Below are 70,512 nucleotides of genomic sequence, written 5' to 3'. Positions count from 1 at the left end.
GCAGTGAAGTGCTGCTCCCGAGCCCTTTTTTATTGCATTCTGTGTCCGTCTTAGCTGTTGCTGTTCTTCAGGTCAGAGGCTGTATCTTCTCTGGTTCAGCACTGCAGGGTGCCAAATGCAGACAGTTTTGTTGTTATTTTTCCTTGCTGTTTGTTTGCTTGCTTGACTTTGGGGCTGAAATGATGTGCAGAGCGGATTGAAAAGCCCCATTGATGCTCTAGAATAGCTCCCTGTGTAGACAGCCTTCATCCGCAATGCGAATGGCGTTTCCTCACTTAGTTTAATCCACTTCCCGTTCTAACCTGCTTCATTGCCTAGAGTCAAAATGTTTGTGAGCGGAGCTATCACAGGATAGTTCATCCGGACAGCTTCCCTGTGCAGCTCCTTCCCAAAATCCCAGCGCTTCCTGCTGCAGTAGTTGTGATCCACAGAGGTCGGAGCTCACCATCCGGAGCTGACAGGGGGATTTGGGAAGCAGCAGGCAGAACATCTCGCAGGAAATTAAACCCAACCTCTCTCCTCCTCCCGCTCTCCAGCATTTCTGTGGCAATGTAGGGCGTTCATCTGGCACGTAGGAGCTTGCAGAAGGGCACTGGGTAGCTGTTTGCAGGGGTGGATGCCGCTGTGATGCAGGTGAGGAGGCTGCACAGCCTCTCCCCGGCCGCGTGGTGCAAGGCAGCACTGCGGTGCCAGAAGTGGGGCCCAGCCCCCCGGCGTCTGCATCCGATCTGCCACGCTGCAAAACCACGCCGTGCACGGGGCCACGCGCGGGGCTGCGTGCCAGCCGCGAGCGCGTGGCGACGTGGGGGCTCCAACGCTGTCCTCCGCAGCGAGTCCCCGAAGGCCCCCGGCTCCCCGCGGAAGGCCGGGGCACGGCGATGGGGCGAGCGTGGACATGGCCTCTGCACGGGCGAGGGAGCAAGTCCCCTCCTGCAAGACGCACAGAGCCGCTGGGTGTCAGCAGCATCCCGCTTCCAGGCGCTCGCGTCCTGCTGGGGCGGATGGTGGAGGCAGGAGGAAGAGCTTCCCTGCGCGGAGGGCAGCGCTCGCCCCAGCCGCCTGCTCCGTCACCCCGCGGAGCGGCCGCGGCTCCGGGAAGGAGGCTCCGTCCTGTATTCGGGGAGGGTGGTAACAGCCAGACCCCACTCGAATTGCCGGTTGTTGGCTGGGTTTCTCCCACCCCGTGGAGGCACGAGGAGGGATGCTGCTGCTCGGGGAGCTGCTGCAATGAACTCCAGGATGAGCAGGATACCCCGTGCAGCCTCTGCTCCCTGTCCAACGCTAGCTGGTTTGGCGGTTGCTGCAGGCAGGCCCGGAGCGCTGAGGTTTTTCTCTGCCACCTCTCTTCCCGTTACGGCTCCTAAAGCCCGGCAGCCCCCGGCTCGGCTCTGACCCCGTCCCTGTGCTGTCTGCATCACCACCACCACCCCACTCCCCATCACCCGGGCAGAAGGAAGCCCACAGCCCCATGACCTGGAGCTGGCTGGGGATTTTCTAATTACATGTGTCCCCCCCCCACCCCACCCCCTTAGCAATTTATTACAACAAAGCTTTTTGCAAGGATATGTCAACTGCGAGGGTGACATTTCTGGCTTGAACCAAGAAGAACAGAAAGTCCCATACCCCAAAACAGCCAGAAAATCCATAATCCCAGCACTCACTTGAGTGGCAGGAGATGCAGCTGCAAGGCCGCCCTAGTTCGGAGTCAGACTCTGATACACATGCAATGCGTGAAGACCTGGCTAAGAGCTTCCTCCTGTTGTAGGTAAAGTCTTGTTTGCTCCTGCTGGAGATGTTCTGGCTGATGGTGGTGGTTCGCTCGTCCTTAGGGTGAAACGAGGCCGTCTCCACAGCCTGCTGGCCCTGCCCTTCGCCAGCGGTGTGAGGTGCTGGCTCACGTTTCCCCTGTCGCCACATGCAGCCCCATGGACCTCACGTCTCAGCTGCACCCAGCAGGCGACCTGGGGAGGAGAGCTCTTTTCTGTGCACACAAAACCCTTCGAAAACCGCTTAGTTCTCAGAACGGAGAGGAAGAACATCAGAGGTCTTGGAGACGTTCGTGGCCTGAGGCTCGGGCCTCTTCCCGGCCCCCTGGCCAGGGCACACTTTCTGCAGACCGCTGGGTTTACTGGCTCGCCGGGTCACGGGTGGCGGGATTTCCCCCGGATCGTCCGCTCTCAGGGATGTGTTTGCTTCTTCTGGCCCCGATACGCTGTCACTTGCCCAAACTCCTGCATGGAGGTGCTGTTTGCGCCCGGGCTGCTTCCTCGCGACGCCGCGCGGGGAAGGAGGGTGCCCCCACCTCTCCCTCCTGCCGGCAGCTCCCTGGTTTTCCCGGACCTGCCAGGCACCTCGGGCTGAAAATGTCCGTTTCTGTGGCCTGCTGCTTTCAAGTGATGTTTTTGTAATGCGGTTTCCAGGGCCATTATTTCTTGGCTGCCGATAGCAGCGCAGGCACTCAGCTCGGGGAGTTAATGGTGTAATCGGAGCCGTGGTGGGAGGCCGTTAGGGAGACAAGCTCCATCAATCCTTTTCCGTGTACACAAGCCCTTGATTAAAGGTTACGGGGTTAACTCGCTCCCGTTCGCCGTGCCGAGGCAGGGAGGGAGGAAGGTGGGAGGAAGGGACTGGCTAAAAGCCCTGTTTGGAGAGGACCGCTGGGCTGTAGCCACTCAGGCCTGACACGCCGCTGCTACCGCCGTGCTGCTAGCGCTCCACCACCCTCTGCACCTGAGGAGAGCTGCCCGTGCGGAGCCCCAGGCAGACCCTGCGCGATCTGGAGCTTCGGTCCTGTCCTTGTCTTCGCCCCCTCAGCTCGCGTGCAGGAACATCGTAACGAGGGCCGGGCCAGCGTTCACGCTCAGCACGTGCCTTTGAATCACAGGCTCAGCTCCAGCCCGCGGGACAGGACAAGCACCTTTCTCCTGCCCTGGGTGACCTGTCGGGCACCAGCAGTCACAGCGGATGTAAATCAGAGTTAGCATCATAGCTGACATCAGCTGGACAGACGAGGCTTTCCCTGCACAGATCAGGACTGATTTGCCTCCACTTAGTCGTGATTGATAGCTGTCTTGTGCACTTATCAGCAAGGAGATCCGTCATCCCCTGCCCGAGGGCCACAGGTTTGGCAGCTGGAGGATTTGATTTAAGACGGGCGCGTTCAGCTGCGGCGCAGCCCGATGGGTTGCAGCGCGGGGGCTGCAGGGTCACCGAGCCCCCGGCTCGCTGGTGACAGCCAAGGCCGTATTCGCACCTTCCTCCCTCCGTCCCGGCCTCGTCTGGAGATGAGCAGCGTTTCCCTGATGCTCTTTCTCCAGGCCAACAGCAAAGGTTGCTTTTAACGTGGCAAGCGGGGCACCTTGGCCTGCTGGGAGCATGCGTCCCCGCGTGCCTCTGCCTCTGCGCGTGGCTTTCCCTCCGCCGGGCTGGAGGAGAGAGTGGGAGAGGAAAAACCAGAAACCAAGAGCTGTGTGGTCTCCCAGGATAAAGAAGAGATTTTGTGCTGGCTCTTCACAGACTTTCGCTTTCCTCGAGATGACGGACTTTTTGTATATGTATTTTCAGGGTTGGGTTTTTTGGGCAGCAGCAAAGTTGTGTAAGCTTGGACAGGACTTAGATACTCGCTAGCTATGGGCAAAGGTTCATCGATCCTTCGGCCTGGAGGAAATGTGATGCCGAATGTGCTGAGGCCCCACGGTATCAGTTCAGGTACGGTGCTTGGAAACGGTACTTTGTTCGGAGAGATGCAGTCGTGGTTTGAGGCCGCCTGGTCCCACGCCGCGCCGGTGGAGTGCACCGTCAGGAGCAAAGTGCTGCTGAAAGAGAAGCTCCCTGCCTTGCTCAGCTCCTCATTTTTGTGTTCGTACTTTCCTTTTCCTCCTTTGTTTTCTTTATCTTGGCAGCTTTAACAACCAGAATTGTTAACTCTTGGGGGTCTTTTCTTTTCTTCCTTCCAGCCCAGAGTATTTCAAAATTTATTGTTTTTCTAGAAATAGCTATTTATTTTCCTCTGCTGTTACTTTCTGCTTTCATCTTTCTTCTGTTCGAGTCGGTAGTCCCCCTTCTTGTGAATCTGTTTTCCCTTGAGACCTCCCTGATTTTCTTCCCCTTTCTCCACACTGGCTCCTGTCAGCTCAGTAGTTTTTCAGCCTTTCTCTCCTCATTTTCAGCCCTTTACATTTATTTTTCATTACGTCCTCTCTCTTAAACCTCCCCCGCATCCCCGCTAAGCCTTGTGCAAAGCAGTTCTCCAGCCTGGAGGAGAGCAGGGAGCGTCTGATGGAGGGCAGAGCCCAGAGCAACAGCCTTTCTTCTGCTTTTCCAAGTTCCTGCCGCTCTCCCTGTAACAGAGGAGCCCCAAAACCCGCAACGCCCTGTGCGTGGGCCCCAGCGCCTCGTACCTTCTCCAGTGAGCAAACTCAGTAAGGTCTGTAGTCGGTGCTCGGGCTGGAAATACCTGTTGCAAAATACAAAGCACCCAGCGTGTCTGTGTGTCACTGTGTCCCAGCCTGTCCCTGTAGGTGTGCTGCAGATAATTTCTCCCGATACGTGTAGCGACGTGTTACGAGGGCTTGTGGAATCCCATATGCTTTGGAAGATGCTCGTGAACTCCCGTTTTCAGGCTTGCTCTCGCTATAGCTTATGGAGCCTGGTTTTGAAGGTGACTCTGATGCTGTCCTCCATGGGCTTTTTGGTTATGATTCTGATGTGTCCAAGGATGACAGCTGTGCCAGAGGACTGGAGGTCTTCTGGGGCATGTTCTGGGACACCCGAGTCAGTGCCACAAGCAGTGTCTCCTCAGTGCATGGGAACACGCTTGCAGCCCTGTTCCCACCCGCCCTGCATGGCCCAGGCTGGCATTTTAAATAGGTCTCCTTGTCTGGGCCCTGTCTCTCCTGTTCCTCTCCTCACAGCCTCAGGGCTTGCTTTCTCCGTCCTTCCCGTGGTGGCTCCCTCCTTGTCTCAGAGCCCACCGTGCTTCAGCAGTGGTGGTGGTTCAGGCACCGTGTCGGACATCTGGATGAGGTGCCACCCTGGCATGGGCATGGGATGGGGTACAGCATGGATCCACGCGCTCCAAGCCCCACAAGGGTGGCCCAGGAGTCTCCTAAAGACAGGCACGACGGAGGGACGGGGTCACCCATCCGCCCATGCTGGCCTTCTAGGAGGATTTGAGCGCTCCCCTCCCGGACCTCAAGGCTCTGGGTGTTGGAGCCGCCCCCTTGAGCTGTTTTAAGTGTTTTCTTTTCCTTTTCTTTTCCCTCCTCTGATTGTTATTTGTGAACCTCATTTCGGCGATTAACCTCGGGGCCGGCGCGTCTCCTAAGAAGGATGCTCTCACTTCATTAAGAGATAATGGAAGCTGTCAGAGATTTGAAGGATTGCACTCATGATGGGAGCAGGAGGGGGAAGAAATATATTCGTGGCAAAGTTACATTTTCATGTAAATTGTTTAAAGATTTAAATGGTTTCTATTAGAAAGGGTCACTGGGGCTCTGCGGAGGGCTAAATTAGTCCTTCTGTGCAGAAGCATAATATTGTCTATAAATGAAAAGGAATAAAGAAAGCTGTTAATTTTTTTTCACTTCCTCATTTCATCTTACACTCCCTCTCTCTGCCTCCCCCCCTTCCTTTCTTTGGTCTTTCTTCTGCTCTATTCTTATTTACAGATTATACTTTGCAAGTTTGATTTGGCCTGGCCCTGTCCAGCCCTGATTTCTGACCCGGCAGCCCTCGACCGCTGGTGATGCACTGATGTGCTGGTCCCCATAAACCTCCTTTGCAGATGCAGATCCGCGACTTTGGGTTTCAAGGCACACGGAGCCCCCGCGGGGAGGGAGGGACCTGGGGGATCAGTTGGTTTGTTAATGACTATCCCAAGTGGGCTGGTGGCTTCCCTGCTGACAGGTTAGGTGGAGTGACTGCTCCATTGCTCTGCTTCAGGCTGGTTGATAATTCATCTACAAACAGATCTTCGTATAAATAATCACAAGGTGGTGATTTGCTCCGATATTCGCAGATGAACATGTTTTTGCACACACCATCGCCTGCCTAAATGTGATGGCACCTGTGGGGAGCAGGTCTTTCCTCTCGTACAGATCTCAGCCCTGCTCAGGATCCAGCCTGCCACAGGTGGATGCTGCTGAATGGGGGAAAAGTAAATTGCTTTTCCCTGTGAGCACTTGCTTGGTGGGCACTTGTGAGCAAAGGCATGCTAATAAAACACCTTTAGCTATTCATGCCCAAATGTCTGTCTGCACACGTTCACAGATGAGGCCATCTTTGCAGGGGCGTTTGGAGGTGAAAATACAGCCACAAATATATATACAAGCCAGCAGAGATTTGCACAAGTTCCCACTTGCTGTGTTTATTCTTGAAACTTCATGGCTTTCTGCAAAGTTCTGTGGCCGCAGAGGTCTTCTCTGTTCATGGCCATGTGTCTGCAGTGATGAAATGGTTAAGCTGCCCTGCAAAGAGCAGCCCTGCACCGTGCACCAGTGATTCCCTGGCATTCCTGCCGCTGACGAAGGCTGGAGGGGTAAAATAGTTTTAGAGCAGTCGGTGCTTTTCGTTTACAAGGTGCTGGACAGACATTCCCCCTTGGAGGGCAGGAGCACAGCACGGGGTGCAGAAGCCAAGGCAGAGGCAGGTCTCTGCCTGTGGTGCTGCGCCAGCCCCGTTAGGCTGTTCTGATCTCCATGGCATGGTGTAACGTCCCCTGAACACCAAAGCATGTCGCACTCGGGCAGAAATCACCCCCCAGGCTCATCCCTCACATGCAGAACAGCAGAGATCAAATTCACCTCTCAGCTGTGGAGGCTCAACTCCAATCACTGGAGGTGAGGCTCTGATTGCTCTTCACACATGTATATAAGGCACCTGCAGAGACCTTGGGGGCAGAAGGTGTTTGGGGAAATGGTGGGAGGTGGAGGGTTTTGCATGATGATGAATGAAAAGGGGAGAAAAGCAGAGAAGAAGAAAGGTCTATATGAAAAGTGAATGAGAAGTAGATAGCAGAGGTTGGGAAACAGTGACTGAGAGGAAGAAACTATCTCTGGGCTGGGTCCTGGCAGGAGGAAAAAGATTTGGTGGCAAGCAGATAAAAAGGGAGATTTCTCTGAGTGTGGGGAAAGCTAGGATTTCAGTTCCTCCAGGGAGAGCAGAGAAGCAAGTGCACTGCAGGCCAGGAGGTTTGCAGGGAGAGCTGGCTCATGTGCCCAGGCTCATGCATGCATTCCCAGCACAGAACAGGAGAAGAGAGAGCTTTGTCTCTACTTTTGTACAGACCAGTCTGATTATAATTAGAAATGCAGGCACAGTTTAGTTGGGGTACCAAGCCACATAAAGCAACATGAGCTGTATTTATACCACCTAAATCTGGGGCAGAGGGGATCATCTCTTTATGCTGTTTCTCGGTGGAGAGAGATGGGCAAGTCATATTCCCTAAATCAAGCTGTAAAGTGTGAGCAGCTCTCTGTCATTTGTTTATCTGGGCAAGGCTAATGCTTCCCCCAGGAGGGAAGGCTGGGCTGGCTGGCTGGTACAGAAAGGTTTGTGATTTTGGGAAAGAAAGAGTTGTCTTTGCTTTTCATATGGCTATTAATGAAAGGGGAGTTCATCCAGTTTGCAAGGTTCCAGTAACAGGACTGCCTGTCAGGATGAGAAAATCTAGTATATAGAGCAAAACTCAGGCCAGAGAGAGGCACGCACTGAAATACATATGCAAACATGACAGAATTACCAAAAAAGTGGAATCTTGCAACTGGTTATTTCTGGGGCATGGAGAGCGTGTGCTGGTCAGAATGTCCTGGTCGTCAAGCCAGAATTCCTCTCAAGGATAGATATTAGCTATGTTCTCCCCTTCCTAAACAGATCTAGTTTCTTGTTTGGTTTCTCACCCCTTGCTCCTCTGAGTTGGTGGGTACCCCACAGCTTTGCTCCTGTAATGGCAAAGCATCTTCTAATTCCAGCTGAAACATGTCCTTAGGCTCTTTTTCCCCTTCTTTTCCAATGCCAGCCTCAAATAACTTTTCACCCTCTCCCCAAAATGTTCCTCTCATAGCTATTGGTTCACACAGCAGCTGCATCCCTTTGCTTTGTGGTCTGCCTTTTGCCAGGCTGAATGAGCCAAGCTCTTTGGGTCTCTGATCCTCATCACACCCCTTATCCAGCTGTTCTCGTTTCAGTTAAGCTTTGTTGAGGGTGGTGGGCTGGAGTTGTACCAGTACTCCAAGCAAGGCCTCCTCAGGGCTTTGTGCAATGACAGAAACAGTTGTCTTTCTCTGCAGGGATATTTCTCCTGGCACCTTCGCCTATCATATTTGCCTTTTTTTTCAGAGCCACATTGCATCAGAGATTTATCATCCGTCCATGACTGGCAAGTTCATCTCTGCCTTTTTCCCCCCTCATTTGTTTCCAATGGATGAGCTCCCAGCTTAGTGCAGATGCTCCTTTTACAGGAGATTTTTGTGCCATTGCTGTTTCTCAAGGTCACTTAGTTTCTCCAACAAGATGCTCCAGCTGTCCTCTGTGTAGATTCCTCTCAGCTTTGGGACATTAGCAATCTCTCTCAATCCAGTATGTCTCTCTGTGCCAAATCCATCAATGGAAATGCCTAAGATGTGTCCCTTGGCCAGTGTTTGGTGAACTCCACTTGCACTTGTTGTCGAGTTCATCTCCTGTACTGCAGAGCTTATGCTGATGCCCGCATAGATTAGATTTACTAGGTTTTTCTTGTCTAAAAGAGTTGGTCTTCTTCTCAAAGAAGGGTGCCAGTTAGCGTCAGGTCCACTGACTCTGGACTAATGTCCTTGTGGTTCAGTTCAAGGTCTGTCAGAGAATCTCATTTTCATCACAGGAGTAGCTACCCTAAGTGACTGTCTGCCAAGGGCACTAACAAGGCAGTTTTTGCTCCTGGGCTGTTCAATGGAGGAAGTTTGGGGTGTTATTTCAAGCCCAATCTGATTTTTGACATGTTGAGATCCTTTCTGCAGAGTGTGGCCTTGGGTTCGGGCTGTGGCTGTTGGGTGGTGTGGTCACACAGACAGTGCGGCATGACCTATTTTCCATAAAAGCATGTTACATTGGACCCCGTTCTCTGCTCTTCTCCTATATTAGCTAGAAATCCAGGCATGCTGTCGAGGTCGGAATAAAGGCTCCGTAGCTGTCTTGATTACTTTTGCCCCATTTGCTTATGCGTGGGTGCTGTGTTTGGTAAACTCAAGGCATATGGTTCCACTCCCAGTTTGCTACATGCATTAAAATTCCTTGCTGCCATGCTGGTAATTTTGTATGCTAATTCATTGCAGATAACCTCAGCTACTGACCTATTTTAATTTCTCCTTCCGTTTAATTTAAATGGCATCAACTTCTGATCACTGGATCCATGTTTATTTTCTAGGTCAACCTCTTCTGTAATGTCCTCACACTCACTAAACTGCAGCTAAAATAGCCTTGCCTTTTCCTAGATCAGTAACCATTTGGAGACAAAGTCTGTTTATTGTCATGCTCAGAAATAAGTGGTGCCTGCAATAAGCAACATTTGCTCTGCAATCTGTGCCTCAAAAGTTAAAGCCTCTGTGATGACTCAGTCCCATTCTGACTGGGGAGATTTAAACCTGATCTCCAGCACGACCTAAGAACTCATGGTAGAGTCCTTCCCCCCAAAAGTTCTATTTTTGTCAATCTAACCCATACTATTTCTGTAGTCTATCCTCACTAGTCTGATTCCAGTCCTTGCACTGTGGAAGTAGATATGGCGATTACATGATTCTCTTTTTCTCTTTATTGGTCTCTCTTTCTTAGAGTACTCCTCTGAGATTTGCCAGCCTTAACTCTGGTGATCTTCAGCAATATCCAAAGTTAACTAGGGGAATGTATTCTCTGAAAAGAATCCTCCTTCCATGAATAGCTCAGCACCCTCAGACCTCCTTCACAGCATCAGCATTTGGTAGGCCTGTTGAACTGGATCCTCTTGGCATCCTTGGCACTGCAAGAACACCTCTGGCAAGCACTCAAACTTCCTTCTTTGAATGCCTTCCAGTTTAGTGTTGGCATCTGCGATGAATTCCAGTGGGTTTCTGCCACAGTCACTAGCCCAAGGTCAAGGACCATCAGTAGCTTTTAAATTAAACCCATCAAGATATTTCTTGGGTCCTGTTGCCCTTGGCAGATACCATAGCCCTCTGTTCTCTAGTTCCAGGTTAGCAGTAGGCTCATCATTTCTTCCTACAAAGTCCCCACTCACAAGTCCCCAAACACAGCCTGTTTCCAAGGCTGTGGAGATCTCAGGTTTTTTCCCCATCTGATTTTCTTCCTGTTTTCAAATTGTCCTGTTTCCCCTGAAGTCCTCTGAGTAGCACCCTGTTCCTCTTTGGGCTTCCAGCTGTTGTGATCTCCACTGTCTCTTCCTCTTTTGTGCTGAGGCTGGTTTGATGTTCCCAGTCAGAAAGTGCCTGTAGGTCTGGAGCTGTGATGTTCCAGATGTAAACACTTTCTATCATGAGCATATCCAAGAATGATACACATGCCGAAACGACTGAATCCGGTTATCTTTATTATCTCTTTTTCTTTGTGGGGCAAATTCTGTGCCTAGACTTAAGCATTGAAAATCTCCCACTGGACACTCTCACATGAGATCTCTTGTTTGTTCTTTTCTCCTTTTCATGATTTTTGTTTTCCCATGTAGTGTTTGGGACTTGCTCTGTCACAGCCTATATATATTCAATACTTTCTCTGTATTCAATATATTTTTCTACAGAGCAGCATCTGGAGAGGATGCTCAGTGAAGGGGCTCTGGGTGTCAGTGTAAGAGATGTTGCTGCATTTCAGGATGTGGAGAAAGAAAGTTTTTTCTACCTCTAGCATGCTGAGACGATTGAGTAAAAGGGATGGGGTTGGATGGCCGCCCTTGTGCAATCTTCTCGTCTATTTAATTTGCAGTCTGTCATACTATATAAGGCACCCAGAAGAGAAAGGTGTTACCACCTGGAAGGTATATCCCGATTAGCCATATCATACCTTTCCTTCCTCCCATTTTACTAGCCCTCAGCTTTCAAAGAATCTGAGCTGGGCCCACGTCTCCACTGACCTCCTTATAACATAAAGACATCACAGATCCCATGGTTTATTCACAAACTATCTCAGAGTCAGTTCATGCCAAGTCGCAAGGGGAGCAGGCCACTGCCTGCCTCAGCCTCCAGCCTTTCTTCTCCCTCCCTCGGTGCCTTGGCATCAGACAGCTCCTTCAGCTCTTGGCTGGAGGTTTCAAGACACACATCTCCAAGGACCGTGGCTGGCACAGCCTCCCCGCACAGCTGCCGAAACACTGGCAGCCTTTTCTTGGAGGCGAGAGAGTGCCCCAAACCCTTGGCTTGCTTCTCTGGAGGCGTGGGGAGGGTGTGGAAGATGCGGAGGTATTCGGGGAGGGGGAGCCAGCAGTCCGCAGCTGCCCTGGGGATGCGCTTTGCCTTGGGGTGGCAGGAGACGGACTCCTTGTAGACCTCGTGGGTACCTGCACTGGCTGTGGCGCGAGGCGCAGCGACGTTCCGGCAGCCGTCGAGGAAGACGTATTTGATGGCCCTGGTCGTGTGGGAGAGGGCGTGCTCAGGGCAAGGGGAGAGGCTTCTGGCTGCACAGTGGGAGAGCGCTTGCCATGCTCGCTGGGAAGCTGGTGCCGGCATTGTGGTGGCCTTGCCTGGGGATTGGCCTCAAGATAGCAAGGAGCTGGTCAGGAATTCTCTGAAAAAGAAAAAAACCCAGCTTTTGCACAGAGAAACTTGGGTTTTAAGAATTATCTCCTAGCCTTCCTTCTCAAAACAGACCAGTTTTGACAAAATTGACCTCAAGAACAGTAACACATCTCTGACATAGATATTCAGGTCAAAAGCACAAGGAGATATCCACCTAAAATTAAGCTAAGACTTTGCTCTGTTTGTCATATAGAGGAGACTTGAATCTCAAGATCCACTTACAGATGACTACACTTGCCACCAGCCTGGGTGTGGGAGTGTGTTGTCAGAGAATGGCAAGTTGTCCCAGTCTTTCTTGGAGCTATTCCTCTTCATAGGAATGAAAAACCACTGAATGAGTTAGGGTTTGAAACTGAATCTTCGGGGAAAGGTTGACCCTCTGCACTCTATATCAGCCGCTTTTGTTCTTCCATCATGACCCACTGAATATTTAAGCTCCATCCCAGATTATGTACATAGGCTATGTAAAATGCAGACTCTGGGGAAAAAAAGCTATGAGGCCTACATTTCCTCCCATATGCTTTGATACCTGGCTGAAACCTACAGAGTTGACAGAGAGAGAAGGCGACCAACCCAGTTCATGGATAATTCATCTCATGCATAACTCATGCCCACGCATTTCATGGATAATTTAGAATAAGGGCTTATGGGATCAGGATCTGGTATGGAAGTGAAGGATCTCTTGCAAACATAGCTGATGGGAAACTCTGGCAGCGGGATGGAGAGGTTCTGAGTGTGGCAACGTGCCCACGGCTGGGAGAGCTGATGATGGCCCAGTTCCCTGAATGCTGCAGTCTCCCAACCTGGCCTCACTCAGAATGCATTTGGCACAATCTGCCATCTGTGAGAATGGCCAACACCAGAGTGGCCAAAGGAGACTGAGCATCCCAACTCCACATCCTGCTCCTATGTGGAAGCAGGAGATCTAGTATCTTGGTGCCTGACCAGAAATCTGGAAAAAGCACCTTCTTCCAAAGTCTGAATGCCCAGTTACAGTAAACAGAGAAAACAGAGGGATGAGGTTGCCAAAGGGACTAGGTCTTCTCCCAGCAGAATACAGCAGCAGCTGGACTGTTACCTTAGATGTGCTCAGCAATGATGCACAAGATGGCAATTGCTCAGTGAGGTCATTGCACTTGTAGGATCCACTTACAGATGCCCATGGGCCTTCTGCTACTACAGTGCTGCTCAGACTGACCAGAATCCTTAACTACAACGCAGTTCGATTGTGGCAAGGGGAGACCGGACCAGGGCCCCAGTGATCCTTTCTGTGCTGATGTTCTCATGATTGTTGCTATATTTCCATCCGTTTTCCCAGGGCATTGGTTAGTATCTCTAGTATGAGCTGAGTGGAATTTGGCATTTTTACTCATCATTACTACTTTATTCTTTCTTTTTTCTCTTCCAAATACAAACTGAAACGGGATGTCTGAAACGTTTCCATGGCATGAGAGCTCCAGTATTTCATGTTATGTGAGAAGAAATATTATTTGTGCCCTTATTTGAGCTTAGGCTGTACCTTGGTAACACGTTTAAACCAGCAGCAAGGAAGGCAGATAGCACCCAACCAGCATCCAGCTCCTCAGGTTCGTAGGAGGCCTGATCTTAAAGCACAACTTGCAGGCATCAAACATTTAAATAGACCAGTCGAAGGCTGAATTATTAAAATCGCCCTATGTGAAATGCTTCTCTGCAAGAAGATGAGCACTCTCCTTCCCTGGTTCATTGTCTCTGCGGGGTGTCAGAAATACTAAGGCTCATTCTGCCTTTCCCTTCCCCCTTGAGATACTCAGAACAACTGAAGCACTCCCAGCTGCCAAGAAATGTTGAATATTTATGAATCCCCTTAATCACAGAGGCAGGGACCATTCCAGCCAGCCTAGTTTGGCAGGCTTTTGGCCTTGCCTCCTACAAAGGATCAGAACTTGCTCCCAAAAGGTTTTTTCACCATCCTGGAGCAGATCAACAGCCTGTTCAATACAACCCCTGGCAATGGCTTCAGGGACAAAGATGCCTCATACCTGCTCTTGCACCTTCTTTTGAGTAAGAAACACAGATGAAATTGCCTTGGGACGTGCCTCCACAGCTTCAAACTTAAAAGCAGAGAAACAGCAAGTCACAGGGAAAGTCTTCTGAATTCCTTACTATTTTCTCACTGTTGCTATCCCATTCCTGCACTGAGTATGGGTTTGCTTCCACTTCCAAAAGAGATGCAAACCGAGTACATCCGGTGAAGTAGAACAAGCAGTGATTTTTTTATTTGCATTTCTTCCGTATTTTTGCTTTCTCCAGCTTATGATAACAGAGGGAATAGGGAGAATTAATCATGAGAAAATAGGTTGTTCTTTGGTCAAAATGAAATCCAACTGGGCAGAGCAGATTTTTTTTCTTTTATCTTCGTGTTTGTGTTCCAGCACGCATAGAAATCATTTTTGAAATTCTTCATAAGCATTCGATATGAAAGAAGAAGTCCTTGTCTTTTTCTTTTTTCCTTATTTGTTGTGAAACATGCTTATTACCTTCTTTCAACTGTCTCTATCACGTAGTACATTCAGAGACTCTGGTCTGAGAAAGCTTCTGAAAGGGAATGTCTTTGACTGATCAAGGTACTTGTGTAAACTCTTTGTGGATGCTTGCAACCTTCACAGATAAGAGATTTGTCAGGCTAAAAGGCAGATTATTTCCAGTTGGGTTCAATGAGACAAATTTTAAATTTTAAACAAATTTCCAGGTGGAAAACAGGGTGGGAGGCTTACACGATTTTTGGAGGCCATACGAGAAGTTCTGGCTGACTTATTCAACAGCTCTTTTCAACAGGAGAGGAGCACAGGGTCTCCTTGCTGCTAGGTAGGCCTTGGAGCAGAGCGTGTGGGGATAATGTCATATATGTCTGTAGAGTCATTTCTAATGGTCAGTGGTATGGACCCAAACCCAAGATCTTCTAAACCCAAAATGGCGTAAGAAAAGCTGCAGTGAGAGTGATTCTGATCAAGTAGCAACCTGAAAAACTCAACAAGAAATCTGTCTGCATGGAAGTTGAGATGGGTCAATGAGAGCTGATTTGAATTAGCTCTGCTCACTACTTGGAGATGGAGCAACTCACTTGTGAGGCCATCTGGTTGCATGGAGAGTTTTCCGCGTTCAGCGTTGGCCTCCCTGAACCCACCATCAGTGGAAAAGGTAGTCAAACATTTATAAAAAATTCCGATGTTCTTGGAAGACTCACCGAAATCCCAGGTGCTTTTCTGTTTGGTCCTGCGTGAAGACTGACGTCTCAGAACACTTCTGCAAGGGCCTGGCTGCAGTCCAGCCTGACTTTGGGGGATATTAGCAGGGATTGTATGGTGCCACTGTGACATCATGTTGCCATCCTGGGCAAAATTCTGGGCCTCAGGTCACAAAGGACTAAATTCTGATCTTGTGAGGCACCAGTGCAAGTGCAGTGTGCCTTTATCACTGCTGAGATGTTGTGCACAACCTTTGGACCGGGATAGGAGGGATCTGAGGACCATACAGCATGACTTCCCACCACCTGACTTGGAAATGCTACCATCCTCTGATTAAAACATGGACAGCGCGTGTCACTTGGAGAGCATGAGTCTCATCAGAAATTGGAGGTCACCTGCATTTTGGTCACATGATGGATGTATCCCTGTCTTGTCAGCACATGTCCCCGTTCCCTCTATCACATGGCCAGACATGCAGACATCACCTAAAGGGACACCTGTGTTTTGGTGACATGACAGAAGCATAGCTGCTGACATGCGGCTTCGGGACCCTTGCAAACGGGGGCGGTGAGAAGCCACTTCCCAGAAGCGTTCATACAACCAGCCGTTCACTTCCCAGCCGAGTAGGGGGTTCGCAGAGGCTGGCGAAAGGCTGCATGCATTGCTTGGGAGGGACGGATCCTGGCTACGGGCTGCAGGTGGTTCCCCTCTTCTAGTAGGCAGGCCAGCCTCTGACCAAACAACTTGGACAATATCTAGTTTTAATCCCACCTCCACTACTGATTTATTGTGTGGCATCAAAGCAAGTGGGTTCTTCCTTCTGTGCCTCTACCTCTGCTGACAATCTTTGGGATTTTTAGTTGTCTTGAGCAAAGGTTGCCTGTCTTGATGATAGCTCTCAAGTGACCATGGATCTGTATGACTTCTTCACATGTTGTAGTACGGCTGCCAGCAGGCTGACTGAAAAAAATCTGGTACTTTGTGTTGTATCAGAGTGACATAACTCTCCAGACTTGCTGAAGGTATTGCAGAGCTGGTACATTCCTGTAGGGCTCAGTCCTGTCCTAAAACATTTCTTGCAGCTGTTAAACAGCTTGCTGCATTAAAATCCATGAATGAATTGAAGTGATTCTTGTAAAGAAATAGGTTGCAGGATTTTTAGCACTCTGGGATTTGGGAGCAACACTGCTTTGTAAATTAGATCTATTAAATAGTTAGTAATATCAAAATTTCATGTGGCACTTCTCTTCAAAGTAGTCTGAGGTGGCTCTGTTTGTCAAGCAATTTTCCCTTAGACTGACCTGGCCTTTTAGACTCACCCAGGGAGTTAATTCCTAATTAGATTTCCTGCTTCCCCAGGGCTTTCTACTGACTTACACAAAAAGACAGACCAGACCAGAGTCTTTTATCCAGACCTTTCCCAGTTTTGGAGAAGTTTCTGCAGAGCCAAGCCTTATCACTTGCCTGCACTTTGCTAACAGCTCAGCCCAGAACTTGGAACTGAATCTCTCTGGTCCTTGGGAGCAAGGAACTTGGATCTGAGGGAGATGATTCGTTCTTGAAATGGGTGATCTCCACTGTTGCATGTGTTTTATCGTAAGCGAAGACTGGGACCACCTCACTGAGTTTTGGCTTTGTGCAGTGTTTGGAGGGTGGTGACTGCAGACTTCCAGCTGTGGCTTACAGGCCCTGGAATACCAAAATTACAGCATGAAATGGCAACCGTGCAATCAACATAGCATTGTAATCCATGATGCCAACGATGCTCTGAATGCGAGCACTTCTGTTGCTGCCAGTGGCACTTGCTGATACTATCATTTCGTCTCACTGTTGCTTAGGGCTGCCTTTAACTGCGGATGTCGTGCGGTACAGCACACGGATCACCCTTGCCCCTCTAAAACACAACTACTTCTGGGACAGAGCTTTAGGAAGCATTTAGCAATGCACAGTAAATTTATGAAATGGGAAGCCCAGAGGTTGGACTGCTGAAGATTCAGTTTAGGAAACTGTCCACGCTGGAGACCAGCTAGTGGAAGAGAGAAACCCTCCCACCGGGAGCTGATACTTACCTCGCACACAGCTAGCACAGGGAGCCCACATAACCTCATCCACTAAAACCCATGAACTGGCAAACAAGGCCCTCCTCTTGCCGTCGCATCCTTTTGCAAGGTGCTTTTATTCCTCTGCATGCATTCGTGTTGTTTATTCCTGCCGTGCATTGATACAACAGGTCATACATTTGGAAGAGGCTGCCAAAGATAATATACATCCTGTCATAGTAACAAGATCATCAGAAGGAAAACTGAAGAGATAATAAACTGGCAGGAAAGCTGAAGAGTGAGAAACAAAAGAGGAACAGAGAAGAAGTGACAATGTTATCTTTGTTGAACGCTCCTCTGAGTCACCATTAGTTATTTAAGATATTCATCTGCTAGCTCCCAGCCCTGTCAAATTAAGAGATCCAAGGGTTTCTTTTTTTTCTTTTCTCTCTGTTGCCAAACAAGTTGCTCTGGTCCAAAGGGAGAGGAGGCTTCCATGAATGATGGATCGGTTTTATTGCAGCTCACTTTGGAGGCTCAAAGGAGGCTATTTACCACTGCACGGGGCCACGTGGTAACACATGGGCTTTTCCTGTGTACGAGTGGTGGTGGTGCTGGTCCAGAGAGGGCAGAGGGATGGGACGATGAGGATGAGGAGGGCAGCGTCACCTGGTAGTTAGAGCACCGGATCAGTTGCATGTCTGGAAGCCAGACGCTGCATGGGTGAGACACGTGCCCCGTGAAGAGAGGTGCTTGTATGGGCGAAAATAGCCCCAAAGCAGCTGCTGCTGTTGTCCAAGGAGGATGAGTGCAGGTCCGCAGTGAGGCGACCGGAGGAATCCGAGAGTGATGCTTTCCTAGCGAGCGCCGAATCCAGCGTGAGGCCTCCCCTGGCAGGAGCAGCACCTCCGGCTGTCTGCACCAGGCGACCTTTCCGAATCATCCCTGCCGTCTTGCTTGTGTTTCGCTCCCAAAGACAGGTCTCCGGGTCAAGGGGAGAGACCCAGGAGCCGTCTGTCCCGCTCCCAGACGGGGCTGCCCTACACGGGAGCACATGCACGCACGTGTGTGTGTGTGTGTGTTTGGGGAAGCACCGATCTTCCCTCTGCCTTTTGCTCCTGTTAATTAACCCAGGGTCCAGGCCGGTAGCCAGAACATGAATTTAACATATGGGCTCAAAATAGTCAACACATCTTTTTCTTGAGGGCTTTGTGAGAGAAGAGAGGCACCTAGCAGGGAAAAGGGGCGAAAAGGGAAGAAAAGAAAGAAAACACAGCTGGCTGCAGGCTGCCTGGCTTTCCTTGGTTCCTCTCTCTAGAGGAGAGGAGAGGGCTGAAAGGGGGATAGCAAGGGAAGAGAGTGAAGGGGGGGTGGCTTTGCCCTTGCAGAGGGCAGATAGGGGCTCTGCGGGGCCCCTGGGTCAGGCCTGGGAGCAGCATCTCCCCCTCCTCACCCCCTCCTCCCCCCGTAAAGCCAGAGGCCTGCAAACTGCTGAGGCGTGGGATTAAATAAATTAATGATCTGAAGCAGGTGCATAAAAATCAGCATCTTGCTGGGGGAAAAAAATAAAAAAGAGCATTTATGGCGGGGGTCAAAGGCCCACAGCCCCTTCTGGACCCAGGCTGAGCTCGCCGCAGCCTCCCTCTTCCCCAGCACGTTCATTGCCAGTGTGAAGGAGCAGGACAAAAATTATCCCAACAAAATAATTAGCAGCACAGCCCCAGGGAGGGCTGCCTAGACTGGTATGGTGCAAAACTGTAAAATAGTGGATTTTAGCATTGTCAGGGTTTTCCTGTTAACACCAGAAACACCAGGGGAACATCCAAGGGACCAGAGTGGGGACGCTTCATGTGCCGAATTGTCAGCAGCGAATTTGGGTCCTACGTAAGTCCTTAGCACACTAAACCCTCTGTAAGATCTGCTCGATGGCACCGTTCTGGCTTAAACCAATCCTGACAGAAGCTTCTCTACCTGCTTCTGTAGAACGTCTTGTAATGGGAGCTAAAACGGGCTCGGTCCCGGCGGGCAGCCTGCGCCAGCGCTGCTCCGGATGGTTTTCCCTGTTCCGAATGCAGATCCCTCTCGCGCCCGTGAATCGAGGTAGGACCCTGAGCCCCAAATATTCCAGCGAATAACAGGGGCAGCAAACAGCACGTCTTTCCAGGGTGGAGAAAGAGAGGGGAGAGCTGAAATGTCCTTTTTAGAGAGCGTGTTTTATTGCCGCCGGGAGAAGACCTTGTCGCCGGCTGGGTTCAGCGTGGGGCTGAGCCCCGGGGCGGCCCGCGGCGTGGGGCGGTCATCCGTGGCTCCGGCTGGTGGCATCAACGGGGTCTGCCGGCGTCGACGCTGAGCCGTGCCGCGGCACGCAGGGCTGGCCGGGCCCCCCGAGCCCGTTTCGCACGCGCTATCAAACATCTGCTCGGCGGTAATGACTGCGCCAGGGCCGATGGGGGCCGTATCCGAAGCGGTGGCCGCGGGGCGGAAGGCACCGGAGCCCATCGCCAATCTGCCCGGCCAGCTGTTGGCCACCGCAGCCAGCCGCCGCGGGCAGAGCGGTGCCGGCCAAAGCCTCGCCGCCGCCGCAGCCGGCCGCGGGCCGCGGGGAGCCGCCGTCTCGGGGGGCTTCGGGAAGGGGAGCCGGTGCCGCGCTGCGGGGAAACCTCGATCCGCTTTTCCAGCAAAACTCCAGCCTCGTGTAGGGTTGCAAGGACCAAACATAAAAATTGCGGTGCCCTCTGCTTTTATTTTACGTGTTTATTTTGTTTTCTGTGTTTATTTCCGAGGGGATTACCAATGAATTTAATTTCAATATGGTTAATCCCCACATATATTTACTGAAGGCAATTAGCTGCATTTAAATTAAGCATACACAATAGAGAGTTAAATATACAGTTTATATAGGATAATGAGATACATATGCACATGTAAATAGATGTGTAACTCTGTCTGCACTGTGTACTGGTGAGGAAGGACCAGGGTAATGTGCCGTGACAGTATTTATCTCATACCATATTTATACCCTGATAGCTAGAGGGATCTGCTCCTGGAGGGAAAGTGTTTTAGCCTCCGTCTCCGAGCTGGGTGCTCCGTCCCCCGTCCCCGTCCCCAGGGAGAGGGGATGGCATGGAGCAGCGGGCAGGGCGCAGAAGCGGCCACCCCAGCGTGTTTGCATGCGAGCGAGAGACTTTGTCGCTGGAGCGAGTATCTCCTGAATCCTGCCAGGAGCAATCATGCCGGTCCGGGGCAGGGGAAAGGCACCACCGGTCCCCCTGGGAGCTGGGCAGGGCCGCCGGGACCCCGGCCCAGGCCCAGGTGTTTGAGCAGATGTTGGAGGCAGAGCTGGGCACTCTGCAACGTGAGCGCTGCCAGTCTTCCTCGGCTTTTTTGCCAGTAATTCTTCCTTGGGTGCCGCTCTTCCCCGCTCCAGCTGGAGTCCGGCTGTTCGGAGCAGTGGTGGGGAACAGGCGGATGGTTTCCCTCGCCTCCAAACCTCTTCCCGAAAGGCCACCGGTTACCCGGGCATGGCAAAGCCCGTGCTGCCCTGCGCCTTGGTCTGGTAGTTTATCTCTAACCATGATAAACAGTAACACTCCCAATTTCCCAGTTCAACCTGTCTGGCAGTCGTTTCCATGACTGGTGGAAACCTCAAGCCAAGCGTGACGCTGACCGCGGGGCTCCGGCGAGGCCACCAAGGATGGGAGCCACTCGCTCGCGTGCCGTGAGATCCCCGACCCCTGCGAAAGCAGACGGCCTCCGCCTGCTGCCGTGCGGACCGTCCCCGAGCCCTGCTGGCGCGTGGGGGTGAGCAGTCCCAAGCGTGAGCCCTCGTTTGCTTTTTAAAAAAGGAATCTGTGTTTTCTTTATGCCTTCCACCTGTTCCTACTTGGCTGGCAGCAGCCGGTTTCTAACTCACACGCAGCTTTCGCTCTGGATTGCCCAGGCAGCGTTAAAATCCTGCCTGCAGCTAAATGCGGTGTGAAGCTGTGTTGCTTTTGGAAGAGCCTCAACGGCCCCAGCGTCCCTCCTTCCCGGGGGCTTCTGCAGCCCGACGGAAGATAAGGACGGGCCGGATCCCGGGGTGCCGCTCGCCGCCCCGGCTCTGCCCCGCTCCTCCCGGGCAGCGGGCGCCAGACGACGGCGTAATTAAACCTCCGCGCTTAAAGTGCCATTGGGGGAATTTGATTCCCAACCGCTATTTATGGCTATTGATTTCTGCACTTCTTATTACCACAGTAAGTGACCTGTAACCAGAGCGGCAACTGGCGGGTTTATCAATCTCTTTCAGATAATTAGTAGCACGGGAAGCCGGAGAGGGAAATAAACGGTGCGGTTGAGGGGAGTTTGCTCACAGCCCGGCGAGGGCTCGCGGCGTTTCCTTCCGAGCAGCCCGGAGCAGCCGGCCGCGGCCGATCGCGGGGGGGCTGCCGGGCTGCGGGAGCCTCCAGGCTCTACCTCCGCGGGTCCCCCTGGACCTGGGCAGAGCCTCTGGTTTATCCCATTTATCCTCCCCCGGAGACCATGCTGGCCCCGTTCCCGCCGGCCCCACGAGGCCTCGGGGGCTGCCGTGGGGGATGGCGGATACGCTCAGCCCTGAGGCTCCTCATCTTTTTGGTGTCTTTTTGATTGAAACGTTGCCTGTGCTAGGGCTGGGGCGCTGAGGCAAAGAGGTTTCGAGGGCGGAGGGTGGCTGCAAATGGAGAATTAAAAGCGAGAAGTAAACCTGCATCTCCTCAAGGCTAGGCCAGGGCCTTACCCCCAAATAGTCACCTTGCTGCGCCCGCCTGACCTCTTCCCCATGTAAATAGCTTTGCGGTGGAAGGCTAATTCATTCTCCCAGCTAAAAATGATCATTGCTGCGAGAAAGTGTTCTGGGCGTGAATCCTTTTTGCAGCAAATAGCAGCATTAACAAGTTCATTTTCTCCCAGCAATGCTATCAAAATCTCTTTAAGCTGCTTGCAGAGCGTACCACAGATGCACTAAACCAAGCCTGCAAAGTGGATGGGGGACGTGACTGCAGCCAGACCTCCCGCCTCCGCCTCGGAGCCCGGCTCAGCCCCGTGCCGAGCAAAGCCCGTGCCCGGCGGCCCTGGACGTCCCTGTTCCCTGCTGAGGTGCCCCGGGAGCACGTCGGAGGCACGTCCCCGCGTGCAGGGGGGCCGGCGCGTGGAGGGGGTGCAAGGGGAGGATGGGCAGGGCCGTCCAGCTCCAGGTGCTTTGCTGGAGAGAGTTTTTGTGAGCAATCTGCAAATGCCAGGAGCAGCTTTGGCTGAGATATTGCCCCAGCAGTCAGCACGGAGGGGTCTGCGCTGCCAGGGCCTGGGCAAGGCAGGAGGCTTGTCCGCATGGGCACTGCTGGTGAATTAAGTGTTTTCACTGCGCATTGAAGCCTTGTACCTCCCCCTGTCCAGCTGGGTTGAATTTCTGCGTTTTCTGGACATTCTGGTTTGTCTGAGTCAGTTCCCACCTTCTGCTGGTCTGTGTGGATTGCCCCACGCAGCCCCAAGCAGACTGGCCGTGAGCTGCTCCGTCCAGCCCATCTCGGGATCTCCAGGCGCTGGGCGGAGGTGGGGCATTAGCATTTATCCCCTGTAGTTTTCCCAGAAACCAAGGGGAGTTAAAGCCCCTGAAATCATCTGGTGAATCATTGCCAAAAACGGGGAAGAAACATGATCTGTTGATCCTGTGCTTTATCCGCCCAGCAAAGCGGGGCTCCTTGCTGCAATTACAGGTATCTCTGCTTTTACGCAGGCTCGAGGTGGAGCAGCTCCGGCTCCGTTACCGATCCGTGCTGAGGAGCCGTGTTACGGGCTCGTTTTGGGGCAAATTCCAGGTGCTCCCTGGACCTCTGGTGCAAAGGGGCATTTTCCCAGGGCCTCGGAGACTTCCGTGCAGCGCCAAGCTCTGGAGGATAGGGCCTTAGAGGCTTCTTCTGGCTCTAGGAAGGAGCTTGGAGATGGAGGTCTGACAGGCAGGTTTGGAAGCGAGAGGTGCGACAGGGCTGCATGGCGTTTCGCTCGGAGCAGACGGGAGAGCGGGGCTGCGGATTCACGGAGCCCGGGGCTGTTGTGAACGCAGCAGCTGGCTCGGAGCAAACGCTCTCCAAAGGTCATCGGCGATGCTCCCTTTTCAGAGAAAACCCACACGCCTTCCCCATGACAACCTGTTACGTGCTCCAAACGAAAACGATATTGCTCTTTTTCTTCTTATTTACATTGAGGCCTCATTGCCTCTTGCATCCAGTGACGCTGAATGAAAGGGGAAAAGGAGGAAAAAAAGGGAGGAAAGGGGCAACGCTCAGAGAGGTCTCGCAGAAGCCCTGGCAATGCTGTAGAAGTGTCCCCAGGCGGCCAGGGTGGCTGAGAGATCGCTGCCCTGCAAGGGCCCGGGGGCTGCCGGCCAGCCCCAAAGCCAGGAGGGGGGCAATTAACACATGTATTAATTGCCCGCTGGAGGCGAACACCATGGGTGCTGGACTGCCTTGCACGAGTGCTGTGCAAGCCCCGCGGGCCGCAGCCGGGAGGGGGGTCCGGCCTCCCAGGCAAGCGGGGGTAATTCACAGGGACGCAGAAAAGGCAGGATCTGAGCCCAGAATTGTGGCACGAAGATTTTAAAGGGGAGCTTGCAGGGCTGCGGGCCAGGGAAAAACCTGCCACCGACCAAAGCCGGGGTTCAGCCGCCCAGCTTGCGAGTGGCGTGCAGAGGAGCCTGCAGCGGCCGTCCCCCGGGAGAAGCTTTGCTTGCTTTTCTCCTTTTTTTCCCCCATGGAGGAAAAACTATCAAGATAAATTCATGGATATAGAATCAAAAGATCTTTGCTAACCTCTTTGACTATTAAAGTAAAATAATTATAATAATGAGCACTGCAGTTCCACTCATCTCAGAAGATAAAGAAAGAGAAGTCGGGGCAGTTCCTTTTTGCTTGCCGGCAGATAAGAGCCTGACCCAGATTGGCAGCGCTCGGCTCCCTGCGCAGCTTGGATTCCCCCGGAGCCGGAGGCTGCAAGGCGCAAGCGGCGCTGCCCCTCGCCCGCACGGCCCGCTGCTCTCGGAGGGGCACGGGCGGCCACGCAGGGGGCTCTGGGGCAGGTTTGGGACGGGGAGCGTTACCCTTCGCGCTTCCAACGCAGCTGACTTTTCCGCTAATCCGCCCATCGGGCTCGGAAGGAGAGCCGCTGCTTTCCAAACACGCAATCTGGCTGTGTGTTCAGGTGACTAAATAGGAGGGGAAGAAATCTGCTCCAAGTTGCGAGTGCTGAGCCCTTGGGAAGAACAGCCCTAGGTAGAGAAGAGCAGCAAATAAACACGATGGGGACGACAAGGTTCTCGCTGTCCCCCCTGCAGACCCGGTGCCTTTGCATTAATTATGCTTGGAACAAATTTCTGCCAAGCCTTGTAGCTTAGTGTTATAAAAAGTTTCTCTTGTGACTTTCTTTGCTTTCTTTTTCTTTTTTTTTTTTGCACCACTTTGAAATGGCAAGTTCGAATAGGCTAAAATAATGTGATCTGATTGAATAATGAATAAAGATTAATGAATTTTTGCTAACGTAAATGATTACATGGTAATTGCTTTAATAATATAAAATTATTTTTCGCTACAAACCATGATTAATGATACCAACTGAGCATTTGAATCGTGCACCGTGTTTTTTGTAAGTTCAGTGATTAAAGAACTAATATCATAGTTTACTCTTAATTTTCCTATAGGCAGTGATCATCGGCTAATTGATTGGGACACTGAGGCTGAGTGGATCAACAGCTTTATATATCAAAGCTCACCGCGATTGCTTGACTCCTCAGCAACAAAATGACGACGAGCAATAGCTTCTTTTCCACACCATGAATCTGCTCATTAGTTATGTTTTAAGGGTAGTGGGTTGTTGTCGGGATGTGTAGTGGTCCTGACGGAGATCAGGGCCTCGTGCTGGGAGCAGTGCAGCAATGTTGTGTGCGGCAGGGAGGGAGGGAGCCCGGGGCAACGGGGAGAAAGAAGGAAAAGGGATTTTTTTCCTATTTTGGGGGGAAAAGTCCCGTTTTGCAGAGAAAGAGCTGACACGGGCAGGGGTGCCGTGCCGTGCCCCTGTGCCGCCGGGCGTCCGTGCCGCTTCCCGCGCGTCGGCCCCGCGTGCCGTGCTCGCCGTGGCTTTGCACCCCGCTTCTTTCGGCGGCCGTTTCGGCCCCTCCAAACTATTTGTCTCCCTGGTGACAGAGATAAATCAGCTGCCGCCTCTCTCCCCCCGCCCGCCTTGCGGGATGTTAATGAAGCATTTAATCATTTGGTGTTTTCTTGCTTTGGCTTCTTTTTATTTTAGTTTGCAGGAATCAGAGAAACGCTCAAGCGTGGAAGAAGGAGGGTATTGAACGTCTGTATCTGTTATTTGCCCCCGTGATGAGGAATTAATTGCCTTTTGATTAATGAGCCCTTCGGAGCAGTGTCTGCGCTGGGGGCTGGGGGAGGGAAAAGGAGAAAGAGGCGGCGAGAGCGAACGGCTCTGCTCGAGCCTTGGCACCTGCCAGAGCACCAGCAAGGGGTTAAGGAGCCGAAAGACCTCGGTGCCTTGGGTAGGGCTGGTGGGAAGGGAAAGGGGGAAGTTGTGCCTGTGTCAGAGCAGAGAGAGAGAAAATTCGAGGGAGAGAAAAATTCAAGCAGCAGTTTAATTTTATGAGTGCTTTCACGCCCCTTGAATGGCAAAGGGGAAAATGATTTAATTAAAAATATATTTACTTTTAATGCAAGCATCAATATTTCCATCTGTGCTGATTGGTAAGAGGGTTTGTGTGTTTGCATGTTTAAACACTTGCAGGCGCTGCCGCGCGCTCGCCCGGCTCCCCGGGTCTCCCTGCCGGCTGCTGCCGAGCGGCGACGGCGTCCCGCGGCTCCGCTGCCCGGGGCTTCCCGCGGCTCGGAGGCTGGGGCTCGGCGTGAAGCGTGGCTGGGCGAGGGTGTGCTTGGGAGGCAAAGAGGTTGGGTTTCGAGTGGGACGAACCGCGTTTGCCATGTTGATGTTGGCGCTCATCCGCCACGCCGCCAAAAATGACGATATTTGCTTGGTTATGGGCTTACTTTCTCTCTCGGAAGAAGCCACTGTCTCCCAAGACGGGGAGCATCCTTCCTTATCCATCCGGCGTGGGAACGGCGCTGGGGCACAGGGACTGCAGGGCACCGCGGACCCAGAGCGCGGGGCGAAAGCTGCTCGGCGGCGAGCCTGGTGCCCCCGCGGGCTCTGAGCCCTGGTCCCCGCCGGTGCCACAGAGCCAGTGAAGCCGCAGCTCTGCCGCTCTTCTTCATGCGGCTCACGGCTGTGTTTCCACTCTCGTATTTCAAGTGAAAAATTTGGTGAAAACAAAAAATTAGCAGGACGTTCTTAGTACAGTAACAACAAGCAGTACAATCTATTAGCCGCGGCCTCTCTGTGCGTGCAGTTATTAGGCGCTGTGTGTGTTTACAGCGGAGTTGCTACAGGATAGAGCCATCGCTCAGATCCGGAGCGGCTGCGTTTTCCTTCCTCCCGCAGCCCGGCAGAGGAGCCCCATCACGCCGCAGCTGCCCGAACGGGCTGGCCGGCTTGGGACCTCTGTCCTCCAGTGCGATGCAAGCGCCATTTGCCAATTTTCTGAAAATGCTGTTGAAACGATACTAATCCCTCGCTCTGCGTGAAAGATCAAAAGAGCCGGGGGGAGAGCGTGTCGGGCACAGCATGCAAATCTCGTTCCACGCGGTGAATGGAGCTGATCGGAAACTTCCTGGTGGAAATATCCGTGTATTCGAACCAGAAGGAGCAGCAGCAAAGGTTGGCTTTGCGGAACACAAATGATTGATCAGAAAATCCAGACAGAAGGTCCCAGAAAGTGTCTTTATTTCGCCCCCTGTCCAAAGAAAACTCTTCCTAAGCCATTTCTAAGGCAACACTGCAGGCAACCATTTGCCTTTTATTGCCACAGTCTGTTCCCCTTCTGATCAAATACAACCTTGGATCTTTTTCTGCTGAGCTGCTGCCCAGCCCATCTTCGCCCATCTGGTGTTTGTGCGAGCGATTAAGCCGTGCCTCCGCGTCGAGACTTGCGCCGGTCAGCCCTGAATTTCATCAGCTTTATATGATATCTCAGGCTAATTCTCCAATTTCCCATTGCGGGGTCCCTAGTCTGGTCTGAAATCGGTTTCGTGTCCTCTAAAGTGCTGGTAGCCTTTCCTGGGGTGAGCCCTCTGCAGATCTAATAAACATCTCCCCCTTCCATCATCCGGGAGGTTAATTGAAATATCGAATCGTCCCAGAATCAGGAGAGACCCCTGTTAGACGCATCCCTCCTCTCTGACAGGGAACCATTGATAATCCCTCTCCAGGTAGAGCCAAATTGCAATATAGAGCCGTTTCCCAGCACGCTGATGAGAATGTCATGGGAGACAGCTTGAGAAGCCTTACCAAAGCAAAGATAGATGACATCCCCGCGTCTCCCCCAAGCACCAGCCCTGCCACCCTGTCAGAGAAAAAAATTAGATTGGTTTGACCCAATTTGTTCTTTGCAAATTCATTTTGGCTGTTACTCATTTTCCCGTGTTCTTCCAGGTGCTGGCATAGACTTTGTTTTCTTTCAGCATGTTTTGGAAAATTAGAGACAAACTAATTTTCCTCTCTTCCCTTTTTAGAAGGCAGGTGTTAGATCTGCCCTTTTCTACATTTCTGCAGCGTCACGGTCTCAAATATCACCTCGCTGGCTCTGCACTCGCTGCCGGTGGTTCTCCGAGCATCTCCCGGGATGGAGCTGGCATGGTGCAGCCGACACGAAAACATCTGCCTTAGCTCAGTGCTCTCTAAACTCTTCTGTCCCTCCTTAGCCCAATTTCTTACTCCGTCACATTAATTGTGTCAGACACCAACTCAGAGTTGATCTGTTTAGTAAAGCCTAAGTGAAAGAGGCTTTAGCCTTCTCGGCGTTGCCTGTCGATAGCTTTCCCTCTTCAGCCACTCTGACATTTTCAAATGTTTTTTTTTTCTTTTAAAATTCAAAGTGACTTTTCCTGCTGTTTTAAAATTTAAATCAATTTATTCTAAAAAATAGGAGCATTTTGATACAAAGGCCATGCAGGTTGAAAAGAAATGCTTTGAAACAGTCAAAGCACCGCGTTTCTTGCTACCTGAGCTCAGTTCTTTCTGAAGTAGCTACTCATGGTTTGGCCAGAAGTTCTTTTTTTGTCCTCATTTAAGAAAGGGGAATGATTCAAACCCCCCAGTTTCTCGGTGATCGAAACACCGTGTTCACCCTAGCACATTTTGGCTCTACCAGCACATTCAGTCCTGCAGCAACTATTTCCCTGCAAGATTTCCTGGGCCAGCGTACAAGAAAACGCTGGATGCTCACGCAACTCCATCTGTATCAATAGCAATCAGCGCAGCCAGACTGAATCTGCAACAGGGAAAATTGGACAGATATTGAATAGAAATGTGTCTTGTCCCACGCACAGCATCTGAAAACTAGTTTTAAATGCAAATAGGATGGGAAAGACTAGGGAAATTCAATAGCAAATGTTCTTTAAGTTACTTTCCATGGATCATTAAGTAGAGCTCTAACTGCTGAGAGACCTCTGGCATGAAACAGAAATATGAAATCAGACCTTTCTGATTCATTCAAGTCAAAGACAGCTCCATCAAGTGCGATTCTTCATGAATTTACTCATCTGTTCCAGCTCCATCTTAAAAAGGATAATGTTTCTTATCCACTTGATCCCACCGGAGGATCGTTCCAGGAATCCGTCGCTCTGGTTAAAACCGTCTCCAGATTTCCAGTGTGAATTGATTTGTGGCCCAGCCGCTCTTATGCAAACATTGTCCTTTAACTTGAGTGCTTTTTCCTTCCTTGCGTCTGGGTGATGGATTGAGAGGGAGCATGTTTGCCATCTCAGCTCTCTCCCACAACAGATGCTGCTTGAAGTGAGAGAAGGATTGTGGTTATCTGTATAAACAGCTTCCTCTAAAAAGCGATTGTTCCCAAAAATCGGTGACCAATTTTCTAAAATCAACATTTAAGCACTTTTAATGTATTGGAAGTTTTCATTGAAAAGCTGAGGCAAGGGGTTTACTGCAAAGAAAATAATAACTTTTCTTCCAAAAGTCGAATTTTCCATTTTTTTCCTTTAGTTTTTGCTGAAAAGCCATCTGAAATAGAAAGAAAAAATAGTTTCATAAACAGATTTCCAGGCTGACCTGCCTCATTGGGGTATAAAACTAGGACTCGGGGTCCTGGGGACAGTTCCTACATCTGCCACTGGTCATCGGTGGGCGACTTGGAGCAAGTCTCTTGCCCTCTGCCTCAGTTTCCGCCTCTGTAGTGCAGGAATGGAGGACTTCACGCAGTGCTTTGAACTTTGGGGGTAAAAAGGGCCAAAGGAGCACTAGAGATTGTCTGAACAGCCCTCAGCGAGCCAAAGCAACGGGAGCTGTGGCCACGCGAAGTCTGGTGTGCGGGAGAGGGACTACGGCAGGGCAGAACCGCCCCAGCGCCGCGAAGGGCAGGTGAGGGGAGGGTGCGGAGAGCGCTCAGTGGGTCACCGGGGCGGCCCAGCCTGCACCTCGCCGCTCTTTCGCTGGACTCGCGTTTTGCCGTGATATTTCATGGTGGTGGTTTCCAGGCGAACGTGGACTGTCGCCTTGGCAAACGCAGCCGCGAAGGCTGACGTTGGTGACGCTTTGGCCGCGCCGTTCTGCTCTGCTCCCGCACAGAGAGGCGCAGCCCCGCTTCGGTGGGAGCTCCTGCCCTCCCGCGACGTCGTGCCGACGTGTCGGCGATGGGCGAGCGAGAGGGATGGGTGTGCTCTGTCTCAGCCACTGCGGCGTAGCCGTTCCCCACGCGCATCGACAAGCGACGGCTCTTGCGGAGGGTACTTGAATCCCCAGTTAAAGCTGTTACCCTCTGGCTGACGCTAGCCTGGCCTCTTCTGGAGGTCGGGGCGGTGGAAGAGATGCGCTGTCGGCTTGTTTTTCTTCTGTGGACCTTTCCCCTGCGTTTTTTCCAGTCATCCATGCTGCCTGGGATTCGTTCCTTCATCCTTACACACGTCTCGCCTAACTCCCGCGGTTTAAAATTAATATGCTATCGATTGGAAGGGCTTGGAGGGATTGCAGGTCATCTGCATTCTGCCGTCCCTCTTCGTTTCTACGCGCGAGCCCGGCTTGGCCAAGTTGGGCGGCTGCAGCGAAGGCCGGCTGGTTGCCATAGCTACCGGAGCTGCCATCCGCGCAGCCCTTCGGAGCGGAGCCGCTGTGCCCAAACTTCTGCCGCTGGAAGTCAGTCGGTGGGGCCCGCGCCCCGCTCGGCTGCCCGGCCCGTCAGCCCCCTCCGCGCTGCAGGTGCCTCGTGGCCTTGAGCGTGGGGTGAGGCGGGAGGAGGGCGAAACCGCGACCCGCTTTCCACCGACAACCACGTGCCACGTCTCCGGGAGGGAAGGAGACCTCGGTGTGTTGGTCGGAAAGCCAGGGATGGGCAGCACCTCCGGCAAAATCCTGCCGCAGATCCGGCACCCGATAGGGGCACTGCTTGCGTCCTCTTGGCGGAAGCATTTTCTGTGCTGGAGAGGGGTGCGGGGGGATAACTCAGGTGCCTGGACATCGGCATCTAGAGCTGTTCGGGACACCCTGGGGTGTCCGAGCCATCTTCACCGGGCTGGCTGATGCAACCCAGGTTCTCTGGGGTGGCTGGGAGACCAGGTGGGCTGTGTAAAGTCTCAGGTGGCATTAGACACCCACATGTGGGCAGCTGACCCCTTTTTCTGACCCTCCCTGATGAGTCCTTGAGGCGAGAATGAGTTCAAACCACATTTCCTTCTCTGAGCACCTCTCTGGAACCTAAGATCTCACCACCTTCTGCACTCGGGGGGATATGGCACGTGAGGAGGAAGCGACCGTGTAGGTCCTGTCTGACATGGACTCCCTTTGCTTCCAGGTTACTCTGAATTATCTGTGATTACGTCTGGGGAAGCATAGCATGATAATTGTTGATGATTACTAGCTCCTGTGGGACTGCTTCCCTGGGAAAGCAAGCAAAGGAGACAGCATGTAGCGGTGACGAGAAATTCAGATCAGCAGCGTATTTCTGGCATGGGCTCAAGCACTGAATAAATACATGAATAAATTAAATAAGTAGGAGATGTGGAGGAATGAGCGAGATGGCCTTGCTGTGTCAAGATAACTGTACCTTGTCCCCCTGCTCTGCAAACTCTGTTGAGCAGATTTATTAGTTTTAATTAACAGGAGGGGGGGAAAAAAAGGCTGGGAAAACATCCAAATTCCAACTCACAAAATCACTGCTCCTTCCTCAAGATTGAGAGAGAAAGAGGGTGAATGACCAGAATAATAATCAGAAAAGAGATCTGGGTGCCAAGAAAGCCATTTCTCCACCCAGCCTTTGTGCTGACTCGTAGGATCAGGAGGGACGTGTACAAAGCTGGAAGTCCTGGTGGGGGTTGTAATTTAGGGTTTAGGGGCTCTATGAAGTTTGGAGTGGGTCAGCTAAACCTTCCTATCAAAACTTTTCCTTGAATAGAAAATTGGGTTTGAGCTTTAGTTTATATCTGTGTGTAAAGTACTGTTTTCCATAGAAAATGTGATTTTTCGTTTTAAGTCCCCCTCCCCAGTAGTGGGTGGCTTGGGGAGGGTGGAAGCACTTTTCAGCTGGCTGCTGAAATACTCTCAGTCCGACAGGCTCTGCAGTGGCCCTGGGGAGAAAACCTGGGGACAAGCACCCGCCTCTGGGGACCAGGGTCCTTCCGCAGGTGCCAGTGCCCCGAGCATGACGGAGGGGAGACGGTAGCGACATACGGCAACCCGCTGCTGAAAGAGGAGACTGCGTGTGTCACGGGAGAGGCAGCCTGACCGAGCAACCTACGGATGGCCCTGGGCACTGGGGATATGTGATTTTCATGCCAAAGCAATATTAACCCTGTTACCCATGGTGTGGACTCATGGATACTGGTGGAAAGATGTCTAACGGGGGTGTTGCTTGGTCCCAGCAGAGGAAGAGAGTTTAAAAAATAATAAAAAGTGAACTTTTAGCCCAGAAAACACTGACAGTTCAAACCATCCAAAAGGAATTGGTGCTTCCTTTCATTTATTAGGTTTTCTTTCCTGTTGGCATCAAGTTGACATTTTCTGCCAAGGATTTGATGAGGGTGAAATTCATTTTCTCCCTGTCAAAAGTGGCATGCGAGGGAGCCCTGTTCTGTAAGCGCATGTCTCTCCTGCATGGCATGATGCAGGGCGGAGACCCCCTGAGCAACTGCTAGCTCCAAGACCAGCAAGAGCACGGCCTCGTTAGCCCAGCACGGGGTATGAGCTAATTAGCCTTGATGAGTAACCAAGAGCTAAGCTGCCTCTGGGCCTGGGCTTGTCTTTGCCCACAGCGGTGTTTCATGGTGTGATGCGTCCTGATCCGGGGAGCTTGCCTCTTGCCTGGCGCAGGAATGATGTGGTCCCTGCACCATCAGAGTCCTGCGGGACTGAACCTCCTCAGGGGCCCCGTGAAGCCTCTGAGATCTGGCAGGGAGCTGGAAGACAGCCGCAAAGCACGGAGGCAAAACCACCTGTGTTTTTTCTCCCACGTTCAGGTTGTTCCCTTTCAAGTTTTGTTTCAGCCCATTAGAAACCGTCAGAAAAAGAGCTGGAAAGAATGGACTTGGATGTAGCCACCGGCATCTCCAGAGTTCAAAGGTACTTGAACCGCACGTTGAGGCTTGGTCTTGTCTCTGTCCTTTACAGATGTTCATTAAAGAAGTTTCACGAGAAAGCACAGCATCGCTCTCCAGGAAACAGCAGCTAGAACATTTTATCTTTGACTTTAGCAACTTCAACAAGTCCCTCGGGGAACAGCACAAGCAAGTTTTATTAAAAATAAAAAACCCTCATGGAGAGAGCTAACACTTTGTCTTCCAGATTTAACAGGAGCTGCTGGAGATAGCAAAGACACTTCAGAAAGGCTCTCGGGGCAGAGTGGGACATAAATAAACGGTTCTAATAAAGGCTGGAGCAACCCAGCACTGTGACAGATGCACAGGGGCCTTAATGCCACAGCCAGGTTTGATACGTCTTTTGGCCAAAATGCAGGGAACAGCAAGAGTTACCGGGGACACCGGGGTGTCGCATAGCACCGCCAGGAGATCAAGCCCCACAGTCCCACAGAAAAAAATCCACAATGAAAACCCACTAGGAAGCTGAGTTATGGCCCCAGGTTGAAGATAGATTCCTTGCTTTTTCCTCATTTCATTGAGTTTTCCAGGCTGGCCTGACATTGGGTGCTTTTTCCAAGCTGTAGTGGGAAACGCCATCATACTGGTGACACCAGGGCACTTCCAGGGCAGGGCACTTCAGACAAGCCAGGAGGAAATTATTGCTCCTGCTCAAATTAGATTTTGAACTCCACTGGTGGACTTTAGACCAGGGAAGGTGCAAACTCCTCCTGCTAGTTTGCCCTCCAGCTGGGAAATTTTAGGGGCTGTCATCTGTCTGAGACTCTCCTGTGTTTAATAAGAGCTCAGCACCTTTTCTTCAGTTAGAGAACAAAATGTATCCAGATCTGGACTCTGATTTTCAAGAAGTTCGTCAGAACCCAATTATCTCCAAGATCTCATCCCATCTGTGCTTGAAATATGCCCAGGTATGCCACAGGACTGGTGGTGGAAAGGCAACAAACAGACACAGAGAAGGTGTGATTTTATAGGCCTCTTTTCCCCAAGAAACCAGTCCAACAACAACCATTAGAAGAGGTCAGAGCTTGGGTCTGATGGCATGTGTTCAGATTTCTTCATCGGGACCTATATGAAACATTTCCATTGATGCTGCTGGCAGAAAATTGGTCTTTTTTTAAACTGAACTGTGTTGTTTTTATTTCCCACTTGAGAAATGTTGACACTGTGTCAAAAAAAAAAAAAAACCCTACAAACCTAGACCAATAACAAATGTTGAACAAATAGAGATATTTTCACTTTGGAGCCAAAAATCAAAATAGATCTGTTAAAAACAGAAATATTTTCACACTAATAGCACCAGGCAGCCAGTCGCAACTTATGCTCACATCCATTGCTAATTACAGAGCTGCTCCAATGGCAAAATACTTGACAGGTAGCTTTGGGCTGAGCCTCAAGGAGTAGCTAACCCAAGGCACGTCCTCCGTCGCTGCTTTTGGCGCTCTCTGTGTACGACATCCTGGTTTCGCTGCTGCACCAAATGGTTGTGGTGCTGCATTTAGGATTACAGCTGACTTGCCAGACACAGAGATTTGCTCTTAGTTTCAGGGCAGTGGTCTGCTGACTATGTTAGAGGACAATCCTCAACGTCAAGGAGATGTCACCACTGAAACTGATGTCCAAGCAAATCGCTCCTCTCCGTTGCCCAGCTCCGAGTGTCGGGGGCTCCGCGGCTGCTGCGTGACCGGAGGGGATGCATGGGCTTGTTGGCGTCACCATTGCTGTCACGATATTTGCAGACTTGGAGGAGCAGGACTCCCACTTCCAGGTTTGGTGTCTGGCAAGCTTAATGCCATGAGGATGTTCTCCTCTGTTTTTGCCTTCTTGGCACGTTTCTTGAGCTGGGTTGAGGGGTAGCAGGCCAGGAAGGGTAGTGCATGCTCTGGGGAGCATGGGGCAGGGCTGGTCTGGCTTTCTCCAAAGCCTCCCTGGACCGGGTGCCCCAAGTCAGCTGGGAGAGAGCTGACTTGTTTACACATAAACATCCTGGCGTGAAGCCACCTCCATGAGGGGAAAAGAGGAAAAAAAAAAAAAAGAGAAAGAACATTAAAAATTAAGAGGGTTTTAGACTATTACAGTTTCCAGGGTTTGCTGGATTGTGGCTTTCAATCCTCAATCAATCACATTTCAATTGGACTGATTAATTTTCCGAAATGCCTCTTGGCTGGCTTGGCCGCATGCTCCGCTGCGCTGCTCCTGCCTGCGGGGAGCAAAGCCGAGGCCGGGACTGGAGCCCGGCGAGCTCCGCGCAGAGGGGCTGGGTGAGCCGTGGCTGCCACCCGCGCCGGCAGTGCCGGCCCCCAGCCCGCGTCCTCGGGTGACAGCTCTCCGCTCAGTGACAGGGACACAACCCGGGCAAGCCGGTCCCATCTCCTTATGGCCTCACCTGGATCAGGAAGCAGGGAAACGACTTGAAACCCCATGTCTGTACCCGTGTCTACCCCATGGCTCTCCGCTCACGGGCGCCGTGGTCACCGCCGCCCAGCCCTGCCCTGCACTAGGACTCCTTTTGGCCTGGCCCAATTGCCCTGGCCTTGGTGATCGTCCTGGGTTTGAGGAGAGCACTTTATTGTGCCTAACGAGGCGCTTTGCCGATCCAGCTACAGAGCAGCCAGCTCAGCCGCAGATTGTCTTTTGCTTTTTATTGCACAGCGGGAGAAGCACGGGGAAGGTCTTTATGTGATTTTAGAGAAAGACAAAATGCCTTAATAGCAGCCAGCGCTGCCTCTCTGGGATCTGGGGGACCCCGCAGCAGCCCATAATAATCATCGTAAATAAAAGGGGACGTATCTAGTGTGCAGCACGGGCTGTTAAAACAAGCCCCTGGGTGGAAGGGATGTCTTAAAAACAAGCTTTAGAGGATGTTTCTCTCTGTTTCTCTCCCCATTGCCCCTCTAATTCTCTTTCCCTGCATGGTGAAGCAGTGGAAGGCTGGCAGCTTTCTCCTCTCAGAGCCTCAGCTAGCTTGACAAGTGCATATATATATATGGATATATACATATATCTATCTCTATCTATCTATCTATCTATCTATCTTTATCTTAGCTCTTCTGCCCATGTGGCCTTAGGGAGGGGATTTCCCTGTGCTTAGGCTCATGCTTGGTCTTCTGGTCTGGTAAGACTGAGGCAAGGGTGCGCTTAGACTTCTCAGCTGTCCTCCACTGAAGACAACCCAAAATTGTCACCTCTGGCAGCTTTATGGCAAGTGTCTTCATACGTCCTGGTTGGCCTGAGCGGCCAGCGCTGGCATCGTGGGACTCTGCAGGAGTCCCTGTGCTGAGCAGGAGGAGAAATACGCATTTCTAGCCCTGTGGTTCTGGGGAAAAGGGAGAAATCACTGTCTTCCACAACAAGAAAGCAAGAGGAAGGGAATGCCGGTTTTGCCGGCTGGGGGGAGGAAGGAGCATCTCCTTTTGCAGCGGTTGTGAAATTTCATGACTTTGGAGGCAGTTGTACCACTTCTAGACTCCTGGCACGGAGCAAGGAGGAAGCATTTAAGAAGAAAATTAGTTTTTGAAAAAACAATGCTGAACTGGGGATAGCGTTATCTGAGCATCCCAAGGGGCAGAGCCCCATCAGCTGCTTCTAACGAAAGCAGCCTTTGCCAGAGCCGGCGGGGAGAGAGGGGCTGTGGCCTCCGTAAACCGGAATAGACTCTTTCCTGGAGAGGGAAGGGGTGAGCCAGGCTTTCCGGAGCACGCAGGAAGTTTAGGATGAGTTTGGTGCGGGCTGGAACCTCCTTTAATGACACAGAGCTTGCTGGGGACATGGGAGGGCTCAGGAGGGAAGGGGCCTAGAAAGGGTTTTCGGCATAGAGGATGCACTAAATCCTTTTCCTTTTTTATAATGCGTGCCCGTCTGTCTCTCAGGGTGCTTTTCAGGGCTCTGCAAGCAACAGATTGGCAGCTAAAACTGTTTTTCTCTCTTTCCTTTAGTTTCTTTTTCCTTCTGCAAACATTTGGCAGAACGGAGAACTTGCAATAAAAAAACAGAAAGAATGTTGATTAAAAACCCTGAGCCCTAGCTGAGAAAATGTTTTGAAGCAACTGTAACTACCTTTATTTTCTACATAATTCTTCTGTTCCGTTGCATTCACACCCTTCACAGTTTCCGCACGCGGCCGTCTATAACTCTGTCGCTGAGCTCTCAGCGATCGGAGCAGTGTGGTTCATCCCCGCGCGGGGAACCGCTGCGCCGCAATCCCCTGCGCCCTCCGGAGCCTGCCGGTTCCTGCGGGAGCTCGCGGGGAAGGAGCTGGCTGGGCTCTCGCGTGCGCGTCTCCGTGCCGACCTTCCTGCCGGCTCAGGTCCGGGTGTTTCTGCGTCTGTTCGCGGGGCCGGTGAGGGCTGCGGAGGTGGAATCGGCTTTAGGAGGCTCTGACCCCGTCTCCGGCTGGGGCAGCTTGGTTCTCCATCAAGCAACCGGCTGCCAAGGCACCAGGACTGTCGTATTTATCTCCTGCTACCCGTTTGCGTTAAGCTTTTTTTCTCCCCTGAATCTAGCAGGACATCACCTTGCGCACAGCCCAAGAGCTTGCTTGTGTTACCCTCCTCGGGGTCGTTTTGTGCCCCCAGCCCTGGGGGGCTTTGGCACAGCCGCTGCCGAGAAGGGGTCCGGGTTCGCCGCGGCGAGCAGCCCCCAGGCGCTCGGCTCTCGCGTGAAGGGGCTGCCTGGACACCGACGGTACCGGGGAATTTCCAGACGTGGGCGAGGGGGCTGCTGGCGCTTCTCTGCGGCTCGCTTCTCCTCCAGACCGCGGGCTGCCGTGCGGGGACAAGCAGCTTTCCTCCGGGATGTGGCTGCCCTCCAGCAATGCTGCACAAGAGTTCATCAAGCAATTCCCATCTTTTGCTGTAAGAGCACTTTAGTTCCTCCTGCCTCCTCTCCTATCAAGCCCTCTGCCTCCCTCTGCAAGGAACGTTTTGGCTTTCAAAATGTGGCCTCTTCTGCGGAGGTTTAACGAGGGCTGGAGGCTGCGGCAGAGCGGAGCCTTTGCTCCCTGCTAGCTGGAGGCCAAGCTGGGAAGCCCTGTCCGGCTTGGAGCGGGCAGCGGTGGTGGAGCTCACCACCACTGGTGGAGCAAGGTTTCTTCCCCGTTGCCCTCGACTTTTATTAGCTCCCCAGGATTTAGGGTCCTGCTGCCATGCTCCCCTCCTCCTCCTCCTCCTCCACATGGTTAATCTCCTACCTCGCTTTTCGCTTAGTAAGAACATAACTATAAATGTAATCATACAGTTTATGGGCTGTGTGGATCTGCCGGCGTCAGCTAAATCAGTAAGGCACTTAGAGCATCAGTGGGCCTCTTTCCCCTTCTGGTCCCCTTGCATCATGCATCCATGAAATGAGTTGCATGTTCTCAGCTACCATCGGTCATGGCAGAGCAAGATGCTGGGATGTGGGATCATTTCCCACCCACAGGCCCATGGCCATGTGCTTTTGAGCACAAAACAAGGAGCTTGCAGGCAGCGCACCGCCCGGACTCTGCTGGCTGGAGGGACAAGGGGGACTTTGGGATAGACTGGGGCAAAGGCAAGTTTGGCAGCAGCACGTAGGGAGCCTAGGGTTGAAATAGCTGGTGGGGGACGATGCTCGAGGAGGAGGTTTGTCATCACGGGAGAGCAATGGGGATGGAAACAGGCTAGCGGTGGGCAGGACTGAAGAAGAGGATGAATGCCACTGGTCTGGGAAACCCTCAGACCCAGGGTTTTGCCTGTTTGGCATAAAGAGCCCGGATTTACATGCTCCGGCTCACCAGGGAGCCGGGAGCGATGGCTTTAAAATCGGGGCATGTGGTACAGGGGCAGCGTATGGCACGGTGGGGAGAGGTATGGAAATCATGCTGTTGCCACCCTGTAGCCCAAGGAAGGGCAGGCAGAAATCTCCCGGCCGCTGCCCAGAAGCCTGGTAAAGCCACAAGCAGAGCATGCTGTGCCTGCGAAATGACAGCTTTTTACTTTTCATTTTCCTCCACTCTTGGCCCCAAACTACTCAGCATCCCCAGACAAGGTGCATGAATAAAACACGGCAGCAGCTGCTCTGGCTGCTGTCGAACCCTTAAGCACAGCACCTGGGGGACCGGCACCCGGGACAGCATCCCCAGCCGCTGCTTAGTGCCACTGCCGCGTCCCTGCCGCAAAATGTTGCAGTCCCATGTGTGAAGGACGGGGTAGGCTGCCGGGCTCCCAGCAAGGGGAGATGCCCAGGTTGAATTCCTCCTGTTTTTTGGGACACAAAGTGCACAAATCCTCCGAGAGCCCTTGCTCTGCCTGTGTAAACCGGTGACACGTGACAGCCGCCGTCTTGGAGACACGACGGGGATTGAACCGGGGACCTTGGGCGCTGAGCAGAACAAGCTGCTGCCGCCGAGCCCGGGGAAGGTGGCTGCAACAGCCGCACACGGCACGCGCGGCGCCGGGCCGGAGCGTGCGCACAGCCTGGTTTTCCATCTCCTGCAGCATCCAGCTGTTTGCAACATTTGAAAAAAGCTTAACAAAAATTTCCAGTCTTGGGGCAGAACAAAAGCCTTCCCCTGTGGCTGCAAACAGGCTGGCTATTTGCATGGGTTCGCACAGTACGTTTCAATTTTAAATGGAAACGCTGCATTTCAGCTTTGGCTTTACAGCGCGGCTGGGGGAAGGACGTCTCTCTGAAGCCTGAAATTCAGCCGGTGTTGCTGCCGCCGCGTTCAGCTCTGGGGGCCTTTGCACTCCCTTGAGCGCCCGGGGAAGCGGCTGGTGCGGGGAGGCATCGAGCGTCTTGGTGTGAACAGTAAATTGCAGCTGCCCAGCAGAGGAGGGACAGCAGGGACCGGTGCCAGGCCACACTCTTTGCCTGATTATATTTATTGTGACTATTTTATAAGGTGGCTGTATCAAGCAGAACGGCCAGCCTTGCCGTTATATCAAAACTGCCATGCTCCCCTCATTTTCTCCTGTGGGGACAAATTTCTCTAGTTTTGGCGTATCGTGAGGAAGGAGCAAAGCTCTGGGACCAGTCTCCTGCTCTGCTGCATCGGATGCGAAATGAAATGGCCAAGGGCAATCCTTTCGGATAGATTTACAGCCGTTTTGCCCCATCAGAGTGGCACAGAGCTGCCAGGGGACAGTAATGAATCTGGTCCCTTAGCAGTCTGACCCAGGATTTAAGCCTCATGTTGTTGAAGGCTGGAAAATGGAAGGACTCCTCTCTTCAGCCTGGACAGAAATCATATCCGCAGGCTGCCTCTACGCGCAGAGGCATCCAGGAGGAGCTCCTTGCTCCCCTGCAGTGCTTGCAGTTGAGTTATTAGAAATAAATGGAAGAGAGAGGGAAGGGTGTCATGCACTTTGCAGGACGCAGCCTGCATGTCGCATGCGTGGGAGGGACTGCACTTTGCCCCTGCTGCGTGGGGTCACACGCTGCCCTAGTAATTGCTCAAGGAAAACGGAGACAAAATGAACAGATTTCCTCACGGCTTTTACTCCAGCTTTGTAACTTTGGCTTAGCAGGGTCCGCCGCCTCTTCAAAGCTCCCTCAGACTGGACTCGGGATTAAAACACACCTGTGCGCTGGCTGGAGATGCTGCTGCAGTGCCCGGGTGGTGTTGCAGTTTCCTTGCCGCAGAGACCAGTCTCCTGCAGGACCTGTGTGTGTGTACATATATATATATAGTATAGTAGAGGTGGTCTGGCCTGGGAAGGTGAAGCACAGAAGAAAATGTGGTCACCAGGTGCAAAGAGCAGCTCCCGTGGGGCAGTGCAATGGTTCAAGGCGATGCCAAGCTTCACAAAAGCTTCACAAATAGTTTCCTTTTCAATTTGTAGCACTGAGTCAAATATTTTGACTCCGGGAAGGATTTTTATGGTTTTCTTTTGCTGATAGTGTGGTTTGATTTTTTTCTTGATCCCTTCCATAGAAGATTGAACATCTTTGTCAAAGGCCTGCTTTGTTGAAATCTCTAATTTCCAATTGAAGAAACACTTTTTTTGGATACATCTGGAGTTTCTGATCAGTGCTGAGGAATTTGCGCTGGTGCTGTGAGAGCTCCTCGTGCTCAGACACCCTCCCGGGGCGCCCGGCTGCTCGGAGCCGTGCAGGCTCGGCCCAGGCCTGGGAGCCGCCTGAGCCCCGTGTCCCTGCAGCGGCGGTTAAATGGGATGTACGCACAGACCTCGTGCTGGAGATGGTGCCGGCGGTTTTGGGATGGCGGTCGGCGACCTGGGAGAAGAGGGAAGGGGGACAGAGAGGGACGCGGGGACGCGGCCGGCAGAAACCTTCCCGGGGACCCAGCTCGGCTGAGCTCCTTCCCGAAGCTGCTCTTGCTCGGCAGAAGCGTTCGGAGGATGCCTGCAAATTAAAAGCAAACAGCGGAGAGCCAAGAATCATTTATTTAGAGAACATTTTGCAGGTTTTGTTTAGGGTCTGGTTTTAGCCTGGCACTTGTTGATTGTGTTTGCGCTGGAAATAAGATAAATGTGACACCTGCTCCCTTTAATCTTTCTCTCCCTTTTCCTTTTTTTCACCCCTTTCTTTTAAGAATTCACTAGAATAGTTTGAGAAAGAGAGAGAGAGATGTTAGATCATGGTCCTGATTAATGGTTCTCTGGGGGGAAAAGAAATCATTTAGCCACAATGTAGAGCACTCGTGATTGAAGAGAACTTTAAATTCCATGTTTGAGCCAGGAGCAGAAATTGGAATTATAAACTACATAAAGCTCATGTCCGTTGAGTTTATCACCACTGGCCTAGAGGGATTTGTATTACTATTAAAACAAGCAATCAAATAAATAAATAAGCAAACAAGGCTTCCAAATGCAAGAGCAGACAGGGAGGTGATGGAGAGCTGCTTAAAAAAAGGAGGATTTGAGGGGCGAAGGAACCCAGAGGATGGATTTAGTTTTGGCACATGGCAACGTCTGACTTGAGGATGGCTTGGCCACTCTTTGCGTTACGGTTTTTTTAAGCGTGGCGCAGGGAAGGGTATTAGCAGCAACCAGCTGCGGCTGGGATGAGGGTGCTGTCCCCTGCCCCGGTGGGGCCGGCGGGCTCGGGCTTGCCCCCCTTTCACCCGTGTCCACCTTCCCGCCAGCAGTGCAGCTGCCTCCTGCCCACCTTGGAGCGATAACCGCCAGCCCTGCCGGCACCCGGCGCCTTGGAAAATCCAGTTTCCCCCCATCTTCTTCCAGCGGAGGGAATGCAATGCGAAGCCTGTCCCGCTTCTCGGACAGACAGGGAGAAAGTCCCCGTGTTGGGAGGCCTGGGTGAGAGAAGGTCTTGGGTGCTTACCGGTCAGCTCGGCGGCACCCCGACCGGGGCCGGAGGCAGGAGCCAACCCCAGGCTTTCCATGCAAGGGCTCCCGCTTCTCGGAGCCTTGCCGTGTCCCTCCTCTTGCTCCTGCCGAGTATTAAAAAAGCAGCAATACAGAACCACGGATTAGTTTTGCCTGTCACAGTGAGAAGCTCTGGCCGGTCTTTTCACGTCCAAGGAAACGAACCAGCAATTTGCAGCTTCCTCCAACCAAGCCGCACAGAATGGGAGCGAAGACAGTGCTGTCACAGTTGTGATAATTTTGTCAAGAGGGCTTTAACGAGCCATTTCCCTGTTCGGCGCGTGACTTTCCCCCCCTCGTCCTTGCCCCTGTACGCCTTGGCGTCGCGCTCAGAGGGGAGCTGGGTGCGGGGAAGCGAACGCAGGAGGGGAACGGCGCGCTCGGAATGAGCTGTTTGCTTTCCTCTGATTGTTGCTATTAATAAAACATTACATTAAATCAGTGCTGGAAGAATATAATTGGGATCATCCATCTCGTTTCTAGAGGAAAACGACTCGGCTCATCAGCCGAGCGGGGCCGTCGCGCTACCCCCGGCGATGAGACGTCCTGGCCCGCCGCTCCCTGTCGCCGCCCCGCTCCTCGGCCGGGGCCCGTGTCACCTCGCGGCCGCTCTGGACACCGCCGGGCTTTGGGACTCGGCGTGGGGGCCTCGCCGGCTGCGTCGCCGCTGGCGTCGCGGGAGCGAAAAGGCCGTGCGGGCTGCAGGGCTCGTGGGGGCCTGGCTCCCCTCGGCCCGGCTGAGCCGCGCGGTTGGAAACACGCTGCCAGTCGCTGATTTGCAGCACACAGGCGAGATTTGCAGGTGGTGGTTTTGTTTAGCCCCGTTTCTGTGAGGTTTAAAAAGCCCTTTGGTATCGTCTGCTGGTGGCGGCTATTTGGCGCTTTAGCTTGCGTCGCTCTCGATCGCTTTGATGGATCAAGCAGGTCAAGGCCCTGTGGTCTGTCGCTTCCTCGCATTTCTCCAGGTTCATTCCTGTAACTCTCTCCTGAATCCTCAATATCCTTCTTCAAACCTCTAAAATAGGCTGGACGTAGTAATGCCCCGCCGCTCTCAGCAAGGCAATTCATTGGAAGTGTTTTTTATTAAAACCCAAAACATCCACTGATCATTTGGGCTTCCTATATCCATGTTTTACTTTCCCGTTTGTGGTTTTGCTATGAACAAGAAGTGAATGAATGCCTTCTACGTGCCCGAGACTTACAGCAAGCACTAATGAGCCTGCAATAAAAACAAAATGATAACTGGGAAGACAGAGATTAATGAAAATAAGATAAATGCACGTGATAAGATATTTTAAAAACATGTCCCTAATGTCAGAATATCAAGATGCGATCACAGCTAAAAATATCATCTATCAAAATCCTGTCACACGGAGAGTTTGCGACTCGTTTTAGACAATGAAGAACTAAAAAAAATGCCGAGTTTCTTAAAATATTAATACATAACTAAGCAATCTAAGAGGAGGATATTACATTAATGGCATAAATGAATCATAATAAAAGACCATTCTGACAGGTCAGTGCTTTCGCTCCGTTATATTGGAGAAATCCGGAATGGAAAAGGCCTTTTAATGAGGGCTGGAGTCGGCACATGGAATTGCGGCTGTGCGCAGGCAGCGGCGTTCCCCGTGCGAGGGGGGGTCTGGGGGGGCCGGCGGCGTGCCGGGGCGCGGGGCAGCTCGCTCCGACCGGGGCTGATGGCCGCGTCGGCACCCGGCCACCGCGCCGCCCTGCTGCGCTGCCCGCGCCTGCCCCCGTGCAGGGTGGGATCAGCGGAGGAGGCAGGAAACCTGCGCTTTTGGAGCAGAAATCTGCTCTTTTGAGCAAACTTTGCCGTTTGTGTGTGGCACGTTATTATTATTGCACCCTTCAAAATCAGTTTGCATTGTTTCTAGACAGCCAGAGGGAGTAACACAGAGGCAGGGAGCGGAGGAGATGTTTTATGTGCGAGGCTGGAAGATTTTCAATGATATGTTTTCTTTTGCTCTTTTTTTGGGCAAAAGCCTGCTCTTTCAAGTGCTGGGAACCTTTTTTTTGTGTGTGTGAATTGGAGATTTCAGACTTTGTGAAATCGGAGTCAAGGGGAAATAAGAAAATGTGTCGTGAAGCTGTTTCTGTTGCTTCGAATGTTCTCATCGCTTGATGAAATGAGTCCAACCCTAAACTGTACCTTGAGTCTCTTTGAAAGAGAGAAAGACCATTTTGGTTTGAATTGAATGGGACTGAAGGGTTTCTTTTTCCTTTTTGTTTAATTAAAAGGGATCCCCATTTAAAATACAGTAAAACAGAACAGAGAAGCCAGGGGAAAGTCTCCTATGGAGAGGAAGAAAAAATAAAGGAGGATATTACCAGGATTGGAAGGAGATAGAAAATGTTCATTTTGGGGAGCATTTTGACTAAGAGAATTTTATTTTATTTTTTTCCAGCCAGACTTAGCAGACAGAGGGAAAAGTAAAGAGGAAGAACAAGTGCCCCAGCCACATTTTCTGGGGTGGGTGAACAGCCCATGAGGCCAAGAAGAGGAGGACATTAGCAGGGAGGATGCTGCTGTCTCCTGAAATCCCCATGGCCTCCTGCTAGGTATTCACTAGGCCGGGCCCTGACTTCATCGCACGGTTGTAGCTCTCCTCTCCCAAAGACTCCCCGGGTCTGCCCGTGCGTGCCAGCGCCGTCCCGTCCCGTTCCCCTTCCCTCTGGCCTTCCTTGTCTCGCACGGCTCCCCGGGCGTCGTCAAAGCCGATCGCCGTCGCTCCCCTCAGCTGCCAGCTCCTCTAAGCTCTCCCCGCGTCCCCGGCGTTGGTATTTGGGCTTGCTGCCGTGGCCGGGCTGCTGCCAGGGCCGGGAAGGGAGCGGTGACGGCATGGGGGTGACAGCGCTGCCACCCTCAATCTGGGCTGTGGCACTTGAGTGTGAAGCGTGGCCTTTTGCCTCTGCAGGGTGGGCAGCACGGGGGGGCCGGGAGCCCGGCCGGCGCTGCTGGAGCAGCTCCCACGGGCTGCGGGAGCCAGGCAGGCTCAGCTCGAAAACAGCCGGTTTGTTCCTTCTTGGGGCAGGCTATTAAGCTGATGGAGATGAGACAGAAATGACAGATGAAATTTGAACAAGTGTTGGTTAAAACTCACCTATCAAAAGCAATTTCCAACTGACTAGTGCGTTTTGCAGTATATATTGTTTTTCCCTGTGGCAACAAGGAGGTTTCTGGAGAAACATTGAATGATATTTCAAGACACGAAAAAATGTTGGGGGGGAGGAAATTCATCCTTTTCAAGGAGAGAGGAGTAATCCGGTCTCCTCCCCACAAAGCTGCCCGGGGTGCCTATGAGGTGCCCACCCATGTGACAGGGCACCCAGGCGCTCCCGCCTCCTGAGGGCATGGAGCCAGGAAAATACAGCATGGAGCAAGGTAGGAGACTGGAGAAGGTGGGTTTGTTCTTGCCCTTGTTTAGTGTCCTCTTCCAAAGCAATCCCACTCCCTTTCCTCAGAGACGAAGGTTTTTCTGGCATCTGCTCATCAGATCTGTAATTTGTTTTGAAGATCCACTGTTTGAGCAGATTTGTCAGCACAGCCGCCTTGTTTCTGCTGCCTCTCTGTCCATCTGTGCCCTTCCCCACTACTGGCAGATGTCGCTTGGCCCAAATCACTTGGCCCAAAGTCCACGTCTGCCACAGCCTCCCAGGTCCCTGCTCTGCTCTTGCCTGAGCCAGGCCCCCTGGGAGGGATTAGACAGCCGAGAGGCAGTGTCCAATGTCAAGACCTGCCAAGTGCCACGTCTTTGGAAACCCTTTTCTTTTCCAAGCTCCATCAATATTGGTCATCAGAGAGCTTCTCAAAGCACCGGGGAGCTTGTCTCACTGTGCTGCAAAGAAGGCGGTTCAAGGGAAGATGTTTTCACTAACATTCAGAAGGAAAGAGGAAGCAGAGATGAGGAGCAAGAAAAGGACTGCAAGAATTTCTTTGACCCTAAACAGCCCCAGTGTTTTGTAGCCGTTTCCCTGAAGTCGAAGAAGACCCTGCCACAAAACATTGACTAACCTGGGCTTGCAGGTCCGTGCAGTATTTCTGAAGACAGATGGTGTTTATGTTGCACATTCCTCAACCAACAATAGTCTCTTTGCAGATTTGGTACAGCACCTACCTCAGCTGCATCAAAAGTTATACTGAGCTCTGTAGGTGGTATCAGAAAACAACTCTTGGTCATAATCATCAACAGCACCTTGCAAAAGATTCTTTCAACATTTGCACCACAGCCCTCCTCTGTTTTCCAGGAAAGCTGCCTGGAGCATTTCTGTATCCCAGCCCACTCTTGTCAGTGAGTTTGTTATCCTCAACTAAAGATTAGCTCAGAGGGATGCTGCCAAATCAAGTAAAACTATAGGTTAGATTCTGTGTCCAGGGGAAAAACACTCCTTTCTTAGCTAAGTTACCTACTATATCCAAACAGCTTGTAATTTCCACCAGATTCACCCTCCCAGCACAGATGTGATCTGTACGCTATACTGTATGTTAAGGAGGTTCGAAAGGTAATGAGGGGTAACATGAGCTGGTAAGCCCCAGAATGAAGAGATAACTTCTGATTTAAGATTTTGTTTCTCCCGAAAGCAAGCGTATTACTGACGTCTGCCCTGTCCTTGTAATCATTCTCCAGGCATCTGCTCTTGGCCAGTGTCACAACCGGGATGCTAAGTCCAATGGATTGGTCTGACCCAAATACAGCCCCATCCATCGACTCTTCTCGCCATGGACAGCCCCTCATTTGGAGACTCCTACCTTCCCCATGAACCACATAAAGGGCGCAGCAGAGAATACATGGTTCTAGATTTTATGCTTACTGACCCAAGTTCTTATACAGATTTCACTCTCTGTTTAAGAAAGGGAAACATAAATGATCTGAGCAACTTCAGGCACATTAGTCCAGCCCCCAGAGTATACAAGGCTTTAGAACAAATTTGTAGGGAAAGAGTCATTAAAAACACAGAGCTAAATAGAAAATGACGTGAAATGCAGCACAGGAGATGTCAGGCTCATCTCATGTTAGGTGCTGGACATAAGAAATGCTGTAGATCCCTTCTATCTATGCTTCAGTAAGGTGTCTGATACAGTGCCTTGTGGGAAATTATTAATGAGGACAGGGATTAATGGAAGAGTGGTACAGTGCATAAAGAACTTGCTAAAGAGGAGCTGACAGCTTCCTGTGCTGAATGCAATGATGTCTGGCTTAAAGACAATCAGTCCTGAGGACAATTTAGTAATTTGGTTCCTGACCTCAGCAGAAAAATTAGGAATGCATCAGTGACAGTGCAGGGAAGCACCATCAGTGTAGAGAAGGGAGGATGAGTGCCTCTGATTGAATCACTGGTGGGATCTTATCTTCAATACTCTCTACTCTTCTGGTCTCCTGCTGAAGGAGAATTCAAATAGAAAAAGGGCAGGGAAGGACTGTGACAATGCTGAAGGGAGCAGAGCACCCATTTGATAAGAAAAGACACAAAGAATGACTTCCTTGGTCTGTTAAAAAGGTTGTTAAGAATACATCAAGGAAGGAGAAGAGCTCTTTAGTTTAAAGGACCATGACCATCTTTACAGAAGAACAACTCAATAAAAACTAGGCAATAATACATTTAAGCTCAAAATTGGGAGAAGTAAAGAACATTTTGTATGAAGAAACAAGGAAGAAAGCAACCTATGCAGTTTTAAGATGGAGGCTGATACATTAATGAAAGAGATGATTGTATGACCTTGTTGCTTTCAATAGCAGGCAGCTAGATTCCTTGACTCAGGACATCCTTCCAAGAGGTGGATGTAGGTGGTCCCCTCTATGGTCTCCCTGCCACCCCGGTGGCAGTCTCACAGGGGGATCTAGCTAGCTTCCAGATCAGTTTTGTTGCGTGGTGCTTCAGCAACAGCTCTCTGGCTACTTTTCCGGCTCTCCAGCATGACCTCTCACCAAGGGGCGCCTTGCTATGATCAGCCAAACAAGATACACCTTCCAGTCATGTAGAAGAAAACGTGTCCTTCCAGCCTGTTCCCAGCAAGAGCCCACGGCGGGCTCCATCCGCCGCTCGGCAGCCTCACACGTGTCAGGCTCAGCTGTATGAATAAAACATCTTCGCAAGAACCTCGGTTTTCCACTGGCTGAACCTAACCTCTGCTAGCCATCAACAGTTACCCTCTTGTACTGTGTACAAATTCCACCGGAACAGCATCGGAAACATTAAACAGGTCAATGCTGAAGACACCATTAAGAAAAGGAAACAAAACAAGAAAAGAGAGAGAGAGAGAAAGCGAGAGAGAAAGCTCCTGTTTCCAACACCATATTTCTCCTCCTCCTTTTATTTGATTTGCTATCCCTGCTGAGGAATTTATACATGGTCTGTCTTCTTCCTAGGAAAAATAAACCTACTGTATCCCAGTGCCTTCTTGGTGCTGTGTAAAACATAAATAAATAAAGCTTCTGATGTCAACAAAAGTTGGGGAGCTCAGCAGCCCTGTCTGCACAGCTTTGAAGTGAGGCAAGGCTTTTGTCAGGGTGGGTGGGCAGAAGATGCTGCTGGTAGGAGCAGAGAGGAGCTGAACTTGGTGCTCAAATGGGAGCTGGCCGGGTTGGGAGCGGTTGGGGTGGAAAAGGGTTGCAGTGCTGCACCTCGTCCCCCTGAGAGGCAGAGCTCGGGGGAGCAGGGAGGACGGGCTGCTTGGAGACCAGAGACAGCAGAGAGCCCGGGCTCGTCCTGGCCGTGGGAAGGGGTCCTCGTTCTCGCCCCTTTCCCCCAAGCCTATCCTTGAACAGAGGCTTCCTTGGGAGACTCACATGTCCAAAACCATCGTCACCCCACCCAAAAAGATGATAAACTGCTGCTGAGGTCAGACTGCCTGGGAATGCACGGATCCCTTCATCCCTGGGAAAGCCCCAGCCAAAAATAATTAGGGAGGAACGAGAGCAGCCTTTGCACACAGGTACACTGCTAATCAGCCACGCTGCGAAAGGAAACAAAGCGCAAAGGAGGTGCCTGCCCCAGCCATTTGGCTCAGCTTCATGTTATTAAAGGTGGCAGCACCTCTTCATCATGTTTTCCAGCTTCCTTGTCACTCTGCATTTGATACCCGTATCGCGCTGGCGTGTGAACTGCTGACAGGGAGCCGTTTCAGGGAGGGAGCTGCAACCTAGAACCAAGCCGGTTTTACTTTTGTGTCGTTTTGGACTCTGAATCGTGTACTTGCTGAAAAACACAGCTTCAGCTGCCTTGTAAATGTGGGTTGAACAGTTATATTATTAGTTTCTGCTGGGTAGCAGCCACAAGGGGAAGTGCGTATTAATCCTCATGGTGGTAGCGGTATTCCCTCTCCCTCTCTCTCCGTCCTGCTGTCAGTTCGGCTGCTTGCCAGGAAGCAGGAGATGCAGGTTCAGCTCTGGATGCCGTCTGGCTGTGAAGCCGAGCTTGCCGCTGCCTCCGGAGAGGGGAGGCAGGGGAAGCGCGGGGCTCGGGAGGGTTTGGGGAAGGGTCTCGCAGCCCACAGCCAGAGGTGGATTCCCACGGTCTGCTTTGAAGCTGCTCCACTTTGTTTGAACAACTAAGTTCTCACTAGAGTTGGGATTTGAACCCAAGTATAATCCTCAGCTGGGGAGCTTTTTCTCTCTTCTCCTCTTTTTGATCAGTGTTGTTTATATCTCTATATATATCTCCCGCAGGAACGTCTGAGGCAGGGAGAGACCATGAGAGCCCATTAGCCTCCCCTCTTCCTCAGTTGCATAACTTCTCTCGAGAAGCCCGGCCTTTATTACTAAATGTACTCAGCTTGCAGCATTTCCGGGAAGGTCTCGCTCACTCTGAAGCAGAGCAGATCCAATTCATGTTGCGCCTTTGTTTTCATCCCAGAGGTTTTGGACTGATCACAGAAGTGCTTTTTTTTTTTTTTTTTTTTTTTTTGCCATTTTTTTGGTTTTGTTCCAGAATGCTTGCTACCATCCTGTTACATTTGGTATAGCTGTAGTAACCTTGATGTATGAGGAGATAAAAACCACTCCTAGCTCTCTCACTGGAGCAAGGACACTGCGCATGCAGCGTGGTGGGAAAGGTGCAGCTGGAGAGCAGCAGGGCTGGATGGCCGTGCCTGGAGCATGTCACTACGGCTGGATGCTCGTTTCCAAAAACAGCGACAGGGCATGAAACATTTGCATGGGTGTGAAGCTCCACAAACAGCTGCACAGTCAAATAAAACCTTTTGCTTGATGCAACATTGTAGGTTTTGTCTCGATCTCAAGTGGGTGGGGTTTGTCCTCTGCTAGAATAGACTGGAAGAACATTTCAAAAACAACAGGTCATTTTGAACTATGTTGTTTTGCAATAAAATGCTTAGGCATTGAGGGATCCCCCCCCCACCCCCCAACGCCCCTGCAAACAGTTTCTTTGTCATTCAGCAAAATCTGATGAAGTTCTGAAAGATTTGGGTGCGTTTCAGAAGCAGGTTCAAAATAAGCTTGTACGCGGCACTACTCATGATGGTGGTAAAAGAGAGCTGCTGTTCTAGCAAAGCAGTAGGCAGGGACCGGGGTGGGAGAGGCCACTATCCTCAAACTAGTATCAGCGCAGTGACCGCGTGGTGGACCCAGATGGAGAACAGATCCTTTCTGGTCTTGCTGGCAGAAGCAAAGCATCAAGTGGGGAGAAGTTCTGAGGTCCACACTGCAAGAAAAGTGTTGATGTTTTTTTTTTTTTTGACTGTTTTTAACTGTTTATTTGGGGGAGAGTTTGTTCTTCATAAAGCAAAAAAAACCCCAACCTTTGTATTCTGCCACAGACAAAACCATTCCTCTTGACCCCCAAATGGAGATGTTTTTACTTCATTTTCAGATTTCTAAACAATGTTCACATGAAATGTGTCAACATTTTCAAACTTCTCCTGATTTTTAAATTTTTCTTTCCATGGGGGCACCAAAATCCTTTTTTTCTAAAACTGCACGTGTTGGCAGGGACAGGACCTGACACCAGCGTAGCCTATTAGCGCGTACGGGGCAGATAAGGCCTAACTCAGAGATGTAGAGGCTGGTGAGCAGGGCGCAGGCGGTGGTGCTGGCATGGCAGACGCGGGGGCTGTTTTGGTGGGTCTTGTCATCTCCCGTGAGTACAAAATAAAGACACTGTGCTAGGAGCAGGTTGCTTACCAGCTCTCCCTCCTCCTGGACTTTTCTGCTTGCAGAAACCATTAGACACGACACATTATTCCTTTCTTCTCTGTTTTTATTTATTGCTCTGCCAGCTTGTTTTTTTTTGCAATTATCCATTTATAACATGCATTTAATACGCTGCTTAACTAATCAGAGAAGGCCACACTCTGTTTTAACATAAATTAAACAGTTAAATAAATCCTCCCTGCTTTTGTTCTGTGTCTCCGAGATTTTCAGGGCTCTTTCTTCAGCGAAGACTTCGTTCCGCAGAGTGAATGCTCCTCGGAGAGGTGGCAGCAAGGATGGCTGGAGCAGGGAGCGTTTTGCAAGGGGATGGATGGTTCCCCTCTCCTCCCACTGCTGTGTTGGACCGAAGGCCTTTTCCATCTCCACCTGTGACTGCTTTTACATCAGGTGAGGGTGTAAATAGGTGGCAAATAGCCCTCGGGGACGTGCTCCAAGGCCCCTTCAGCCTCCAGCACTGCAACCGCAACCAGGGGCTGTGGGAAGGCCCCAGCAGAGACACAGCTGTGGCACCAGGACAGAGCTCATTGGCTGTGCAAGCTGTCAATCAACCAGACAGTACCCCCCCCAGCCCACCTTCCTTGCAAAGGATTCTGGGTAGGCTCAGCCTCTACAAAAGCCCACCTGGGGCTGGGGGCAGGTGGTGGGGCTTTTTGGGGGGCTGTCTCTGCTTCTGGTCCTGTTTCTGTTCCTCTGCCAAATCAACTTAAAAAGGCCTTCTTTCTTCACTTTCCTTCTCTGCTTTAGGTGAGGATGGGGGTAATTTTCTTTAATTGGATTTCTCTGGAGTGGCTGCTGTGGGGTTATCCACTGCCAGGCTGCTCCTGCCGCTCCGGAGAGCTGCGTGTGCTGCTGGGGGGCTCTGCCCCGGGGGGAGCGGTGGGTTGCTCTGCTTGCTCGTGCCAGAGCCACCTCGGTGCGATAACTGTGCAATGGTCCCCACGGGGAGCCTGAAGCTGGGTGCGATGTGCCAGGGCCCTGCTGCAGGCTGATGGTGGGCTTACAGGTGCCATTTGATGGAGCAGGGGATGGGGGGCACTGAGAGCCAGCTGGGCCTTGCAAGCTTGGTAGCGTGTCTGCCCCAAGGGTGGCCTGGGCCTGGGTGAGTTTGGGGGCTGGGGCTGGGCTGGGGTGGAGGATGCCTCTTCTGGGTGGCTCTCCCTGCAGTTCTGGGTTTGATTGCTCAGGGCACCTGCTTCAAATGTGCTGCAGTGAATCACAGAGAGAGGGCAGGGAGTGAGACCTGTTTGAGTCAGAGGTTTCCTGTCCCAGTGTTTAGCTGGTTTTGCCTTGCAAAGCATGGCTTTCAGTGGAGGACTCATAAAAGGGAGAGAGGAAGCTTGCAGCTATAGTCCAGACTATACCCAGCAAGGCAGCCACAGAATCACCTATGCTTTCAGTTGAGAAACTAGTGCCAGGGAGAAGTGAGCTGGAGTCCAGTGTCGTCTTCTGAAGTGTGAAAGCTGAAATCGCCCAAGGGCAATTGCAAAGTCAGATTTAGCCCCTGCAGGGGATCAGAAACTGTAGGCGAGATATGGAAATATCTCCATCTCAGGCGCGTACGCCTGGTGGTGTCCGAGCAGCCATCAGAAGAACAGACAGCTGTTCAATTTCTTCTCTGTGGTCTTTTCATGCAATAAAAGCCTAAAGTGATTGTAGATCATAGGAACATTATGCAAACTGCCATTTGCATAACCATTATGCAAATCGAGATGGATAACCAGCTTTAACCAGACTCAAGTTGCTTTCAATTGTCTCTTTCTCAGCCGGCCTGTTCCTGCACTTCAGTCACTTAAAGAACAGAGAGAAACACCCCACCGAACTGCTGCTTTCTTCTTCTCTAAGTTAAGCACTTCACTGGGGGCAGTAAGAGAGAGTGGACTGGCTCACTGATTGTGCAGGCACTGCAATACCCAAGTGGCCTGGTGGGGTCACTGGTGGCTTACACATCCACGTGAGGCCATGCCATAGATCATGAGAGCCTCCTTCCTTGGGGTTTTGGAAGGAATTTGCAGACCTCTTCCATTGGCAAGGACTGCTGGAGTGCTCCAAAGGATAGGCTACCAGAGGCTGGTGGGAGCCAAATGAGAAGGGCTGAAATCCCTCTGCTTGAAACTGGAGGAACCAAATGCATATCTGTGCTCAGGCCCAGGTTTCTTGAGACCTTTGGAAAGTCTCTGGGCCTTCCTTCCTCATCTGAAAGCATTTTGTGGGATTGCAAGGACAGATGCATAGGAAATGATGAAATGTTCAGGTACTCTGTTGGTAGCTAAGCTGCTCCTGTTGCATCTGAGGATTAACAAGCCTGTCTCCTACTAGAAAAGACATTTAATACATTAGACAGATATCTTAAACAGTACTGTATGGAGGAAAGGGACATAGGTATCTCAGCTTGCAAGTGGTGCACTACATGAAGAAGGATTTGCCTGGGGTCACCCAGCAAAGGCACTGCACAACTCAGAAGTGAACATAATAGTCTTGCACCTTCCCTGGGCTGCTCTTGCTTACGAGTGAGTCCTGTTGCCTTCCTCTGTAGAGGCCAAGAAAGAAGAGTTGTTGAGTTAGTAGCTGTGTTAGGCTTCTCACCCCAAGGCCCTCCCAGTACTGATGTCGTCTTGGAGAGGGCCACTGTGGCTGCCTGGGGCTGTGAGGGAAGTCCAGCCCTCGCTCTGGCACCAGCTTCGCATGGGGTGCCACGGGTGCCCAGGCTCACACTGTCCTTCCATTCCCGATAGAGAGTGGCCAGTCCTGGAGCATACTGTCCCTCATGCCACCTTGCTGTGGGAGATGAGACAGGACCAGAATATTTTCTTCCCCCACTGGGAGGGCTGGCAGGAGCAAGCAGGCTTTGCATGTTTTGATCTCCAGCAGCATTTTTTCCCCCCCTCCTCCTGTCAAATGATTTCAACACAGTAATGGTTCAGCGGCTGGTGCTGACAGCCCCTTCCTGGGGAGCTCGGCAGTGTTAATTCAGTGCTAGCCCTTGCTGCTGAGCACTGACACGATGTGAGCCTGGATCCATTACAGTACGCTGCTGCTCAGGCTTCTGCTTCCCCTCCTGTCTGTGCTCCTCTGCTACTTTCCCTTTTTTCTCTCATCACCGTCTCCTTTCTCTCTGGTTTTGCTCTGTCTCCGGAGCTCTCCTGCTACTCTTGATTTTCCTCTTTCTGCTTTCCCTTCTCAGACCCACACCTGACATGACCTCTGGCTGCGTGGCCACTTTCTAGATCTCACAGCTTTTCTAACAAGAGATGAGAGCATTAACCATTAGATGCTTCTAATTTTGTTCTTTGCAAGGAAGCCCTCCATCATGGTCCTTTTAGACTAGGTTTTCCTGCCCTGTCTGCTTTGGGTTTGTGGTGGGCTGGGTTAGGAGCCTGGATTGCTTCTTGGTGATAAATTTGTCCTGATGCAGATGCCTGGCAAGCGCCATTGCAAAACCTGAGCTCTTCTCCCTTTTCAGGCCCTTGGAGTCTTTGGGGGGTTTCTAGCTAGACAGCTGCTCTTATCTACTGCATGGTTAAATGATATCACTGGATGTCCCTAGAGAGAATAGATTAGGAAGAGCATAGGGTGGCCCAGATAAGGACTTTTATCAAGAGGAGAGACCATGTCAGTCTCCTGCTCTGGAAAGGAATTGATACATTATAGGAGGTGCAAAGACATCACGCATAAACCTCGTTACTGAGCCATTCACAGACTCGATGCGACTCTACCAGTTGCATCACAGCCGATGCCAGCCCCTACCCCCATTTCAGCGTCTCCCAGCCCAGCTGACACCATGAATCAAGTTTCCAGGAGCCTGTGCCCACATGTGAACTTGCTGGCTCTGTGGCAATCTCATCAGAGAAAGTGGGGGCCAAATGGGTTGTGGTCGCCTGGTCCAGGGATGTGGGGGGGCTGCAGTCACTGCGATGCTCACATCAAGCAGAGCCACTGGCACAAATCCTGAAAGACAACTCCACAGAACTATGAACTTCACCTCTGGTTTGTTTGTAAGTAGCAAATCCTAAATCAGCCTCTCCACTCCCAGAGTCTTCCATCGAGTGTAATTTACAATGGTCCTCTCTCTCCTGCTCCCTGTGAAAGAGTATTGACACAATAGGGAAAAAGAATTGCCTGACTTTTCTGCGAGAAGGCTTTTGCCTTGATGCTAGGGAAGGTATGCGGGAAATACATGGGGCTTGAAGAATTGCTGTGGTCATTTACCTCTTCAGAGTAGATGGAGAGTAAATAGAGGTATAGTCTTCTTTCTGTGTCCTGCAGCTTATAAATCTTTCCAGCTATGCATCCAGGCTCCATCCTGCCTCATCTCTACACAGAGGTGATTGGAGCACGCTGTTCTGCTGGCCTCTATCTTGCAGAAGAAGTATTAATCTCCTGAGTTAACTGTAGGAGGATTTTATATTAACCAGGACTATCAATACACAGATGCGCAAGCCCTTCTCCAGGTCTGGATTCAAACAGAAATGGGGCACAGAAGGAGAATTTGAATTTGCTTAAATATGAGGACCAACGTAGCTCTTCGTGTTTGGTCGTGAGAAGTACCAGCAGTGACAGCTGACTGCATGTCTCCTGTGTTTATTAGTGTGTTAAAAGGACTGACTGCAACTTACCCTGTGGCAGCAGAACAGGAGGGGAGTGTGGTGGAGGGTGAGACCCTGGAGGTGCGCAGACCTGCAGGAGCCCAAAGGTCTGGAGCCTTAGGGTCTAAAAAGTTGGGGAATGCATAAGAGGCTCTTTAAATGCTATCAGATTTTGCTGGAGAACAGGATATATTGCTAAACCATCTGTTTGTGAGCTTTAGGAAGATGATTCAAGAGTTGGGGGAGAAAGAGGAATGACTTCAGGAACACTTCATGTCATCAAGAACAAAACAACTTGGAACTGAATTGAAATAATGGATGATTTCATAATGCGTAGGGCCTGCACCCACCACAGCAGCTCTCACTAATAAACCTCTTCCTGACAGACAGAGAAACATTAATTGCTGACTGGAAAAAAAAATGGTTGCCTGAAGTAAGAATGAGCATAATTTGATTACAGCCCCTGCCTACCTTGTGGGATCTGCCAGGATGACAGGACGAGGCACTAACCAATGTGATATACTTGAAATGTTGTGAAACTGGACTTTTTTATTGAATCCTCAAAAGTGCACGGGTGTAGGGAGGAGGAAGGAGACAAATAAAGGTTAGTGAATGCTAAAAAAGGGACATGTTGCCTAAAAATGCAGATAGTTGTTGGTGGAAGTCAAAGAAACTAATGGACTATGAATGACCACAAGGGTCATAGACAATAAGGAAGCACTTAAATACACTGGGGAATTTATTTCTGTGTCAAAAAATGGCTCTGTTGCTAGAGACAGATGGTAAAATTGTAAATAGCAGAGTGGAAAAGGTAGAAACGCTCCATAGATATTCCAAATACAGAAGAAATGAAGCAGGAGGATGTATTTACCAGAGACAATGCTGTGGCTGGAATATAAAACCTACCATTTGTAACAAAGGAGGCTGTGCAACAGCCTGGAGAATATCTAACATTTGTTAGCTGGGAGTGTAGAGTCCTAAAAGAACCAGCCAAGCAGTTCACCAAATTGTTGCTTCCTTCTCCTCCCAGATCTTCGAAGAGTGGGAAATTTCCAGGGGCTGAAGTCTCATCGCACTACTTCAGAAAGAATTTGGGTCATCTGAGGTAAAGTTTTATGACAGTTAATTAGAAATGCTATCTGTGAAGGAGCAGAAGCTGGGAAAACCTTTGGTGCAAGTTAGCATGGTTTGATGAAGAGTAGATCAAACAGGAGTGGGGTATTTCTTGTCTCTGGTCTTGAGGCATCCTTATGGCCAGGATGTATTAGGATTTCTTCAAGACCTTTGGCTTTGGCCTCTTGTTTCCTTTAAACATATTGTGGAGCATTAAAGAGTCCTTGTTTGCTGGGTGGTTCATTGGTGGCTTTCAAAATGCATCTATTAATGGGGAATCGATGAATGTTTCTGTTTCTGTTAGGATCTGCCATGGAGCTCTTCTTGTTTCAGTGTCATTTAATATCTTGATCAACCACAGATAAAATCTCTGCTAGTGCACTGCAAGTGGTGCACAGAATGGGGGTGAAGGGGCATTTCCGTGGAGAAATCGGTGATTGAATCCTCAAATATTATGCCTGGAGAAGTGATGGATTTGCTATTGCTTCAAGGCTTTCAATGAGGTTACATGTGCTTTCCAAAGAGACGATTCAAATCCTGTTCGTGGAGAAAGTTCTCTCATGAGAGTGAGTGGATCAAGGTACAACACAGCTGGGTGTCTTGGGGGCTGTGAATCTCGACTTCTCCTTGATTTTTTCCTTCACAGCTCATGAAGAGACCAAGGCAGAAACCCAATGTGACATTAAAATGATTGTGATGGAAATAGAGATTTTAATTATCCACCCAGTTGCCTGCATGTGTCCTTTTCCCAAATAACAACTGGTTTAAAGAATAAATTACCCTGAAAAAAGCAGGAAAAGGGAGGACATAGCCTTTTTCTCTGAATTATCAGAACTAGATCGTGACTGGGAATGAGCCGCCACATGGAGTGGCTCAGGAGCCTGAAATGTGCCAAATATCTCCCTTTCTAAAAGTCTGCTGGGCTCTTCTCGAATATCCCCTTCTGTCCTGCCTACTTAGTTTGACAGCCGGAAAGACTGACTCACCCAGTCGCGCTGGTGAGGACCTCACGCTCTTCACCCTCGTGGGGGCTTGGGGATTGACAGGGCTCATCGAGATGCTGCTCCCAGTCACTTCCCGGTGCGGTAGAGGCCTTGGGAACATGTCAGTTTTTCCAGGAAAGGAAAGCAAATAGAGTCTTCACATTGCTGGCACTCCTTAGAAAGCTGGCTGTGGATTACAGGCCTGAGAACTGGCTCTCTCCATGCTCCTGCCTCAGGGAGACACGAGCAGGTGATGTCCTCAGCGGGAGGGCAGCAGGAAAGTGCAGTGCCCTGGATTTGAGCCTCTGCATGGGCTGCGGGGAGGTTTCCACAATAGGCATGTCTGTTAACTGCAATAAGCATTGTGTGTAGTGACCATCGTTGCTATTATTGTGGTTAATGGCTCATTATCTGGTGCGGTAGCAGGTCAAGTGAATTGTTCCAACAAGCTGCAAGGTCAGGCCTGGGAGCAACATGGGAAAAGCAGGAGATTAGAACAACAGGGACAGAGCAAATTGTCTGTCTCTCTGTCGTGCAATGTGTGTATGTGGGACAGGGAGCTTTACGGTCTGTGTGGCTTGTGGAGAACGGCTAGCCTGGAGGACAGACCTTACATGGCCCCAGAAATTTGGGTCTGGTGGTGGCCATTCCCGTGCCCCCGGGAAGCGGTCCCAAAGGCGAGTGGGCTGATCTCTCTTGGAGTCACCTGTCTGTCGTCACAGCTGTAATTCGGAGGGGCCGGGCAGTGGGGAATTACATGCATTATTCTTTTTTAAGATGAAAATGAATAAATAACCCTCCAAGCCCCTGTTCCCACACTGGAATCACAACCGGCCATGAATAATTTACTTGCAAATAATTAATTATTCAGCTCATTTCTTCATTAGTTGAAGAACCTGAACTCAATTAGCTGCTTACCTCCACAAAAAAAACTCTTTTTGCGATGCAAATAAATAAAACATATGGAGCTTTTCCCCAGAAACCCACTGGTGACCCTTTGGACCCTTGGGTTTCCCAAGGACTGGGTTTCCTGAAGACCTTTCAGAGCACAATATTCTCGCGCTACCACTCGCCCAAGGTGGTTAAATTAGATCAGGGCCCTTCTGCACTGGGCAATTGCTCACGCAGACAGTCTACAAAAAGCTGGCTTCAGCCAGCTGGGACAGGGTCCACAAGCCATGGGGGAATTTGGCTAACCTCTCCCAGCCAAGCAGCCAGGGCTGCTTATCTAAACTGCTTTCATGTGGGGGGATGGCTGCCTTTTCGTCTCTCTTTAAGATCTCGTCGTACCATGCCTGTGTATCCTCATCCCGTCAGCGCTTCATCAGATAGCTTTTCTGAGAGGGAAAAAAACCAACGCTGCGAGCAGCCATTGATGCTGTTTCCTTTTATTTTATTTTATTTTTTCAAAGAGAAGCATTGCCAGAAGCATTTCCCCGTCTTCGTGTGTTGCGGGGAGAAGGTCACTGATCAACTCTTTAGCAGTCTTTACCCAAAAAAGCGTTTCACTAAGCGTTCAGGTTTTCTAAAGGAAAAAAATCAGAAATCGATACTCTAAAACCTAAATGGTTTTAGAAGGGGAAAAATCTCCTCTCGAAACATCTGAATGACTTTTGAAAGCCCAAGTGTGCAAGGAGGGATTTGCGAATGAATGACTTTCTTTGGAGAGCTGCGTTCTGCTGGCTGTTGTCATGCTCCTTCCCCGAGACACCCTTGCTCTGCAGACACGTTATTGATCACCCCTGCTGACCCTGCCATGTCCCATACTTCTGTTATGGTTTTATAGACTGCTGTATGGAACAGAAACCAGGAGAGAGCAAATTCACCTGGGCTTTGCTAACAAGGCTGTTGAGGTTAAGGTGCCGCTCTCAGCATCCGGGAGCCAGATCCTGGAGCCCATCCCTGTGCTCCTCAAGGAGCGCTGGGGTCTGTGCTGTCTGTCTGTCTGTACACACAGGATCTGATTTTGACCTGAACACTCTTCTTTCCTTGCCTGTGTTGTGCCTGATCCGGCCCATTCGGCTGGTTGGCTTCACACGCCTGTAGCTGCCCAGGTATCGTTAAAGGGACGTCTCCTGTGCCAAGCGGCAGGGCTGGCATTTCTGCCCTCGCAGCATCCCTCTCTTTTCCCATGCAGTCATGGCTGCTTTGGTTAGTCGCTGCCCAGCTATTAGTTAGTCTATTTAAGTGAGTCCAGTGGCCTGTAAGTAATATAGCTGCTCTGCGCTGTCTTCTGTGTTGTTGTCTGCTTGCTGGGATTAGTTCATCAGTAATGTTGCACCTGGAGAACAGTGTCACGATGTGACTCATCACCGTGCTGGCTAAGGTGCACTGCAGTCGAAGTCATCTGTGAAAAAAGGACAGTAATAAACAGCTGTTCACAGGCCACGGTTTCCTCGGTGCCTGAGCAGTTCATCCGTCTGCTGTGGGCTGGCCCTCCTGGATGGATTGCAGATGAGCAGAGGTCCTTCACAGTTCTGCCTCTGGTGCTTCAGATTTGTGCAGCCATCTCGATCCTGTCTATTTATGCGCTTATTTTAAGGGGTAATAACCTCTCTGCCATACAATACCACACTGAAAGTCCCTGCTAGAGTTTCATATAATACCCAGCATTTTCCGATGCATTGTCTTTGGCCTCGCTCTTTCTTTCCTCCATTCAATATTGATCCAGCCTCTGGGGTCAACTCTTCTTTTACTCCTTGTTCCAAAGTTTCTCATAGCCAGAGGAGCCTGTCACTTGGGTTGTGCAATTCATCATGATTGCTTTCTCTGAAGAGGTCGCTGTGTAATTTGCTGCAGAGTTAGAGCATCTTCTGCGCCTATTTTGCTTTGTCCCTTCTTAAAATTGCTTCAGAGGACTCTACTCCAAGAGTTTCTTCACCAGGCCTATGTTCCACTTCCATCTCGCAACTTTTAAAATTATTTGCAGCATACTTGGTAGGGAAGGAGCCGGAGATCTGTCAGGGACGCTTCCCCGGGGTTGGCAATCTCTGACTCTGCATCTGTGCGTGCACTGAGAGTGAGGTCTGCCGTCAAGCAGCAGCGGGCAGCCCCAGGTTGCTCTGAGGTGTCAGCGGAAGAGGAGAGGGTGGGATGTGCCCTTTCCCTCCCTGTGGAAGAGAAGGAGCACTGGGGAAGGGCCAAAGCTGGGATGCAGAGCTGCAGAAGAAACAAGCTTGCTGGTTGCCAGGCCAGTAATTCCTCTTCTTCCCAGTGTGCTTGGAAATGCTCAGTGGTCCACGGGTTGCAACAGCGGCTTGTCTCTGCAGCAGCCCTCAGCTAACCCTGAGGAGCCAGCGTCGCGGCACTCGGAGGAGACACCCCAGATCCAGCGACTCTGGGCTCTGTGGCTGTGCCAAGCAAGTGCCCAGCTCCAGTCCTGGCAGCACAAGGTGCCATGGGAGACCCTTGACTGTAGGGCAACATCTGAAGTCCGAACCAGCTTCCCCCCGGCCACTCAGTCCCTGCATGCTGCTCCCCCCTCGAGCTGGGGTTTGCTATTACTTGGCACACGTGCTGCTGGGCCAGAAAATGAGATGGTTTCAGCTGACTTGCTTTTTGTTTGGATGATTTCTTTAGACATCCTCTGTCTCCAAAAACATTAGGAAATCTCTTATTTTCCTCCGCTCTGAGACATGTCTTTATGGATCCCCTGCCATCAGAATTTCTGTCTACTCGAGTGATTCTAAAACTTGCAGATGCAGTGTTTTGGTTGGGCTGGCATGTTTATAGCCATAGCAAAACCTACCATTCCTGATCTCACCAGCAGGTAACCCTGCCTTTCATATCCTGCTGCCTGTGATGGCAGTGCCTCTTCTCCCTCCATATTCGGTTTCTGAAATGTAGTTTCACTTGAGCCCACTTTGTCAGCTCTGCATTTCTCTGTGTTTCTGCTGACCCTAGTAAGAGTTATGCATACTTTATCACATCCTTTTTTATTTGTATTTTTCTTGCCTTGTAACAGAGCCAAAAAGGCCTCAAGGTCAATGTTGCTAAGTTCTGCAGCTGCATGCACCCTACACCCCGCTCTTTTGTGCGTGTTCATGCAAAATTATTTTCTCCATCCTAGTTTGTGTGATATCCCCCTTTCTCATCTAACTTTGTATGACGTAATCCACGCCTATCACAAAGCCTTTGCTGGATTCTGCAGGTGGTTTTCGGTGTGTATGTGTGTCTATCTGCTGGCCTTATCTTTGTTTCTATCACATGCACATATTGGCGGGCTGTAATGACTGCTTTTATCTGTTCTCTTGGCAATCTTGGATAGTCTGGTTCTTCAGATGGCTTTTGCAAATGCTAACTTCTCTTACTTAAGTGGTTTTCCTTTTTGCATTTCATCTGGTTGAGATTAGACTGTGTGCCGAAGGATACGCATCTGACAATTACCTTCATTATCAACTGTAACTGGTTGCTCGCTGCTCAGTTCAGCAGGGCCCCGCATTTCCTCATGGAAAACTTTTCTGTGCACCGGGGACTGGGAGAGGGGATTGTGTCTGGGGAGGGGGTTGTACTGGTGAGATCGGGACAGGCGGATAAAGGCAGGGGAAGGTTGTGGTAGCTCAGACAGCATCTGCAGATTTCTTGTAATGTCTCAGTGCACACCACACACTGCCAACACACATGAGGAAAAAAGCCAAGGTATTTGCAGGAGTGACTTTCCGGGTGCTGAAGTGCTCTGGGTCCCATGTACAGAATTCCTGTTTGCACCTCCCACCTCATCCCGTTCCAAACAGCCCTTCCAGGTCAGAGTCTTTGGGTCTTCCTCTCTTCTGGTATTTCCCCCTTGCTTCTGGATGAAAGCCACACTTCATCTGCGCTTCTGGCCCCATGGGGCACAGGGCTTTGGTTTTGGCCCATTTGTCCCCACTTGCCCCCAGGAGTGGTGGGGCACACGGGAGACAGTGGGGTGAATGTGACAGGGTTTTTACTCTGTGAGGCCTTTCAAACACGCTGTTTCTAGCCACTCACTATGTGAACAGACCTGAGGCATCAGCAGGGTCACTTCCCTGGGTCTCTTTAGGGGACGATGGAACAATTATCTAACTGTGCATTGGTGCAATGACCTCCACGCGAAGTGCATCCTCTGCAGGAGGAGCTGCTCCCGGGCCCGGGGATGGGAGCAGAGGGATCAAGCTGCCCTCGGGCAAACGAAGCATCCCTGGAGAGACATCTCCCTCGTGTTGTCGCTGGGGCAGCCGTGGAAGCTGGTCACCCCATTGCCTCCCAGTGAGGCAGGTTCACCCTCCCGTGATCCTCTTCCGACCCTGGGTGGTGGAGCATTGCCGTGAGCACTGGTCACCCTCTCCGGTTGCTGGACCTGGGGTCAGCGGCGCGGTCCAGCCCGGTGTTCACGTTGCCAAGCAACCCATCTCCCACCTCCCTCCGGCCGCTGCGTTTCCATAGCTACGTCTGCCTGAGCAGGAGCACGGAGGGGAGATTGAAGCCAAGCAGATGTTGCTTTTAACGGAGCTGCAGCCGTCGTGAAAGGCACACACCTGCGTGAAAGCTTCCTGCAGGTGTGCGTGCCCGTGTGCACGCGGGCATGGGTGTGTCGTGGCTGGGTGTGCAAATGGCACAGGAGCTCGTCCTTCCATGGGCACGGGGAGGGTGCAGTCGTGAGCGCGAATGCATGAGGAGAAGCAAGAAGCAGCTAAGTGACCTTGGTGGATCTTTAGACCTGTAGTAGAGGGACTCAAGAAACCTGGCTGTGAAAGCTTCAGTGCTTAACTGAACATTACTGAGAATCTTTAAAAAGATGGCTCAGGCTTCCCCTCCATCTCTTGATGTCCTTCTGTGTCTCATTCGTAACTCCTGGCCTGCTTGGCACGCAGTGTCCCCCCCTCTCTGACCGATGCACAGCGAGCACTGGCCTTTGCCAAGCAGATTTCCTGTGAAGATTTAGCATGGGGAGAAACAACCCCCCTGCCTTGAGTTGTTTTCCTTCCAGCCGGCCAGAAATCTTGGCGGCAGCAGCGCATCTGCGGAGTGCCACGTCAGAGCCACAGACCTGCTCCTCGGCAGTCTTCACTGCTGGGTAACCCTGTGCTTAGGGTAGCACCCAAAGTCACTCAGGATCTCTAGGTGCTAGGCCACTTCTTGGCCACTCCAAAGAGAGCTTTTTCACACCATGGACTGCATTTTAGTGAAAGGCTATTAGCAGCATGGCTCTGTGAGAATCCAGTTGGAGCAGGCACAGGGAAATAGGAGGTCTCAGACTGGCTTTCAAGGATTAGTGCAGGAGAGAAAAGAGGACCTTGTGTTCATGCCCTCTGCCAGTATTCAGCCTTGTTCAAGAGCACAGTCTCAGCTCTGCCTGGTCCTGAAAATACTGGTTTTACCCATCTAATCCTATTAGGAACGGCACAGAGAGAATGGAGGGACCGCTGTGCACGGCAGCCTGCCTGCTGGGTTGGGGCTGGGCGCCGGGGGCATGCGTGCCCAGGGGAGAACAGGGACACGTAGGATGACACGCAGCGCACTCGGCAGTGCTGAGGACCTGCTGCCGCGCTGCCCCTCTGCTCTGGGGAGGAGAACATCTGCTGCCCTGCCTACCCCATCCTCGCACCCGCCGTGCCCTCGCCAGTGGCGTGCAGACACGAGCCGGCTCTTCCAGGCAGAGTCTCTGCAAGCGATACCGCAAAGCCGGATTGCTGGAACAATTAGACGCTTCCTTCTACAGTTACTCACAGCCAGTTTCTGCCCATTTGTTCTCATGCCAACGTTGTCTTCTGGCTTAAACAGCTTTTCTCCCTTCTGTGTATTTAGACCCTGATGTATTTATAGCTGACAATGATAGTCCCTCTTGGATTTTGTTTGCTAATGGAGGCTCACTTCATCATGGTCTCCCTCTTTCCTGAACATAGGTGGCCAGATCCCAGGTTATGTCTCCTCCATGGAGTGGCATTAATCCTCACCCCCCATGCTGGACTTGCTGCTCACCTCCGTGTACCCAGACTGCACTGGTCTCAGTCACAGCCATGCGGCACAGCTGTCTCATATCCTCCTTCGATCAACCAGGCCCTCTTTCAGAGGAACTGGCAAAAATGCAGAGAGGAATATTATTAATCCAAGTACCTGGCCTTACACCTTTTACTATTATACTAGAATTTCATTCTGCTTCTAGGGTACTCAAGTATTGCAGTGCAATATCCCATCTTCCTACTTTGTAACCAGTCTCGTCTGAATTTTCCCCCAGGGGACAAGGGCTGTATTAAAAGTGCTGAGCAGATTTGGTCTCGCTGTATGTCTTAGGCACATGAAGAGAATTTTATTTTAATGATCAAATAAAAGAAGGTTTTCTACATGGAGGCAATGGTCCTCTGGTAGTGCCATGGTCATGGGGAGGCTCCCATCTGCAGCTGTTCTGAAACCTTCTTTGAGAAGCAGTATCTGATGTTAAGTCCATGAAGTATCTTCCCTAAATGTTTGGATATTACTTTCTTAAAGCAAAACTCAGTTTGGAAACTAAACGTTCACTCTTTCTCTTTTATAGTTGTATTCTTTCCTTGTTTACTGTTCATGTAAACATTAATTTGAGATGTTCCATATTACTGCCACATGTGAAATACAGATGTCTTATCAGCATTGCTCTGTTTATTTACTCCACCTGTTGGGTAGTTAAGGTTTTGAATGACATTTTATCTGTTTCTGGGAGAGCCAGTTTTGGGGGGATTTTGAACTGCCTTGCCTCTCAGATCTCTTCTGGAGTCCAGTTTGTGGCTGATCTTTTCTGCTGTTATTGTCTCCCTGTCTTTTCTCTATCCTAGCCCACCTAACATTTCTTCTATGCATTGCTGTAGTCTTCATCTTCAGGTGCTTTAATTCTGCCCAGATGGATGAGAATAGATGAATGTCTTCATCCTGCAGACCAAAGGAAGTAGTAATCCACTTCATCTGTCACGATCTCCCATTGGTAAGCCCTTGTAATGTTATACCCTATATACTCTTGCCTACAACTAGTCTTGCTGTCTGAATCTGCTGTGAAATCTCATCCTCTATCAGATCAGATTAATGGGCTTGCATCTTATGTTTAAATACAGCCCCCACATATGCTGTACTCCAAACCAATAATGTCTCGAGGCAATAAAATGAATTGCTAGCAGAAATGCTTTCCCTTGTGCTTGTTCTTCAGCACTCCAGGGAACTGCTCACTCCTGTCTCTCTCTCACTTCCCTGCTCCACCTCCTCATATGTCTCTTTTACCTCTGGATGTAATTTCAAGTTCCAAACCTTGCTTTCCTCGTAACCATCCTGCTTCTGGCTCCATGGGCAACCTCATCCTGGTAGAAAACAGAGGCCAAATAGTGCTGGGATGTGCCCTGAGTTACCCTTTAATCATTCCCCATTCTCCTCTCATAGCCAACTTTGTTATTTCTTGCTTTAAGCCAGAAAGGTTCTGGGGCTATATAACTGGCTATTTGTTTCAATACCTTTTTGTAAAGTCTAACTCAGCTTGACTTTGTGCAATTTCCAGTTTGTTGGAAACTTCGTGGCCTCCATGACCTCGATTGCAGGACTCCTCTCTTCCAATCTGTGTGGGATCTCTGTTTCTTCCTACCACCTTTTTTATAATGACTGCTTACCCCATTGCCTCAGAAGCTCTCCTTTGCAAGCTTTTATTTTTATTTTCTATTCTTTTTGCTTGGAATTTCTTGCAGTTCTTCCACCTTTTTGCTTGATGTAATTCTAGCCATCCTGAATATCCATGTCCATGACCCTTATCAAGCTGACTTCACTAACCAATTCCTTTTGTTTTTCAGTGCCTGCTTTTGGAATCAAGATCCTCACTTGCAGACTTATTTTCATTTGTTCTTTCACTTAATCACAAATTGATTTAGGTTAAAATATTCAATTAAAGGCTGTTTTCTGCAATCAGTCCTCCATAATATCCTTCTTTTTTACCAAAACTGAGCATTGATTCACTGGTTCAAAATAAACTTGCCAGCTCTCACATCGAGGTTTGTCTGCTCCACTGCTGCAAGCAGCAGTTGTTCTCCAGACTCCCTGAACTGGAAATTGTCATGTCTACATGGAGTGTATCCATCTCCTGCATTTTTGGAGCCTTGTACAGAGGAATGATTGATGTCTGGATGCTGTGGAAGTGAGGAAAGAGGTAGCATTTATCTCTGTTGTAGCAGAAACGCAGATAGGAGGAGAAGACTTGCAAATCACTCCTGGCTGATGGATGGGCCATGGGACCATGCTGTAGATCTGATTGTCCTGAGCTCTGTACCATAAGATCATCCTTCCAGGCCAATCAGTCAGCCTTAGCCACTGGGGTACAAAGCAAGTGCAAGCAGGATGACCAGAGCTGCGAGATGGTTTCCACAGGGGGAGATGATTAAATAGACCAGGGCTCTTCAGTCTGCAAAAAAGCTGGGGAGAAGGAGGAATAGGGAAGGAGTCTATAAAATCCTGAAGAATGTGAATCAGAAGCAATCTCTTTTATTACTAGGAGGCATCAAACAAAGCTGGAAGTTGGCAGGTTCAAAACAAGCAGAAGGAAGTGGTTCTTCACATAGCGCGTAGGAAGCTGTAGGAGCTCCTTGCTGCAGGACGCTGTGAAATGGTCGCACGGATTCTACGTTATTAGAAAAAATAATGGAACAAATACTCATTGAGGGCTGTTAAACACAAAGAAACCATATCCGGCTCAGAAAATCCCTGAGCTTTTAGTCATGGGAAGGTGTCTTAGGGAAATGTTACCATATGCCTAACTTGTTTGAAAACGCTTCCCGGAGCATCAGCTGTTGGCCGCTACAGGGGGCAGGTCTCCTCTGAAACATCCGTTCTCACATCCCGAGTGAAAGAGTTATTGGATATCCTTCCAGGATCATATGTGCCAACTTGGAGAATCCACCCCCGAGTTTAGCTATATTAGATATTAAATATTTAGATATTTAACTTGGCACATGGAAGTGACAGCTTTGGGGTCTCCAGCTGGTGGAGTGAGTCCCTAGGGTCAACCTGACTGTGCTGTAAGGACTGAACAGCTGGTGTGAAGACCCCTTTGTCCTCGGAAAGTTGTACTTGGATCGGCCAGGCGGGCATGGAGGGGAAGGGGGCAGGCTGTCCAGAGCCCTCATCCTGATGGCTGGCAGCTGTTCTCGCTTCAGTTCTCCGCAGCTCCCTCTGGCATCGCAGAGGTAGAGCAGATGACGTCCGGCAGCCCTCGGCAGCTGTGAAATGGCCTCCCTGCCAGCAGGCAGGGATGCTACAGGGCTGCTTTGGGCAGGCTGTGGAGAGCCCTTGGTGGCTGTCTGCCAGGAGCTCGCCTTTTAAATCAGCCTGGAAACTGTGGAGGTCACCCAGAAATTATTGCTGCTTCCTCTCCAGAAGGAGAGGTTTGCTCCATGAAGGTGTCATGGCTTCGTCCTCATGTTCCTAGCATATCTTACAAGGAGAATTACCCTATCCTGATTGTTGAAACCACTCCTTTCCTCCTCACATCCCTTTGGGTTGTTTACCTACCCCTTACGTGCATCCCCTCCAGAGCATTTTTCTGCAAGGGGTCTTTGGAGGAGACGACCTGCACCGCTTGTGTTGCGCTGCAGCCTGACATTGTTCTATCCGAGCACGGGACCCTCAGCTCCGCTGTGGCCCTGCAACACTGACGATTAAAAGAGTATTTATGACTTGCCCTGACCTCCAAGGGTTCCTCACCTGCTCTGCGCTCTCCCCTCCATATTTCCAGTGAAATAGGGGTGTCACTGGGAGCGGTTAAGCTTTCCATAGCACCTGGCTTCTGTAGTCCAACCCCACTGGAGCAAAGCAGCTCTTAATAGTTGTCACAGACTTGAGACTACTCTATACTTACTCAAGCCCAAGCAGTGCAGGTTATCCATCCTTTTCTGTCCACATTGAGCTGAACCAGGACTTGGACAATTCCCTTCACCCCGTGCCTCCTCGTCCAAGCCCTGCCTGCCAAGCACAGGGTCCCCTTAGCCAAACACAAGCATCTCCTTGGAAAGACAACACAAATTGCTCAATTCTCAAGGCCAGCTATCTCGGATCTAGTGGTAGGGAACCAGAACATGGGCAAGAGGCCAGCAAGCACGTCCCAGGTGGGTGATTCTAATTAGGCAGGGCTCTTTAATCCAACAGAGGTGCCCACAGTTCAGCACGGGGTGGCAGAAGGTGGCCGAGTTGGACTTTGCAGATCAAGGCAGCAGACTGCTGACTGTTAGGACACTTGATTATTTTCTGACACAACCCTTTTTCCACTGAGGAAATGCTGATATAATGAAACTGAAACACATATCTCGGGGAACTCATCCAACAAGCTCTTGCTCTCATAAGGTTTGGTTGACTGGATCAGTTTGACCTTTTGGGTCAGTATGACCTATGATAGAAATGGCCAAAAGAGCAAAATTGAGCTGAAAAGTTTTTCAAGAAGGCTAGAAGGGAAATCTTCCCATGCTTAGCTTGTGGTTTCTTGTGAGATAAAGCTGACTTTTCAGCAGCTCAGGGCAAAATGTAATTTTCTGGTTGACTTTACTTACAGTCCACCTGACTGCTCTTTCCCCCTTGCTGCTCTGTGTCCGCCGAGATGCCCACATCCCTACTCCCCACCTCCAGACTGAACCCACCATCCCTGGCCCATGCGTTGGAGGGTCAGATTTGAGCCTGACAAGTGATAACAGTCCCACCATGGCCCTGAGCATAGTGGGGAGCCAGCCCTCGGGCATCTGGGAGCCGCTCGCAGCCCCACGCGCAGGCACGTTGCAGGACAGGGCCTCCTGGGGACGCTGAGTGGAAAGGAGGGGCAAGGAAATCATGGCAAATAGGAGCTGACTGCCTGGTAATTGTGGACAGCAAGACCTTTCAGCAGGGTCATAAATCAATGGCAGATGGAGACACGATGGGGTGGTGGTATTGATTTTTCACACACACCCCCCATTTGCCATCCTGCTGAGTGGAAAGGCTCCAGAGGCAGTATTGCAGGGGCCGTTCTCTCAGCTAGACTGCTCGCCTGCCTTTCCTCCCCGCTCCTCGCCGTTGCTTTGCAGGAGGGCAATGCTCATGGGTGGCAGCATCAACAAAGTCCGTCCGCGGGGCCTCCTGCTAGCCGCTACTGCTGCGCCTGAGCCCAGCTCTGCATTGCCCGGGGCTGCTTTGGAGCCTGAAGGGGAAGTCAGGGCTGGAGGCAGAGCTATGGGTGGGCTGGGGATAAAAAAGGGCAGACTGCAGCTCAGGCCAAAGTCACATCGCCTCCTCAGCGTCTCCAGGAAGCTTCCCCCACCCTGCCACCATCCCTCTCTCAGCCAGCCACTTTCTCCCACCCCATTGCTATTCCTCCCAAGCTCTTCATAGTCTTCTAGTGACTCTGTCAATCCCCATTTCTTCTTCTCTTCTCTCCCTCCACCACCATTCCCAGTTCGCACGCACTGTGATTTGCAAGAATTAGTTAGTTTAGGCTTCACGCAGAAGAGGGACAGCTATGGACAGGTAGGCAGAGGCCAGAAGCTTGCGCTGTGTGGGTGCTGGTCGCAGCGGACACTCTCCGTCCCTCGTGGTTCGCAGCCGCACTGGGGGCAGAACAGGGCCCCAGTCTCCTATAGACGAGAGGAATGCTGCTAAAGCAAATCCAGCCC

At 51.0% G+C, this 70,512-nt stretch overlaps 1 long non-coding RNA gene across 2 annotated transcripts; it reads left to right on the top strand.

Annotated features, from left to right (window-relative positions):
• Positions 1 to 21,184: 21,184 nt before the first annotated feature.
• Positions 21,185 to 66,793, top strand: LOC135330327 (uncharacterized). Of its 2 annotated transcripts, none has more exons than XR_010392286.1 (5): positions 21,185 to 21,248; positions 51,443 to 51,627; positions 56,854 to 56,928; positions 65,719 to 65,831; positions 66,679 to 66,793. It is a non-coding gene; the product is annotated as an uncharacterized LOC135330327 (long non-coding RNA). The 2 variants fall into 2 exon arrangements; XR_010392287.1 differs by having other exon boundaries at positions 65,686 to 65,831.
• The last annotated feature ends 3,719 nt before the right edge of the window (positions 66,794 to 70,512 follow it).

This window comes from Dromaius novaehollandiae, chromosome 19 (genome assembly GCF_036370855.1).
Source record: "Dromaius novaehollandiae isolate bDroNov1 chromosome 19, bDroNov1.hap1, whole genome shotgun sequence".
Taxonomy (NCBI): domain Eukaryota; kingdom Metazoa; phylum Chordata; class Aves; order Casuariiformes; family Dromaiidae; genus Dromaius; species Dromaius novaehollandiae.
Note: the sequence above shows the minus strand (reverse complement) of the source record. Positions and strands in the feature narration are given on the sequence as shown.